Below are 72,089 nucleotides of genomic sequence, written 5' to 3'. Positions count from 1 at the left end.
AGCATATTTTCATATTTTAGGACCAATAGAGCCAATAAGAAGAGAAAAAGGAGGGAGAAGAGAAAAAAAAAAAAAAAAAAAGAAAATAAAAAAAAAAAAAAAGGCTACAAACCACCACTCACATTCACCACACGCCCTCCCTATCCTATATCTATTGACTAAAAAAAAAAAAAATAGTCTTTCTTACTGTCTAAGTAAGTTCCCTACTATGGGGGGTTTTGAGCCTGGTGACCAAGGGTCGCCTCTCGACCGCTGACCTCTTGCTGCATTTTATCATTCTTTTCCTCTTTTTTTTTTTTCTTCCCCCTTCCCTCCCCTTCCCTCATCATCCTCCTCCCCTCCAGGGTCTCTTTCATCTCTATTTTCCTTGGCTCTTTCTTTCCCCTCCTACCCTCTCCTTTCTTGGGAAGGGGTGTAGGGGGGAGGGGATGCATCCCAGATATTTATGCTTAAAAAAAAAAAAAAAAAAAAAAAAAAAAAAGGGGAAAAAGCCCCTTATCTCATCTAATGTATAAAACTAGTTATCGTATATAAAAAATGGTTACACTATTATATAGCTTACAAAATCAACATCTCCAAACACATTTCATATATCTCATTCTAATATAGCATACTCTATATATTATCTTTTCTGTGTTAGAAAAAAAAAAAACCCCACCATTACCATTTCATATCTCTTAGTGTATAAACTTTATATAAATTGTTAACTGCCATATGTATATTACATAATTCTTATTGTGAACAACAGAAAAAGTGTGTATTAAAAAAAAAAGTGTATATTATCTACATGTGTTGTGAGAGAAAAAGAAAAAGAAAAAAAAAAAAAAAAAAGGGGAAAAAACCCCTTATCTCATCTAATGTATAAAACTAGTTATCGTATATAAAAAATGGTTACACTGTTATATAGCTTACAAAATCAATATCTCCAAACACATTTCATATATCTCATTCTAATATAGCATACTCTATATATTATCTTTTCTGTGTTGGAAAAAAAATTGTGAACAACAGAAAAAGTGTGTATTAAAAAAAAGTGTATATTATCTACATGTGTTGTGAGAGAAAAAGAAAAAAAAAAAAAAAAAAAAAACCCCCACCCCCAAATCCTCTTGTGTATAAAACTTTTCTTAAACATTATTTCTTTTAACCCGTTATATTATAGCAGATCTTTATATATTATCTTCTCTGTGTTAAAAAGGGGGGCAAAAATCACTTAGTGCATAAACTTATAGGACCTTGTAAATACTGTTAACTACCTATGTGAATATTATATAATTTTTAATGTGGACAATATATAAAATGTGTATTATCTCCTAGGTGTTGTGTTAAAAGGGAAGAAAAGAAAAAAAAAAAAAAAAAAACATATACCTAATATTATCATTGCTTATCTCATTGGTGTATACCTTTATGCAAATTATTATCTACCTGTGTGTGCATTGTGTATCTCCTGGTGCGAACAGCATACTCACTGTATATTATTTTTTATTATGTCTAATTATGTTATATAAGGAAAAAAAAAAAAAAAAAAAAAAAAAGCCCCTTATCTCAGCTAATGTATAAAACTAGTTACCGTATATAAAGAATGATTACATTATTATATAGCTTACAAAATCAATATCTCCAGACACATTTCATATATCTCATTCTAATATAGCATACTCTATATATTATCTTTTCTGTGTCAAGGAAAAAAAAAAAAAAAAAAACCCCATACGCCAAAAAACCTTTATATCTAGGATCTAAATTATCCAGTATATTATACTCCTTTTCCCCATTTTCTCGTTTCATCCCCCCTCCCTCCTCCCCCACAAGGGTCCCCTTATATTTTCTTGAATGCTTGCATATATTTTATGGGCCAGTCCGGCAATGCTAACTCTGGGATTCCTAGAACCACTAAAAATTCAGGTAAGTCCTCCAGATCTCTAAATGAGTCCTTCCTTTTGAATCTGTAGCTGAAATGGAAATTTCCATCTGTAGTGAATATTTTTTTTTTATCAATTGCTCCACCAGGGGTCTTAGCGCTCTTCTACGATCCAGTGTATATTTTGATATATCTTGAAAAAGCAGGAGGGGTTCTCCATCAAATTGGATATTTTTATTTTGGCGGGCCGCAAGCATTACTTTATCCTTGATATGGGCATAGTGCATTTTGCAGATGATATCCCGAGGTTTGTTAATATCTAGCTTCCTTATTCCTGCTACCCGATGTGCTCGTTCAATGATTAAATCTTTTATATCAATGTCCTGGGTAATTTCCTGAAATATTTTTTGTAGTGTTGCTATAAGCTCTTTTGGGCTCACTGTCTCTTTTAATTCAATCTTATTTTATTGAGAAAGGAAAAATGTACAGTATACATTTATGTCATACAAAAACACAAAAAATAGAAATAGACATCATTGCGATATTGGTAACATATCATCTCATGTTTTAAACAATTTGTGAGCTCTTAATGATTTAGTTTGATATTTAAGCCTGCGTAGTTATACCGTCTAAGCTGATTAAAGTGCAGGTGAGCACCACTATCCACTCAACGAGTGGCGTCCACCTATTGCAAACACGCTAGGGCTATTGTTGCTGTGCTAAATGTGTTTTCTCTGTTGGGGAAGCTCAATGTGTGTCACATTATTGGTCTGATGAGGTTAGAGAGTATGATTTAGGTGATCGTGTAGCGCTGTAACATATAAGGGGAGAAAGGGAGAAGGAAGAGTAAGAGTAGAGGGGACAAGGGAGTAAGGCATACAGAGATTAAGAGAAAGAGATTCCACTCTGGTCACACAGCTGCATTGGTGGAATCCTCTGTAGCCCATGAAATAAATTCCGCAGAATAGCGGAAGATAGACCACGAGGTCCAGGTCTTGGAAAATTGTTCCTCCTTACCCGTTTCCTGCGACAACATCCGTTCCAGTCTATTAATTTGGTCCACTTCAATTGCCCAATCCCCCAGGGAAGGCATGCTTGTCGACTTCCAATGTCTGGGCAGAACCGTTCTAGCTGCCGCCAGAAAGTGACGCAGAACGTCTTTTTTGACCGATTTAAGCGGGCCAGGGAGCATAGATAGCAAGGCCACCTCAGGAGAGGATGCAACCGAGGTCGCCATGAGTCTGCAGTACAAGTCGAGGATCTTTTGCCAGAACCTCCTCACAGGGGGGCACTCCCACCAAATGTGGAGTAAGGTTCCCTTTGATGACAAACAACGCCAGCAGGTATCTGGGAGCGCCGGGTTTATGCAGCGTAATGTCGAGGGGCATCTATACCAACGGGACAGTAATTTGAATCCCTTTTCTTGCGATTTGGAGGCTAAGGATATTTTATGAGTCAGAATGAAGCACTTTTGCCAATCTACAGGTGAGATGGGGTGACCCAAATCTTCCCTCCAGGCCTGTGTGTATGGGGGGAGGTCAGGATTATAGACCATATGTATGAGAGAGTATAGTTGAGAGACCACATGCGTAGGAGGGTCAATCTGGAGCAGCATGTTCTCCAAGTCTGTTGTGTCAGTAAGTACATCAGGTAATGATGGGAAGGTTCGAATAAAAGATAGCACCTGTTTCCTCTGCAGCCAGTGCGTCGAAGTATGGGAAGGTGGGCCAGAGGGAACGTCTTGAATCAGAGAAGAATCTGAACGCAGGATTTGGGCAAGTCGTCTGTGGTCCTTCTTGCACCAAGGGCCAAAGCTCTCTACTTGTAGGGCCGGTGGAAAAGCCGGAGTTCCAAACAGTGGAGTCATGGGTCCTTTCAGAGGAGATAGGGTCTTGGAGGAATTCATTCGGGTCCAAATTTGTATAGTTTGTCGGGTGAGGTCACTCAGGGGTATTCCCCCTTTAAGGAATTCAGTAGGCGTCCACGGTAGTGCGCGGAGATCTATTGAATTGAGATGGCTCTCTATTTGTACCCATAGTTTGGTGGAGGAATGATGGAACCAGTTAACTATACGTGTTAGTACTGCTGCTCTATAGTATATAGAGGCATCTGGAGCTCCAGCTCCACCACGGATCTTGGGAAGCGACAGCGTCTCATAGCGTATCCGAGGACGAGCCCCCCCCAGATAAAGGAGGAGAACATTTGGCGGAGTTTCTTAAAGAACCAGGAGGGTATTGAAATAGGAATTGTCTGGAACAAATAAAGAAACCTAGGGAGGACGTCCATTTTTAGAGCATTCACTCTCCCTAGCCACGATAGGCGTTTTTTCGTGTAATTTGATAGATCAGTCTTGGTTCTAAGCAGAAGGAGAGCATAGTTCAGAGAGAACAATTGGGACCTTTCTGTGGGTATTTGGATTCCGAGGTAACGGATGGAAGTGGATCCTGTTTTAAAGGGAAACTTAGTGGAGACTTGGCGGAGGGCCTCCTGGGATAAAGAAATGTTCAGGATTTCTGACTTAGTATGATTCACTTTGAAATTGCTCAGCTTCCCAAACCTCGTGAATTCCTGCATAATATGTGTTAAAGATATATGGGGTTGGGTTACAAACATTAGTAGGTCATCCGCAAAGAGAGCCAGTTTGGAATGAATAGGGCCTATCGATACACCCGAGATGTTAGGGTTATTGCGCAAGGCAATTGCCAGGTGTTCCATGACAAGGACATAGAGAAGGGGAGATAAAGGACAGCCTTGTCGTGTCCCGTTATGGATGGAAAATGAAGGTGATAATGAGCCGTTCACCCATATTCTAGCAGAAGGAGAGGAGTAAAGGAACATAACACGGGATAGCATTCTGGGGCCCAGACCTATCTGTTTCAAAGACATCTGGAGGAATTGCCAGTCAACACGGTCAAATGCCTTTTCCGCATCGACCGTCAAAAGACATAGAGGGACATCACGGGTGCGTGCATAGTCGGTAAGAAGCAGAGTTTGCAGGGTGTTATCCCTTGCCTCCCGACCGCTTACAAAACCCACCTGGTCCAGGTGTATGAGGTGGGGGAGAAGCGGCTTCAATCTAGTGGCTAAAATTTTTGCATATATTTTCAAGTCCACTCCAATTAACGATATGGGCCTATAATTAGCGCACGAAGTAGGGTCCTTATCTGGTTTTGGGATAATGGTAATGTGGGCTTCAAGTGTTTGTGGAGGGAACGCCAAGCCTTCCGATATGGAATTGAATACCTTAGTCAAGAAGGGGGTCAATAGGGGAGCAAATGTCTTGTAAAATTTAGGGGTGAAGCCGTCGGGCCCGGGGCTTTTACCGGACGGGGTGGCCGCTATCGCCCCCAAGACCTCATCCGCTGTAATTGCCTGTTCTAGTTCTTCTACAGTATCGCCGTCCAGTGTAGGGAGCTCCGTCTCCTCAACATAAGACTGTCTATCGGTGTCAGGTGTAAGGGTGGGGCTAGAAGAGACGCCGGGCGAAAGATTGTATAGTGTTTAGTAGAAATCTCGGAATGTTTGTGATATCTTGGAGGGCTCACTGAGCATTTCTCCAGAGGGGGCCCGAATCTGGGGTATAAATGTGGAAGACGTGTTTGGGTGAAGGGTGCAAGCTAACGGTCTACCGCATTTATCTTGGAATCGGTACTGATGTAATGCAAGTCTGTCCGCATAGGTACGAGCCGAAGCCTCATATAAGTCCTTGAGTTGGGATCGAGCCGTTGAGACCTCTGTAAGAGTCCCCACCATTGGAGCTCGTTTGTGTTGGGTCTCAAGGTCTCGAAGCTTTTGCATTGCTGAGGTTATTGCGGCTGAGCGAACCTTTTTCAAGCGGGTCCCCATCTGAATAAAGATTCCTCGCAGGACAGCTTTAAGTGCCTCCCATTGTATGGGTAGCGAGGTAGTGTCCGATGCATGATCTATTAAAAAATTAGAAATGGTTTCTGAGACCTTTTGGGAACAGTCAGAGTTTGTGAGAATGGAATCATTCAGCCTCCACGTCCACTCCCTCACTGGCGTGGAGGGAATCATTAGTGTCAGATATATAGGCGAGTGGTCAGACCAGACCATTGAGTCTATCTCGCATTCAGGTGACCAATCCAAACAGCTGTGGTCAAGAAGAAAATAGTCTATACGACTATAAGAGTGATGGACCTGTGAGAAGTGGGTATAGTTGCGATTTTTGGGGAACAGAACCCGCCAAATGTCAATTAGACGTAAATCGTATATAGCCCGTTTAAATGCCCTTAACTTAGTAAAGGAGATGGATGAGCGAGAGGTTGATGAGTCTAAGAGTGGATCCAGGGGGGCGTTAAAATCCCCGCCTATGATTATTTTACCCTCTGCAAATTCCGACAAGATCCTCATGTACCGCAGAGCAGACGATATTTGATTAGTATTTGGTAGGTAGAGGTTGGCAATAGTGAATTTCGTGCCCCATAAGGAGAATTTTACGAACACATACCTTCCCTGGGGGTCCGAGACCTGGTCTATCAGGTCAATCGGAAGCGTTTTGTGGAATGCAATAGAAACGCCTTTGGTTTTCTGAGACGGGTTTGTACTGTGAAACCATCTGTTAAAGTACCTGTTGGAACAGGAAGGGGTGGAGTTTGTGTGGAAATGAGTTTCCTGTAACAGTAACACATTGACCTGTTGTTTATGCATTTGGTAGAGGATTTGCCCTCTCTTAGATGCTATATTGAGGCCATTTACATTGTAGGAGCAAAGTTTCAGGCGAGGATGAGATAGCACCGTGTGGGCCATAGTGGAATGAGAAAAAGAGAGTCAGCCTAGAGACAACAGAGGGAGGAAGAGGGATGGGAGGGGGGGGAATTATAAGGTGGCAAAAATATACCAGGACACAACTAGGTAGGGGGGACACCTAAATAAGGAGCCTAACAAATCTAAGGAGTCCACGAAAACTGGACACCACGTGAAAAATCACGTACAAAGGCACTATCCGTGCCCGACCTATTGAGGGTGGGAGGTCGAAGTGGAGAGTCTGAGCCGTGAGCCCAGTAGCATGACAGGCATATGTAGCTTATTTGAGGCACATCAGTGTAACAAAACAGTTAAACAGCAGAACACACATCAGATCGTCTGTGAAGGAGGGTGGGGGTCCGCGTGGGCAAATGACTTTGTACAAGCCCACCCTCCCTCCCTCACAGAGGAGACATCAATCCGTAAAATAACATCATGGGAAGGGGGAAGTAAACATTTTCAACATATGCTATCCATAGACCCCAACAGGGGCCTCGGAAACAAATCTGTGTAATAATGTTGAAGTCAGTAACAGTGTGTAGTAACATTTTAAGGTGAGACTAAGCGGTGTATGAGAAACCGTATACGGAGAGCTAGAGGTGTCCATGTGGACAATGGCAAGAGACCGTGGACCCTTCCAGTCCATCTATCGGCCCCTCTACCTGTATCCGGGTGGAACATCTCCACTAAATACCTAAATATAAGGCCAGTGTGGTAAAATATGTTAGAAGCTCAATAATAGCATAACCAAATCAAACATCAGAAATTTGCAGTCCTTTAGCCTCTCCCGAACCCCAGCCAGGTATAATACACTAGCGAAGGGCAGGGAGAAGGCCTGTCAATGTATTGCTCCCTCTATCCTGAGACATAAGGGTACGGAGCAGGTCATCTTGTCTCCTATCGTAACATATCTTGCAAAGATCAGGTGGAACAAAGGAGGAAAAAAAAAAACCCAAAAATTCTGTAAAGGGGTAGTGGGGATTCCAAACCTCATCCTGATCATGAGACAAGAGATGAGCAGCGCACTGAGAGGGTGCTAGTCATGTGGGGAACGCTGAAATGGCTTCATGTGACGTCTTAGAGGTACCTTAAGCTTCTGGGGAGGTAGGCCGACGTATTCTGGGGCCTATAGATTGTGATCTGGACCTCGGTTGCCTGCGTCGTTGTGGGAGAGGGTCCCGTATTTGCACCCTGATGCGGTCATCCGGCGGGTCCAGCCAGTTCGGTACCTCAATTGGGTCTTGTTCCAGAAAGCTGAAAAAGGCTGGGAGTTGATCCGGGTCGGATAGGGTAAATTTGTGTTCAGCTCTGGTCACCTTGATACTGAAGGGGTGTCCCCACGTATAAGTTGCTCCGGCTTGACGTATCAGATCTAGTAGTGGGCGGACCATTCGGCGCATGTGGAGAGTGTTGCGAGAGAGGTCTGGGTATAAGTGGATAGCAGAACCATCAAAGTCCACGGGACCCAAACGCCATGCCTTGCGCATAAGTTCTTCTTTAAGGGTGTAATAATGAACCCTGCAGAGGACATTGCGTGGGCGGTCACTTTGTTCTCTCCTCGGCCCCCCCACTCTGTGCACCCGGTCTAGTTCAATGGGTGATGAAACCTCTCTGCCCAGGACTATGTTGAGGATGGCAATGACGGAAGGTTTTAAGTCTGTACCCGCTGTGGCCTCCGGTATGCCCTGTAACCGTATATTATTCCTGCGGCTCCTATTTTCTCCATCTTCTATGCGCAGTTGATGTTGTCGTATACGGTGCAAGTGCTCCCTGGAGGCCTGCTCAAGGGACGTGATGCGGGCTGCATGATCAGATTGAATGTCAGTTAGGGCAGACACTGCGGTCTTATTAGTCGAGACCTGCTGTTGGAGGGCCTGGAGGTCTTTGTGGAGTGAGGTCTCCATTTTGATCGCCCAGGACTCAAACTCCGCTCTGAAGGCCGCCAGAAGGGTCGAGGCCTCGGATCTATTCGATCCTCCTGTAGCTTGAGGGGCCACATCTCTAGGACCCATGTCCGAAAGAGGGGCAGCAGGGGTCTCAGACCTGGACGCCACATCTGATAGGTCCGAGTGCAGGACGGGAGGGTCATCCGAATCCTCGCTGCTGTCTGTCGCCGGCTGAGTGGGAGGGGGAGGCTTGCCCCTCCCTGGGTTTCGAGCGGACGCCATCTTGTCCTTGGGAGTGCGGGAATCAGATTGAGATGTGCGGAGCAGGTATCGTTGGATTGTGCCCTGTTGCAGGTCCGTGGACTCAGTAGATCGAGCACTGTGTGTGGACATGCTTTTCAAAGATGTGCGATGACTGGAGAATAGCCTGTCAGCTACGGGCAGTTGCGGAGCTCAGCAGCTCATTGCTTAGGCATATATGGTCTGTTCTGCTTCTCTGCAAAGTTGTATGGATGGGGACCACTGGTGGGCGCCGATCCCACTGGGCTTCTCTTGTGGCTGTGCAGGGAGCGATCCAGGCTCAGAGAGGTAAGAATACCAGGAGCGTATGTAGATACCGCAGCTTGGGTGGTGCAAGATGGCCGCCACTCGTGTTCAGGGCTGTGGTGACAGTTCGTGTACTTGTGGGGGTAGATGCTTGCTACTGTCCCCGTCTAGGGCCACAGTCTGTCAGCTCAGGGTGCCCCCAGGGGGTGGGTGAGGCTAAGATTAGGCCCAGAGGAGACAGGGGTTGCCGGGGTGTAGCAAGATGGCCGCCACATTCAGTCTCTGGAGCTAGGGCAGTACCGTGAGTACATGCTGGGGTGAATGGTCACTAAATATCCCCATCGGAGGTCTCAGTTGGCCAGGCCAAGGTATTCCTGGGGGTGGCGGGGGTTCAGATTGGGCCCAAGAGAGATGGATAGGCCGCCGGGTGTAGCAAAATGGCCGCCGTCACTTACCAGGTCCCTCTGGCAGGTCTCCTAGAGCGGTACGGAGGGGATCACAGGCCCCCAGTAGCAGGCTGAATGTCCCCAATGAATGTGCAGGAGGCAGGGCATGCGTAGCGGCCGGAGACAGGGCCGGAACGGCCTCTGGGTGAAGCAAGATGGCCGCCGTTCCCCTTGAGTAGGCCGGAGCCGCGGCCTTTCCTAGTAGTCGGCCCGGAGCTCCGCGATCGTCGCGGATGCCGCGATCCCGGTCCCAAAAAGCTCCCTCCTTGTCTGTGTGCCTGTCTGAGGCTCAAGCAAGGTCAGCGCTGGTCCGTGGGTGAGTATATCTCCAGGTGTGTTCTTTGCCTGGAGGAGCTCACCCCAGGCACGTCTGCTCAGCTCTCCGTTCGGCCACGCCCCAATCACTGTCTCTTTTAGACCTCTGATTCTTATGTTGGATCTTCTGCTTCTATTCTCCTGTTCATCTAAGTTGTTTATTATTTGCTTTAGTTGGGTCTCTTGCTTCTGTATTTTTTCTTTCATTTGTAGCAATTCCTGTTCCGTATTTGACACTCTCTTATCTATTATGTCCGTTTTTTCCTGCATATTTTTTATAGATATTTTAAGCTCTTGAATCTCTTCTTTATATGATTTTACATATTGTACATATTGGTCCATATCTGTTCTAGTAGGAAGTGAACGTATGTAAGCTTTTATATCCCATTTTTCTTTATCTTCCTCTTTTTGTTCACTTGAAGACCCTGTTGTGTCCATTAATGAGCTATTTCTGGGATGGTTGTCTTCAAATTTTAAATGAATGTGGTGAATGTTTTTTTTATCGCCGGCTGTCTCTCCTTGAAGATTCACTTTGGACTCTGTCCACTTTCTATATATTCAGCTGTCAGCGGGCTACCCTGCTGAGAGCTGAGATGTGAATAAATGAATGCCGGCAATAGACAATTCAGAAAGAATCCATATAAAGGCCTTCAGGTCTGGTGTGGATTATGAGGGGAACCCGACGGCAAAATCTTTTTAAAAAAATGGCGTGGCCCTGCCGAAATCCCTACATCAACGCTCCGTACACAATACAAAGATTTTCCATCACCTCAGCGCTTTGAGGTTCCACTTTGAGGATTATCTAGCCATAGATTGATGAAATGTTTATCTTTGGATCACCTCTCTTTATCCTACGCTGAAGACTAATGTGCGACTGTTTGTTTTCTAGAGACAGCACGCTGCGTTGTGGTTTTTTTTTTCTATTGAGCGATCGCTCTTGCAACACGGCAGATATCCACCCGATTCCATATCTCCACTCCAACTCAGCTGTTTAGGATTTGGGTGTGAAGTTTGAATGACTGTGGTATCCAGGGCTTTTTTTCAGCGGGAACGCAGTTCTGGCACCTCCAGCACTGAATGTATGTAATAGCATGGGGTGTGGGGTGTGCTGGAGGGTCTATTGATGTTGGCTGCTGGAGGATCTATTATCACTGGTGGGGATCTGATTTTGTGTGAGGGTCTATTGTTGCTGATGGGGAATATATTGTTGCTGGAAGAATCTTATGTTGCTAGAAGGGATCTACTGTTGAGGGAGATGTCTATTTTTACTGGCTGCTGGAGGATCCATTAATTCTGGCTGCTGGGAGATCTGCTGTTGCTGCTGGGGGGGGCGTCTAATGTTGCTTGGGTGGATATTTTGTTGTGGGTGGTTCACTGTTGCTGAAGGGAATCTATTGTTGTTGGGGTGGAGTCCATTGTTGCTGGGGGAGTCTATTGTTGTGTCGGGATCTATTGCTGGGATTCTATTCCTGGCTGCTGGAGGATCTATTTTACTGCTTTTCTTTTTATCATTAACACGTTCCATACAAATGATTTAGCACCACAAAATGATACTTGGTTCTGTATTCTCTAAAAGGGGCAGTACTGGTAGGTAGGTAGGGGGTGGAATCAGGGGACGGTGGTCAGAGGTGGGTAGGGGCAGAGACAAGGGGTGACTCAGATGGGGGGAGTTCCTGCACCTATTCTTCAAGGAAAAAAGCCCTGGTGGTAGCTACCTGTGCCTTGACAATGTTGTCAAATCTTAAATGAAAGTGGTGGAGGTGCAATTTCTATTTGTTGTATTTTTACATGTTTTTTTTCAATAAAATGTTTTTTCTATCACCGATTGTCTTTCCTTGAAGATTCACTTTGGACTCCGTCCACTTTCTATATATATGCTGCCCTTGATCTAGAGCAGCCTTTCTCAACCTTTTCAACACAGAGGAAGCCTTGAAATAGTTCTCCGTTCTCAGGGAACCCTCTGCTAAAATGAGAAATCTCCAACTCATGATACATTACTGTGATGGTCAGTGGGAAGAATGGTCCTTACACGTGTGGTCTTCGGGAAGAATTTCCCCCTTACAGACAGCTAAAAAGATCAATGGTGTCAGAGGGAACTTATCTGAGAGGCAGAAATTGCTCATTCCTGAAGGAGCCCCTAGGCCTTTAGAGGAACCCTAGGGTTCCACGGAACCCTAGGGTTCCACGGAACCCTAGTTGAGAATCACTGATCTAGAGAGACACCTCATTGCTCTTTATTGCTCACTGAGGTGACGGTGTATTTTTACTGAATTGAGGAATTCTTGCTGACTATTCCTCTTCAGATTCTAAAATTACTGTGGTGTAGCTCTAGTGACTGCTTTTATTTTTATCTAATATGTATACAAGGCCTATATACAGTTCTATCATACACTGTAGCTGAGAAGCTGATCCATACATTTGTGTTCTCACGACCTGAGTACGGCAATGCTCTACTCACTAGTGTACCTACAGTAAATCCATGATTAATCGACTTCAATATGTTCAAAATTCTGCAGCCAGAATCCCGACTAGGTCTGGTACAAGTGACCATATTGCCCCTATCCTGGAGTCCTTGCACTGGTTACCCGTCAGGTTTCGCATAGACTTTAAGATCCCCTTGCTCACCAATAAGGCTCTTCATTCCTTGGGACCCCATTATCTCTCTGAACTGTTATCAACTTACCCCCCCTCCCCTCCGCTCCTCAAATTCTGGTTTACTGTGTGTTCCCCCCCTACTCACCTACACTCAATGGGGGACAGAGCCAACTCCTGCTAATCTCCAAAACTATGGAATTCACTTCCTGAGAACGGCAGAGAGTCGTCTTCTCTAAACTCATTCAAATCAAATCTAAAAACTGTTTTTCTTTAGATAAACTTTCGTTTAATTGTCCCTTTTTCCCCTATGTTATGTTATCCTGTGTATTTCCTGAGTTTTCCTTGTAAAGCGCTTTGAGAAGCCACCTTTGAGGCAGCTATATAATATAAAGTTTATTAATATTATTAATTCATTGCTACACGAGCGATCTCCTGGATGATATTCTCCTGGATAATAGTCTCCTGGATAACAGTCTCCTGGATGATAGTCTCCTGGATGATATTCTCCTGGATGATAGTCTCCTGAATAATAGTCTCCTGGATAACAGTCTGCTGGATGATAGTCTCCGGGATAATAGTCTCCTGGATGATAGTCTCCGGGATAATAGTCTCCTGGATGATAGTCTCCGGGATAATAGTCTCCTGGATGATAGTCTCCTGGATGATATTCTCCTGGATAGGGATGAGCTTCGAGTTCGAGTCGAACCCATGTTCGACTCGAACATCGGCTGTTCGATCGTTCGCCGTATTGCGAACGTTATGGGCCGTTCGTGCCAAATTCGTGTGGTGCGTCACGGCCCATAATTCACCGCGGCATCGCAGTGAAAGCCACCCTGGCCAAAGCCAGGGTGGCTTTGGCCAATTATGGCTCTGGGGTTTACAACACGCCCCACACTATATACACACTGTATTCAGTTTAGCTAGATCCGTTCCTGTTATCTTCCTACTGACAGGCAGGCTTGTCTTGTTACAGTATTTACAGCTACCTGAAGAAAATTGCTTGTGTTCTTTTGATCCTATTAGTACCACAGTCAGGCAGCTAGACTATTTACAGTTAGTGTAGTCCGTCCTCCTCACAGTGTTCAGTTAAAACTACAAGTTAGTGTAGTGAGACCTCTGCACAGCGTTCAGCTAAAGCTACCTGTAGAAGGTTGGTGGTGTTCTCATACTACAGGCAGGCAGTTGATTTTGCTAGCTGCAGTATCAGTATATATATATATATATATATATATATATATATATATATATATATATACATATATATCCCAGCTTAGTGCAGCTGCAGGCCATTAGTATGTCTGTAAGGCCAACAAGGAGAGGCAGACAGTCACAAGCTAATAAAAGAGGGCAAGCAGGCTCTGTGTCTAGAGGCAACAGTGCTGGTCGTGGAGACGGTGCATCCTCATCAGCACGTGGCCATGGGACACGCTTGGCCTTTTTTTCGGCAGCTGGCCGTGTTGAGCCGCAACATGTGGAAGACTTGGTCGAGTGGATGACCAAGCCGCCCTCATCCTCCTCATCCTCTCTTACCCATGCTCAGGGTACTTTGTCTGGCAAAGCAGCTGCCAACGCGGCCTCTTCCCTCGGCTCAATGTCATCAGTGACTCCTTCCCTAGCCCCACCATGTTCTCCTGAGGAGTCCCTCAAACTGTTTGACCACAGTGTTGGGTACAGCGTTTAGAAGGCTCTGATGATGATACTGAGCTAGATGAAGGCAGTAACGTGAGCACGATCAGAGGGGGTGCCCAAGAAGGACAGCAATCTGGCAGTCATGCTCCACCTGCTGCAGCATACTGCCAGGTTTGCTCCAGTGATGAGGAGGGAGGGGATGATGAGGTCACTGACTCAACGTGGGTGCCTGATAGGAGAGAGGAGGAGGAGGAGGAGGCACATCACCAACAAGGCAGGATGCCCTCCAGGGGCCAGCCTAAGGGCAGCACACTGACTGCATCACACCCCAATGCAGGGCGTTGCTGTCTCTGTGCGTTATTCCAAAAGTTCTTTGGTGTGGGCCTTTTTTGAGGCGAGTACATCAGATCGCACCGCTGCTATTTGCAACATATGTCTCAAGCGTATCTCGCGTGGCCAAAACATCTCCCGCTTGGGCACCACATGCTTGACCAGACATATGTTGACCTGCCATGCAGTTCGTTGGCAAGCGTATCTAAAAGAACCACACCGAAGAACGAAGAGGACCTCTCCTTGCTCCTCATCAGCTGAGATCTCCAACCCCACTATACCTTCAGTCCTCTCTGAGACCTGCACTGAGAGGAATGAAGGTGTAGAATTAGGTGTGTCACAGCCAAGTACTTGTGGGCAATCTGCTTTTGGTACACCGACATCAGATTGTACCAGGCAAATTTCCCTGCCCCAGCTGCTGCACCGCCGAAAGGAGTTTGCTTCCAGCCATCCACATGCCCGCGCATTGGGTGACTCTGCTGGCAGCTGGGAAGGATGCAGGACAAGGTGCAGTAGTGTTGAAGGTTGTTCCGCCACCACGCCTCCAAAATGCCACTACTAATGATTGTGACACACCTCTCTCCTCCACCCCCTCCTCTTCTTCTTCCTCCATGGCCTCTTCATGTGCTTTGTCCTCGGAACCAGCGGTGCTCTGTAGCCATTCAAGGGGCTACGCAAGTATGCAGGCCAAAAGATGCCACGCGGTGCTTGAGCTGGTGTGCTTGGGGGACAGGAGCCACACTGGGGCAGAGGTTCTGTCAGCTCTGCAGGTGCAGGTTCAGAGGTGGTTGACGCCACGCTAACTTAAGGCAGGAATGGTGGTTTGCAACAATGGCACCAACCTCCTCTCTGCCCTCCGACAGGAGCAAATGACCCATGTGCCCTGTTTAGCTCACATCCTTAACTTGGTGGTGCAGCGGTTCTTGGGCAGGTACCAGGGCTTACAGGATGTCCTGAGGCAGGCCAGGAAAGTCTGTGTGCATTTCCGCCGGTCATATAATGCCAGTGTTCGGCTGGCAGACCTCCAAAAGGAGTTTAACCTGCCCAAGAACCGCCTAATCTGTGACATGCCCACCAGGTGGAACTCAACGTTGGCCATGCTGCAGCGGCTGCACACGCAGCAGGGGGCCATCAATGAGTACCTGTGCGACTATGGCACCAGGACAGGGTCAGGGGAGCTTTGGTTCTGATCCTGCAAAGCCTGCGTAAGGATCCTTGTATTCGTGGTATCAATGAGAAGGATCAATACTGGCTGGCAACCCTCCTTGATCCACGTTACAAGGGTAAGGTTGCGGACCTTATCTTGCCATCACAGAGGGAGCAGAGGATGAAACATCTTCGGGAGGCCTTGCAGAAAGGTCTGTGCAACGCGTTCCCAGAGACTGGGAGGTTACAAACTCCTGTTTCTGGACAACGTGTTGCTGAGGCTTCGGTCAGTCAAAGAAGGAGCGGTGGAGAAGGTGGCCGTCTGACCGATGCGTTCAGAAAATTTTTTGGTCCGCAGCCCCAAGGTATGATCGGTTCCAGCAACCATCGCCAGCGCCTGTTTTACATGGTGCAGGAATACCTAGGGGCAAGATCTGACTTTCAGAATGCACATTCAGTGCTGCTCGAGGCTTTGTAACCGATCACAGGGTGTGTCTGTCCACTGACTCGGTCGATCGACTGACCTTCATAAAAATGAATCAGTCTTGGATCACCACCAGCTACCAAGCACCTGATGCTGATGTAACCGAATAATTTTTTTTGAAATCTCAGATCCCTTCAAAGACTGCCTATGCTGATGCTGAGTGACTATCCTGAGTAATTATCCTCTTCCTCCTCAATGATCACGCTGATAGCTTGTAAGAACATTTTTGGTTCTGGGCGCCGCCACCAGTGCCTAAGGCACAATTTTTCAGTCCCTGTTTAACAGGGACATGTAATTACAATTTTTGATGCAATACTTTGCAGCAGGGGTCGTTTCTGTGTTCCAACTAGAGTATCTGTGAGGGGTTGCAGTGTTGTGGCACCAGCACCAGTGCCTAAGGCCCAATTTTTCAGCCCCTGTTTAATAGGGACATGTACTTCCGGTTCCGGCGCCGCATGGAGTAGCTGCACTCTCTCACAGCTCCCGCTCTTAGGACACATAAATCTGCCTAAAAAACCGGCCGAGAAGCCAGATACCTCCATCGGCCGCCTCGGGCACCTGCACCCGCCCTATGGACCGCTTTGTGGAGGTCCGCAGCTCCCGCTCCAACACGGCCCTGACGCCGCCGGCTCAGCCGCAAATCGAGGCCCCGGCTTCGGCCTACACGGAAACCTGCACAGGCGCGCAGCAGCAGCAACAACACACAGCGGAGATGGAAGTAAGTGGAAGCATAGCTCCACTCACATCCCCTAAGGCACCCCCTACCCAGCCACACTCCCAGGCTCCCTCTCCTCAAGCACCCCCTCCTCAGGCCTTCTCCATGCCAGCTACCCCCCTACAACTCGCCGGGGACCACAAAACCGAGCGCATAGCACAGGCAGTGGCAGCACTTCTGTCCCCTATGATTTCTGCTTCAGTAGAAAAGGCTGTAAATGCGGGGATGAAACAAATAAAGGCCCAGCTAGGAGAACACAACACTAGGCTAAACGAACTAGAACACCGCCAATCAAGCATGGAGGAAGAGATATACCAAGCTCAAGCCACGGAACAGGCACAAGACAAAACGAACCAATATATACTCCAAAAACTTGATGATTTGGAAAATAGATCCAGAAGGAGCAACCTGCGATTCGTAGGGATTCCGGAATCCCTCCAAGCATCTGCCCTAATGGACTTTTGCTCCCAACACATACCCGAGGCGCTAGGCCTGACAGGCCCCTGCACAGTGGAACGCGCTCACAGGATGGGGTCGTATAATGAAGAACGCAAGACTCCTCGGCCCATCATAGCCAAATATCTAAATTACTCCGACAAGGCTCTCATTCTTCAAAAATTTAGACAATCTCGCTCACTACAAATTGACGGAGTGAGAGTCCTGATTTTTGCTGATTACTCCATCGAAGTCTCCAAGAAACGCAAGGCCTTTCAACAAATATGCTCTGAACTCTTCAAGCAACAGATCAAGTTCACCCTAGCCTTCCCGGCCACCCTACGCCTCAAAACACCCAACGGGGACCAACTCTCCTTCCAGGAACCCACAGAAGCAGAGGCATATATGCGGTCCCTACTTCCCAACACTCAACAACACACCCCGTCGAAAGGTACTTCAATCAATCGCTCCCTGGATCAACGAAGCCCGCGTAAAGACTCCCCCAAGCGATTTAGACCCTCGATTCCGGACCAACACCGCTTTACGCATCGCTGAACTAAAACCTGACACCCACCTCCATCGGTCCCAAGAATTTTGGACAGTAAAGTTATCTCTGTCCTCCCTCAGGTTCCACGTACCAACTGTACCTCATCTTCACGTAATGTACAATATTTCTCGTTTGCATATGTTTGCCTTTCCATTGTAATCTCTTTCTTACAGGTCCCTTCCTAGCAAGTTATTTCTTTTAGTAAATGACAATGTTCTTCTTTTTTCTACATCCTCATGGCCTCACTGTGTGCGGACAACTGCACTCCCTCCCTCCCCTCATATGTGTCCCCTTGTTGCCCACATGAACACTTGCCTTACGGCCAAGGGCTCTCTGGGACTATATCATCACCGTCCTGAGATGGGAGCTGACCTACACAGTGACTCCATGCGGAAAAAAGCGAAGTTTCCATGTTCGTATGTTTTACTAGTGATATTTCTCACTTTGTTGCTTCCTTTACAGGTTAAATCCCCTTTCCCCCCCCCCCCTCTCCCTCGCGGCCCTAGCCAAATCAAATCCATTCCCGTACTTATACACATCCCACATAACAATCTCAGACCTCCAGACACACCTGACGTACTACCACACCTTCCACATAATATTAAAACACACTTAATAACACACATCCCTTTTTTACCCCCCTAATATGAAAATACTCTCCTGGAATGTAAAGGGTCTCAGATCCCCCCAAAAGAGAATGAAAATCCTCAGGCATCTCAAGCGGCTCAAAGCCGATATAGCACTTCTTCAGGAATCCCATTTACCGGCCTCAGACTTTCATCGCATGAAGAAACTCTGGGTTGGCACTGTTCTAGGCTCAGAGGCAACAGGACGCAAAGCTGGCGTTCTCTTACTCATACACAAAAACCTCCCGTGCACAGTCTTGTCCGCAAAAAACGACGACCAGGGCCGTCTACTCACGGTACACATAAAAATAGGCTCCAAAGAACTAGCTATAACAAATGTTTACGCCCCTAATAATCCAAGCAGACAATTCTACACTGAACTATCCAGTTGGCTTCTAGAAAACACACATCTCCCTCATCTAATCGGAGGAGATTTTAATGACACACTCCATCAGATGGATGACAGGTCCTCACAAAAAAGACCAAAAAAGGACACTAACCCACTACCCCCTTCCCTCCTGGCTAGCACCATGGAATCCAACCATTTCCAGGATCTATGGCGCCTTTCCCACCCGGCAGACAGGGAATTCACTTTCTACTCTAATCCACACAAAACATTCACCAGAATAGACTACACCTTCGGCTCTGACAACCTTCTACCCTACCTCCAAAACTCCACCATCCACGACATCACTATCTCAGATCATGCCCCTATAGAAGTGACACTAGATAATCTAGACCTACCTCCACACCCCAATATATGGCGGTTCCCATCTTATCTATACAACAACACCGACTTCCAAAACTACATCTCCGACGCTTGGGCTGAATACTCCTCGAACAACGCCCCACACATACACGACCCCAACCTATTTTGGGACGCTGGTAAAGCCTTCCTGAGAGGCCGTATCATTTCCTATGCAACATCATTCAAACGCAACACCCTAACTAAATACAAAGAAGCTAGCTCTCGTCTACACCGGGCACAACGAGATATGTACACCAATGACTCCCCAATAACACGCTCTGAATGGCAGATAGCAAAAAGGGATTTTGACGTTTGGGTAAACAATCTAGAAAACACCAAGAAGGCCTATTTAGATGCATCTTTCCATAAATTTGGGAATAAAGCAGGAAAACTCCTATCCAGACTTTGCAAAGGTCCATTCCGCCCAACCCATATCACATCCCTACGTGACAAAGCGGGCACCCTCCATGCCACTCCACTCCCAATTAACAAAGTCATGCAACAATTCTACTCCTCTCTTTATGCCTCAGATCCGATAGATCCACAAACAGCACGCGTTTTTCTAGAAAAAATAACCCTTCCCAAAATCTCCCCAACACAACTAGAAACCCTAAACGCACCTATCACTCTCCCCGAAATATCGGCAACTATCCGCAACTTAACCTTGTCTAAAGCCCCAGGCCCGGATGGCCTCACCAGCGAATTCTACAAGACCCTACAACCCCTATTAGAATCTACTCTCCTCCAAGTATATCAACATATATGGTCAGGGGGTTCATACCTTCATTCGGGGAACCAAGCCATCATAAAACTACTGGCAAAAAAGGGAAAAGACCCGCAAGAACCAGGATCATACAGGCCCATATCACTTCTCAACCTTGATGTCAAAATCCTCTCAAAAATTGTAGCCACCAGACTAGCAGACATCATGCCTTCTCTAATTCACCCCGCCCAGTCAGGTTTTATTAAAGGACGAACAGCCACCCTTAACATCCGCAAAGTTATGCTGGCCCTAGAACACGCAACACATCACCCAAACACGGATCATGCCATTATTACGCTAGACGCAGAAAAAGCGTTTGATAACGTCAGCTTTGACTGGTTATCCATGACAATGAAGGCAATAGGATTCTCTGGCCCCTTCCACCACCTTATTACCGCCATGTACACAGCTCCGACAGCAAGGTTAGTGGCGGCAGGTCTCCTATCTGAAGAATTTCGCCTCCATAAGGGCACACGCCAGGGCTGCCCCCTATCACCACTCCTCTTCAATATAGCACTAGAACCACTTTCCAGATATCTAACATCAGTAGCCCCCCTACATGGCTTAAAGATAGGCCCACACGACTTACGTACCTCACTTTTTGCAGATGACGTCCTTATATTTTCAGCCAACCCTTCGTCTGATATGCTAACCATAAAAAATGTATTCGATGAACTTCGCTTGTGCTCGGGTCTCCGTATTAATTACACCAAAAGCGAAATTCTTCCCATCGGTTCCCACTCCGCACCTAAATGGACCCAACATTCAATTTTCCCCGTTGCTAAATCCCACATTACATACTTAGGAATAAAAATAGGAAAACTCCCTTCCTCGTTATATCATCTCAATTACCCTCCTTTGGTGTCAAAAATAACTCAGGAATTAAATACCTGGATGGATCTCCCCCTTTCGCTTCTGGGAAGATGTCACTTAATAAAAATGGTCAGTTTTGCCAGACTACTTTACCCCATGCAAACCATCCCACTACTTCTCCATCATAAAGATGTGACCTCACTTAATAACGCTATATCTAAATTCCTATGGCGGAACAAACGACCACGTATAGCTTTGAAAAAACTATATCTTCCCAGGCGCGAAGGGGGCATCAGTCTCCCGCATGTCAGAATGTATAACCTTGCATGTTTGCTAAGAACAAGTCTAGACTGGATAACCCAGTCCTCTCGATACTCAAATTTCTCTTTGGAATCACACATGGCCCATCCCTACTCACTTGTAGCCCTCTTACACTGCAGATGGAAGTCAGTCCCCTCTCCCCACCAACATAATCTCCTATTAAGAGACACAGCAGTAGCGTGGAGAGAATCAAGGAAAATACTAAAGGTATCCCCTCTTCTGTCAATACACCTCCCGATTCAAGGAAATCCGGCATTTCCGCCGTGTCTAGAACACAAACCATTCAAAACATGGGAACAGAAAGGCCTAACTAAATTCTCTCAGCTCTGCAACACCCAGACGGGTCAACCACTACCCTTCGCTAACATCGCGAAAACCTTCTCTCTACCCTCCACTCACAACTTCTACTATAGGCAATGTATCAGTTTCTTAAGGGAGGCGTGCAATCAAGACGACAAAAGGTTCCAAACAAATGTCACGGATCAAATGATAAAGAGTAACACATACAAAATCTCGGACATATACAAACCACTCCTCAACAAATCCTCCCCACCTCTCTCGTCATCGTCAATTAAAAACTGGAATAAAGACTTCCCTGATTCAAATCTAGTAGAAAAAATCTTACAAGGGCTCAACGCAGTCCAAAAGATTACACCAAATGAAATATGGAGAGAAACACAACTGAAAATAGCCCACAGGGCACATATACCTTTCTTATTTTCCAAAACGGACAAAAACAAAGCCATCTGCCCCCTCTGTAAACACCAGAAACCCTCCTTAGCTCATCGATACTGGTACTGCTCCTACATATCCACTTTCTGGGACCAAGTTATAGCCTACATATTTAAAGTGACCTTAACTAAACTACCCAAGGATCCTCTGCTTCTTATCTTCGGCTACTGGGACCCAATCCTACTGCCATGGTCCAAAACGACCGTCACCAAGGTCGGCTCTTCAAAGCCTCTGAAGGACACCACATCACACAAAGGGTGGTCCTTGACTTGCCTATTAACTGCACGAAGAACCATCTTAAAAAACTGGATTACACCTGTAAGCCCCAATATCACTCAAGTCAAACGGGACCTCATGCAACTTTTACTCAAAGACCGCCTAAACACGGACTTCAAACAAAAAAAATCATTAGATCACTTCTACTCCAAATGGCAAGCCTTTATGCATGTATCTCTTTCAAAAGAAGAGATTTCAAACATCAGCTCATCTTCCTTTTCATATTTTGATTCCGTCCTCCCGATGCCAACTCAAGACTACAATCGAAATCACACTCCTATCTCTGACTTCAGCCAACCTAACGCCAGTCCCAACGTCAACGTCAGTGGGTCTACACAATGTTTATAAATGATTATAAATAATTATATACTTCAAACAGAAATAACCATTAATGCTGGACAATAATTATACGACATTACATCATACTATATTAATTGTATCAATCTATATAGGGCTCCCCCCCCCCCCCCCCTCTTCCCCCTCCCCCCCCATCTACCCACCCCCCCCCCCCCTGTTTTTGTTATTTTCTCTCTTAGTACTATTTTCTCTGTGGTTTTTTTTTTCAGGTTCTAAAATGCCATGTATTCAGGGTTACTAACAGATCCATCCAGGTTTCCACTATTTGTTACCATTTATTGCATTGCTATGATCTGGTAAACATGTCACGCAGTAACCCGCATGGGTACATACATTGGAAATCCTCTCTTACTGTAAACACCAATTTTTGTAACCAAGTAGTTTTTCTATTATCTACTTCTGTTTATGATACAAAACAAGACTGTACACAAGACTGCATTATTAACTGTATTCTCTGAAAATCAAATAAAATCTTTTTGAAAAAAAAAAAAAAAAAAAAATAGGGACATGTAATTATAATTCTTGATCTACTATTTCACAGCAGGGCCCTGTGAGGGCTTACAGTGTTGTGGCCACAACAGCACCTAAGGCCCAAATTTCTGCTGAGTATATAGGGCAGGCCCCTACTTTCAAACATTCAACTTACAAACAACTCCTACTTGCAAACGGAAGGAGACAACAGGAAGTGAGATGAAATCTACCCCTAGGAAGGGAAATTCTTTCCTGTAAGAGTTAATATGGGAAAAACATTTCTCCTTTCCACTGATGCTTTATTACCAATCCTTGTTTAACAAAAAACCCCAAATTTTCAAAAAATATTTGTCATTGGGACAGAAAGTGAGGTGAAATCTTCTGAAGAGGAGCACAGACAGCAAATCAAATGTCAAATGGAAAAGGAAAAACCGTGCTGCAGAGCGAAATAAAAAAAGCAAATTGATAGCAGCACTTAAAAGACACCAATATCTGTGTATACCATGAAAAAAATAAAAAATAAAAAGTGCGCTTACAATGTGAAAATACACAAATAAATGTGGATGAATGTAAATAATTAAACATGTAAACCAAAATGTGGTGAAGACAAATTGATAACTCAATATATTGTATAGGTGTGTACGTGCAAAACGTATAAACCCAGTGATGTGACAAGGTAAAACCTATGAGAAGTATATATATGAGATACAAAACAATGAATTCAAAGTGTATAAAAATAAAAAACTAAAAATTACAAATCCCAGTCCGTGAATTCAATCATGAAAAGTTCATTAGTGAAAGCACTTCCTTCCACTGTGCAGCTTTGCAGTCGCCAAAATCCCTATAGATGGATCAACAAAGGAGAGGAATATGCAAAGTGGTGCAACTCCACTGGGGGTGACTCCAATGAGTAAGAATAAGAAAGGTGGACCCTTACCCTCCGTGTTGGACCCCTTCGCTCGCAGGGTCTATCGAGCATGCAGATTTTGCCCTCTGTAGGGACCGTGTGTTGAGAGGATCTCCGCGGCAGCTGTCAGGAATGTTATCTTCGGTGCGGGCTGGTCCAGGTAATGTGCCTGGAGGGGGGGGGGGGGAGAAAGCTCTCTTGCTCCCAGTGTGGCAAAGGAAAAAGCAAAAGAGCGGGGCTCCAATAGTGTAAAAAGTTTATTTGTAAAAATAAAAATAAAAACCAGAACGGAGAGTGCACACTCCGTAAGTTATAAGAACAGTTTAGAAACAAGCCAGCATAAAAAACGTACAATAACCCGTGCATAACATGGGGCAATCGTGACGGCTTACAACGTAGCCACGCCCTACATGTTTCGTCATTAGTTGATGTCTTCAAAGTTTACAAATAAACTTTTTACACTATTGGAGCCCCGCTCTTTTGCTTTTTCCTTTGCCACACTGGGAGCAAGAGAGCTTTCTTTTCCCCCCCTCCAGGCGCATTACTTGGACCAGCCCGCACCGAAGATAACATTCCTGACAGCTGCCGCGGAGATCCTCTCAACACACGGTCCCTGCAGAGGGCAAAATCTGCATGCTCGATAGACCCTGCGAGCGAGGGGGTCCAACACGGAGGGTAAGGGTCCACCTTTCTTGTTCTTACTCATTGGAGTCACCCCAAGTGGAGTTGCACCACTTTGCATATCCCTCTCCTTTGTTGATCCATCTATAGGGATTTTGTCGACTGCAAAGCTGCATAGTGGAAGGAAGTGCTTTCACTAATGAACTTTTCATGATTGAATTCACGGACTGGGATTTGTAATTTTTAGTTTTTTATTTTTATACACTTTGAATTCATTGTTTTGTATCTCATATATATATACTTCTCATAGGTTTTACCTTGTCACATCACTGGGTTTATACGTTTTGCACGTACACACTTATACAATATATTGAGTTATCAATTTGTCTTCACCACATTTTGGTTTACATGTTTAATTATTTACATTCATCCACATTTATTTGTGTATTTTCACATTGTAAGCGCACTTTTTATTTTTTATTTTTTTCATAGCAAAACAAATGTTACAGGGGTGATAACCCTTCCCTATGGTTTTCCAAAAAGCTTAAAAAGAGCCGCAAGCAGTTTTAAATGACTTTTATTACTTTAAAAATGTAATTTTGTGCAGGGACTGTTCTAAACACGGGAAACATGCGCCACTTTACAGGCATACTATAGACACGCCCCAAGTACGATATTTAAAGGAATATTTCACTTTTATTTTTTAACTTTAAGCATCATTAAAATCACTGCTCCCGAAAAAACGGCCATTTTTAAACTTTTTTTTGCATTGATACATGTCCCCTGGGGCAGGACCCGGGTCTCCAAACCCTTTTTAGGACAATACCATGCAAATTAGCCTTTAAAATGAGCACTTTTGATTTTGAACGTTCGAGTCCCATAGACGTTAATGGGGTTCTAACGTTCGTGCGAATTTTCAGTCCGTTCGCAGGTTCTGATAATAAACCGTTCCGTTCCGCAGTCTCCTGGATAATAGTCTCCTGGATAATAGTCTCCTGGATAACAGTCTCCTGGATGATAGTCTCCTGGATGATAGTCTCCTACCTGTAGATGATAGTCTCCTAGATGATAGTCTCCTAGATGATAGTCTCCTGGATGATAGTCTCCTAGATGATAGTCTCCTGGATGATAGTCTCCTAGATGATAGTCTCCTGGATCATAGTCTCCTGGATGATAGTCTCCTGGATAATAGTCTCCTGGATGATAGTCTCCTGGATAATAGTTTCCTGGATGATAGTCTCCTGGATGATTGTCTCCTAGATGATAGTCTCCTGGATGGTAGCATCCAGGAGACCCGGTGCTATCCACATACGAGCAACCATGATAAGCTGAGGGAGCCAGGAGACTTCCCATTGGTTTCAAAGGGGCTGCCTCCCCCGGCTAATTGCCAGGAACTCCCACTGGGCTTCTCGCATCTGAACGGTGTTGAGAACATTCACCAGTGTGAATGTATCCTAACTACCAGTACTTTTTGGTTTTCAAAAATGTATTACAAAGATAACAATGTCAATGAGTTAAAAAAAATGAGTGAATCTTGTTTTTTTTTTCTATAAATTGAATCTTGTGACTTCAGCTGGTCACCGATGCGTCTAATTACACAACCAAAAAAGAGAAAAACATTTTTCTGAGAAAAATAATGAAAGAAGTCAACATCGTCATCAATCATTCCAGCTACAGGCCGTATCTATGTCAACAAACAATATACAATAACAACAAAGGTAACTCGATGATCTAAAACAATTTGCATTGAGCTCTACAGCCCCCGGTCTCCTCCACAGATATAATTAGAGGAGTAGATGAACACCGACACACAGCAAACATGTTGCCTCTCATTTCTCTCCTGATGTTACTGATCAGCTTTTCTGCCATAGTCCTTGGCTGTGCCTCCAATTCATGGACTGTACATGTTAATATTATGGAATGGAGATCTGGTCTCCGCCTGAGCCCATCTGATCAAATTCTCAGTTTCATTGCAGCAATCAACATTCCACTGCAGATCATGCTGAGCTTGGACATGTCCCTCGTAAATGCCCTTCCTGTCAAATCATATGCCTCATCTCACCTGGTATTAATCAATATTGGCGTTTTCCTTGTTAGCTGCAACCTTTGGGTCACCACTTTGCTCGGCTCTTACTATTGTCTGAAAATTGTCAACTTTTCCAAAGGGATTCTACTGGCTTTGAAGATGAAAATTCCTGGCTTGGTACCAAAGCTTTTAGTTGCATCTGTTGGCCTGTCCTTCTGTATAGCAATGCCCTCAAACTGGAACATCTATATTGACTGCGACCAAGGCTCCACTGGAAATTCAACCCGTGACTCTACGGAGGACATTTGCTCCCTTGGGATCAGAGAGGCTTATCTCATTGCTGCCTTTGTGGGATTAATTCTGCCGCTCCTGCTGACTCTGGTCCCAATAGGAGTGACACTGGCCTCTCTCTGGAGACACACCAGGAGGATAAAGAAAAATAAGACTGACTCGTGTCACCCTCAGACTCAAGCCCATGTCAGGGCAGCCCAGACCATGATCCTGCTGGTCACCCTGCACATGGCTTTTTATGGTGCCGTCTTTTCCTTTTTCTTAAAGTCCTTCAACGTGGATGGGGCTGCTATGTTTTTTTCTTGGTTTTTTTGTCTTGTTCTACCCCATGACGCAGTCTTTTGTCATAATAACGGGGAATGCAAAACTCTGGAAAGCATGCAAAAGAATCTTCAGCTCAAAAGACATCCCGTCCAATGGGCTGGTGATTGTCCACAAGTAGCCTGCTACAGAGCTCACTAAAAGGTCCAGTAAAAGATAAAAAAGACCCTCTTCATTAACTGTGACGGGACAAAGTCATCTAGCAAAGATTCCAAACTGCGCTCCCCCCAAGATGTGTGAGCATTATGTGTCAGCAAACAACTCCCCCCAAACAAAAACGTTCCCCTCCTACCAGTACGACCCCCTGCTAAATTCCCCCTCTCCCAGCACAAATCTTTGCCCCATCTCCTCCCTCAGCTCAACCCCCCCCCCCCCCAAAACCCAGTTCCTAAAACAAATCCCCCCCTAGTAAAAATTTACTTCAATCCCCCTCCTAGCACAAATGATTTTTCCACATCCCCCCTCCTAACACAAATCCCCTCCCCCTATATTACCCCTCCTAGAACAAAATCCCCCAACTAGCACTTTCTTATCCCCAGCACAAATGTTTTTTTACTCTGCCCAACACCCACCCCCCCCCCCAGGTCCCCAGCACAATTCTCCTCCTTCCAACACACAGACCTCAGATGCAGAGAGGCAGAAGACTGTGGCATGTCCTTCCTCTCAGACTCCTCCTCATCTAGACACGACGTCACAGTTGGGGAGAAGCCTAGGGAATGCAGACATGCAATACTTTTTACAGGGAAAGGATAGCGGGACTGGGGTCCTGCACTAGCGATGCCACTGGCTGTCAGATTGGGACTGTGCAGGGTTTGATTACATGCCCCCAGCCCACATTCTTTGCAAACCCTGCACAGTCCCAATCTGACAGTCCCGATCCGGGAGTGCTGCAAACAGTGGGGAGCTGGAGGGAAGGCAGAGCACAGCCCAATCCCGGCTTTCTCCTCCTCTAAAGATTTAGCCTGTCACTTTCCACGCTGACAGGAGAAGTAAAGCTGCTATCACTGTCAGCTTGTAGAATCAGGAACTCTCTGTGCGCCCCCCACACATAATGCCTGCGTCCCTCCTGCTCCCCCTTGTCCCGGCCCTTGTTCAATAATGCTGACCTTCACTGCTCTCCCCATCTGCTTTATGCCTCTAGTAGAGTCAGGAGTCAAACCCTGGTAAGCTACATGATGGATGGTGTCAGAGGATACACGGGGTCGATGGTCTCCTCCCCTCCCATAGGCCTAGAGATTGTCTGCTTAAGCACCATGCACTGCAGGAAGAGGAGAAGGTCACATGCTCCCCTGTACCTGGAAGTACCAATGTACAAGGTATTTCCCTAGGACTCCTACAGAGCAGCTCAGTAGTTGGAGGTGAGTAGGCATGGATGGGGGAGTCCTGAGCGATGAGGCCCACAGGGTTTCTTGAAGGTCCAGTTTTTGTACCATTACCATGGACAAGATTATGATGACTGTACAGAAGTACTGTTAGACCATCCATGGTGAATAGCACCGCTCCACTCCTGTGTCTACTCTTTTTTGGGGACCCCCTGGTTGTCAGCGACCTGCGTTATTATTATACACTGAGAGGGTATTTGTGGTATGGAGATTTAAGAAGATCATGTAGCTAGATTTTTAAATGTGTTTGATTTTTCTGTCTGTTAATAAAAGCTGCGGCCTTTCATTTCTAACATTAAATTTTGTTTTCTGTTATTTCATTGACAACTTTCCTGCTTAGTCCTAGTCAATAGAAGGTAGAACTAATTCATTATTATATATCATAACAAATGGTATCCAGTGATATCCTCCACCGAGTGACGTCACCAACGTTTAGTCAAGGTGGACTCTTACCCACATGGTGGACCCTCTAATTATGGAAGGTCAATCTCACTTATGATATATCTGCTGGTATGGCCTCCAGAACCGTATAATGCAGGTAGTCCACGTCTCTCCAGCCGTTCCTCCCGCCACTTCCAGCAATGTCTCCTCTCTACTTTGTACCTCGTGGTCTTTTTTTTGCCTGTAAGTGTGGCCGTGTTCACACTACGAGACGTTTCTTGGAACTGCAGTTCCTCTGAGCTCCAACAAGTTGGTGATTTCATCTCTACCCAGACAGGAAGTCTCTATATCAGGGATATGCAATTAGCGGACCTCCAGCTGTTGCAAAAAAAACAAGTCCCATCATGCCTCTGCCTCTGAATGTCATGCTTGTGGCTGCCAGAGTCTTGCTATGCCTCATGGGACTTGTAGTTCTGCAACAGCTGGAGGTCCCCTAATTACATATCCCTGCTCTATGGTATACAGACAGGAAGTGATGTCACTTACAGACAAGAAAAGGAGTAGACATTGCTGGAAGCGTCAGCGGAGGAGTGCGGGAGGAACGGCTGGAGAGACGTGGACTACCTGCATTATACGGTTTTGGAGGCCATATCAGCAGATATATCATAAGTGAGATTGACCTTCCATAATTAGAGGGACCACCATGTGGGTAAGAGTCCACCTTGACTAAACGTCGGTGACGTCACCTGGTGGAGGATATCACTAGATACCATTTGTTATGAATTGCACCACCCATTGTTGATGGAATTGGATCATCCAGATGACCTGTTGGACTTTATTCACTTTTTAACACACAATTAGCGCAACTTTTTCTTTGTTCAAATATTTTGTTGTGGTATATCTCACATTTCTCTGTTATATTATATATATTACATGATATTATTCTATTCTATAGTTATTATGTATTATTATAGGATATTTTATGTGCTATTCTATTATTATAGTCACAGCACAAGCCAATCAGCGGGTGCCCGCCAATGGATGACCACTGGCACTCGCCGATCGGAACTCGGAAGACAGAACAGAGCTTGTCGGTGTGGGATGTGAATTTTTTTTCTTCCACTGTAAAGCATATCCCTTCGTAAAAGCAGCACACAATACACAAAAAACACTGGCTAGGCACACAGTTAACCCTTTGATCGCCCCTAGATGTTACCCCCTTCCCAGCCAGTGTCATTAGTACAATGACAGTGCATATTTTTAGCACTGATCACTGTATTAGTGTCACTGGTTCCCACAAAGTTTCACAAGCGTCACTTAGTGTCCAATTGTCCGCTATACTCTCACAGTCCTGCTATAAGTCACATATCGCCGCCATTACCAGTATAAAAAAAAAAAAACTAAATAAAAATTCCAGTATTCTGTGTATCCCATAGTTTGTAGATTGCGATAACTTTCACGCAAACCAATCAATATACACTTATTAGGATTTTTTTTTTTTTTTTACCACAAATATGTAGCAGAATACATATTGTCTTAAATTGATGAAGAAATTCGATTTTTACAATTTTTTTATTGGATGTTTTATAGCAAAATGTAAAACAATGTTTTTTTGTTTTTTTTTTTTAATGGTCTTTTGTTTTGTTTACTATATATATGATATTATTTTTTTTTCTATTTTCTTCTATATATAAATCTCAAAGACATCAAAAGATAAGGTGTGTGTTTGTCAGTGTATTCTGTACTCTGCTCATTAATCTCAAATTTATTTATATTCATAATATATATTTTATATAATATATAAAACATTATATATATATATATATATATATATATATTATGAATATATATATATATATATTATGAATATATATATATATATATATATATATATATATATATATATATATATATATATATATATATATATATATATATATATATATATATATAATATTCATAATATTAATGTTATGTTATGTTATAACATTAATATTATGATTTTAGTGTTTTAGGAGAGCATGACAATCATAAATGGTGAGACAATATTAATGGTGGCATAACTTAATGAACAAAAAATATATATCTGTACTCATAACTTGGAGTGGCTCTTTAATCTCAGATTTATTTATATTCATAATATATATTTTTTATATATATATATATATATATATATATATATATATATATATATATATATATATATATATATATATATATATATATTATGGATATATATATAATATTCATAATGCTTTATATATATATATATATATATATATATATAAACATTAATATTATGAATTTAGTGTTTTAGGATAAACGTATAATCATAAAATTATTGACAATGGTAAAATAATAAAACCTCTAAAATGTTCCAAAAATGGTGAGACAATATTAAGGATGGCATAACTTAATAAACAAAACATATATCAATAAAAAAAAAGCTAAAAATATATTGGTTGGAAAAATTGAAATAAAAATTTTTTTTAAAAAATCAGTGGGGAGAAGCAAAGAGGAGAAGGGGAAGAAGTAGTTAATTAGGGATAATCTATTGTAAACTAAGGATTAATAAGGGGTTAAATGGGAACACATTTTTTAAGCTTTTTTTTTTTTTTTTTTACTTTGATTAAGTTTTATTAGACATTTGGAGTATGCCCAATGTACAACAAGTTAAATGCATTGGCTGATAATAATGTTTTTTTTTTTTTTTTTATCTTGTTGTGAAATAATTATAATATCTGAATGATTACCTCCCCAAGCTTCGATCTTAGATTTACATATTAATTTTAGTAGCGGTTTCCTTTAATCCTGTGATGTAAATAGAAGGAACATGTGGAAGGCAAAAGAATAAGACAAAGAAAATGTTTCATACTGGTCGGGGTTTATTTCCTGCCCAAACACAAATATTTAGTAATATAACACAACTTGCAAAAAAGCTTAATAAGTAACACAACAGCTTTACAACCAAAACAAGATACAAAGCTCCTACAACACAGCTAAGACACAATCACACCGTATCTGTTTATTACATTGATATATTTATTTTTTTCCTTTAATAAGCAATGATTGATTTTAACAGTTCATGTTGGTAAAGTTTCCTTCCCAGACAATATCTCCATCCAGCTGAAATAATATGGAAAATCAATTTTGTAAATACATTTTTTGCCACGGGTGTCTGAGCTTTCTTGGAGTTTACTAACCCGTGATTCCAAATGCTCTATAATGTACGGCAAGCCTTTTTTTTTTTTTTTTTTAAATTAGTCAGTATTACAGCACTCCATGCTAGAAAATCATAAATCAAAAAACAAATAAAAAAAATAAACAAAATGGAAAACAAAAAAAAGTACTTTAAAATTTTTAAAATTTAATTGAAATTTAAAAATTTAAAATTTTAAATTGTAATTAAAAGTTAGAAATAGTATCCTGCATTGCTTTTCATAGAGTCAAATGATGCAATATAGAGGAGGGGGGGGGGGCTGATAAATAAACTGGGGAGCCACCCCATCCCCTCGATCAACATAATGAAGTAAGCGCACCCACAAACTATATCAAAAATAATTGTTTTAAGACAATAAATATGCAAATATATTACAAATGATCTAAGCATATATGTAACATATGAGTATGTAGCTGTAAGAGAACTGCTGAGACGCGTCGGACGAACGTGCATACTGTGGCTAGAAGAATTGTGCACAAGCGAAAAAAAAATTGCATTTGCGTCAATGCGCATGCGTGAAAGAATGCGCACGCTCACAGGAGCATGTTCACTGTCCACATTGCGCCAGATGTCCTATTTAAAGGGGGCTCTGACTCCTGCTCAATGCTGACTGCTCTTCAGCTGTTTCCTTGCTTGAACCCTGCTTGATATCCGTTGCTGACCTGGCTTGCCATTGACCTGCCCTTGGATTCTGTTTATGCTCCTGAGTATCGGTTCCTGACTTCGGCTTACTCCTGACCTTGCTCCTGTCTGATGTCCTGGTACCCTTCTTCCCGCTCGCTGCTGACCCCGGCTATCCTGCTGACCACACTTCTGTCTCCTGTTTCGCTCTACGTTACCTCCGAGTGCCTGTGCTGGCTGCCCCTCATCCCAGCTCCAGTGGACACAGCGTGCTCCCGTCTCCAGACTGCGCAAAACTCTGGCAAGCCACGAACCCTGAACCTGCAGGCCTGGTGGAGTGCCCCTTTAACCTTGGCTGATCTACCCAACATCATCGCAGTTCCTGACCTGATGCTCTGCCTGAATCACCGAGTCTACAACTCCTGCCACAAGCTCTGCAGCTAACACCTACAGGCGCTCGTGTTCCTCCTGTCCCTTGACACCATCCGTTCCACTCTCAGTGGGGCCTGGGCTGGAGATACAAGAGAGGGCGACTTCGTCATTTCAATCTCCTACCAGGTATGTGACAAGAGCAATGGGATGTACAATATACCTAATGTAAACATGGAAATGTAACATACATATACAATAACATTGGAAGGCTCTATGGGCCCTTTAGAAGTTTTCTGATTAAAGTATATCTCTTGGAACACAATATGAGGACATCTTGAATTCGTATGACCCATTTACAGGTGTTACGGCAATTAATTGTTTGTGGGTGAATATTGAAGAGCTAGGTGATTTTGTTTTGTTGATAAGGGGAGTCCAAATGGCACTAGTAGGGGAAGACTTAAATACCCTCCCAGCAGCCAGCGAATCCCAGTAATTAGTTTCCATCTGATGCTGGCTGCTGGGAGGGTATATAGGTCTTCCCCTACTAATGCCTCTTGCTTCAGGGTTTTGGTGCTGCCAGATTCAGTTTGCCATTGATCCTGATCTTGTTTCTGCCCTGTACCTTGCTGCCTTGTACCTGCCCCCCCCCCCTTTTTCCTGATCATTGGCATGCGCAGCATATTGCAGAGCACACATGCGTGTATAGTATATCAGCAGAGCAGTGGACGGTGTCACTAGAGCAGAGATTGGTGTCAGTAGTTTTTATTTTTATATTTTTTTTTTTACAATTTTGTTGTTTTAATTATATTTTACAATATAATTTTTAAAAACTTATTTTAGGAGCCCCGTTGGGGGTCTTTGGTGAAAAATCAAGAGTCTTAACAGACCCCTGATGTCTCACTTTTGAGACAGAGCTTCCCCAGTACCTTTCTCTGCAGCCTCAGCTGCACTGGACAGTGAACTAACAGGAAGTGCTCTGTGCTGGGAGGCTTCCTGTTCATTCACAAACTGTGTTCATTCAGAAAAGGATGGGGCTGGTAAATTAAATATTTACCGGCCCCTTCCTGGTTCTCCATCCTGAAACATCCCCCGCAGCAGCCAGCAGGAGAGGAAGAAAGCTGGTAGCATTGCAGGGGGGGACGGGGCGCCAGGAAACAGGGAAAAACGACACTGTACAGGGTGATTAGGATGTGCCCAGGCACACCTGGCACACCCTGTGTGCACACCTATGTTCCTGATCCTGGCAACAGCAATACACTGTGTGGGAAACACTAGTAGGGGGCATATATGGGCACAAATCCACATAGACCCTCCAAAAAAATTTTGTGGGAAAACCTTCCCAGAAAAGTGGAAGGAAACCAACTCCATATATATGGCAATGATTTTGAAATGGAGTAATCAGCAAGCTCATACAGGTGTATTGGTCAAGCAAACTTTTGGCCGTATAGTGTATGTAATGGGGTATTGCATGTGTCAGTATATAACAGCAGGCCATAATCCTAATTCCCACCTTAACTCCCAGTTTCCACTGTTCTGCTTGCACAGAGTCTACCCAGAACCATCTTACGCAGTTCGGAGCTGGACTGGATAATTATGACGGCTTCCAATGTTGGAAAGACAGTTACCACAATCCAGCAGGCAACTGATATAGTATTTGTATAGCTTAAAATATTGTTCACAGTCATTACAGCTATGTAGAAGATGACATCCAAAAGAAGTAAGAAGATCATTGTTCGGATGGCGTTGACATGGACTTGGACCTGTGCAGGAGAGAATCCAGAATCTTGGTGCTTTATTTTCCAGATGTGTCTAAACAGAGAAACCGCTGTGGTCAGCAGGGAGACGGAACTGATAATAAACGGGAGGCAGATGCCCAGGCAGATGGACATTGCTGTGTACGTGAGACTTAAAGGTATGATTTCAATATAACTGGTAACAAGGAGTGTACCGTTGTAATACATTGGAGTAATTTTAACAGCCCAGATGTTCCCGACAGACAGTGCGATGGAGCCAACTCCGGATAGTAGAAGTCCCCATGGAAGCCAAGAGGAGAGGGTCCTCCTAACCCAAATAAAGACTTGTTGGGTGAAGTGAACAATGCAGATGCAGTAATAGGCACACAGCCCAGATATCAGCCAGCTGCTGAAATACATTTGGAATGGTAGAAAAAATGATGCTACATGATATATTCCCTCAAAGCGAAAATTGGGGAAGAACATAGCAGTAAACTGTGTGAACAACAAACCACGCATGGTGATGTTAATGAGCCCCATGATGAGCTGGATAACAGCTGAAGGGTTCTTCTTTGTCCCATTGTACAGACTTTTCCCATTCAGAAGTACAATGCAGGAGTTTAATGAGAGAGCCAACACACACTCCACATAATAGAAGACCATCACCACAATCCACAGGAGACTGGACATCTTCTGGGCTCACCGTACTGACCTCAGCTCTACACAGCAGGAGCTCCGCTCTCCAAGATACCATTTATAGAAGAGGAATCACGCAAAGAGCCCGTCACTCACACACCTGTCTGCCAGGTGTATGCAAAGGTATGGAGGCTGGAACACTGGAACACTCCACTTCACAAACAATATCTCCATATGAGGTTTCTTTCTTTCTTTCTTTCTTTCTTTCTTTCTTTCTTTCTTTCTTTCTTTCTTTCTTTCTTTCTTTCTTTCTTTCTTTCTTTCTTTCTTTCTTTCTTTCTTTTTTTCTTTCTTGTTTTCTTTCTGTCCTTCCTTTCTTTGCTTTCTTTCTCCTTTCCTTCCTTCCTTTTCCTTTTCTTTCCTTCCTTTTCCTTCCTTTCTTCCTTCCTTCCTTCCTTCCTTCCTTCCTTCCTTCCTTCCTTCCTTCCTTCCTTCCTTCCTTCCTTCCTTCCTTCCTTCCTTCCTTCCTTCCTTCCTTCCTTCCTTCCTTCCTTCCTTCCTTCCTTCCTTCCTTCCTTCCTTCCTTCCTTCTTTCCTTTCTTCCTTCCTTTTCCTTCCCTTTCCTTCTTTCATCTTTCTTCCTTCCTTTCTGTTTCTTCCCTCTTTTCTTTGCCTTGCTTCCTTCCGTTTCCTTCCTTCCCTTCTTTTCCTTCCCTCCTTCCATACATAGTTACAGGAGTTACATCATTTATCTGGTTGAAAACACACACACACAAATAGAAAACCTCCATATATACAATCCTGTACCCACAGTTGATCCAGAGGAAGGCAAAAAAAAAAACCCAATAAAGCATGATCCAATTTGCTCCAGCAGGGGAATGTTGTGTAGTCCTAACTTGCTGGTCTTTCTGAAACAGATATTTCTAATGAGGGGACATTGGCCGGTTACTTTCCAGTAGGGATGAGCTTCATGTTCAAGTCGAACGCATATTCGACTGGAATGTCCTGTGTTTGGTCATTCGCCGAATTACAAATGATATGGGCCATTCGCGCCAAATTCGAGTGGCGCATCATGTCCTATAATTCACTGCGACATCACAGTGCATTGCTTGCTGATGATTGGCCAAGCATGCACTATGACCCGCATGCTTGGCCAATCACAGCGCTGTGTGTACAGAGTGCCGTAATTGGCCAAGGAGGCTTTGGCCAATTATGGCTCAGGGGGTTTAGTACACACCCCACACTATATAAGGCCGCCTGCACGTCGGCCCTGTGTAGTGTGTTCCGGCTTGAGAGAGAGAGAGATAGACAGAGAGAGAGACAGACAGTGTCATTTGATTTAAGTTAGCTGCAGATACAGTGTATTGTGTATATATATGCATCCCAGGTGTTGTATATATATATATATATATATATATATATATATATATATATATATATATATATATACACTGTATTCAGTTTAGTTAGATCCTGTTCTTCTCTTCCTAATATACTGACAGGCAGGCAGGTGTTTTTACAGTATTTCCAGTTACTGTACTGTGTACCCTACACAGTCTCACCTACAATATAGCTACCTGCAGCCAGGTGCTTGTGTAGGCTCTTTGCAGTATTTCCAGTTGGTGGACTGTGTACCCCGCACAGTCTCACCTACAGTATAACTACCTGCAGCCAGGTGCTTGTGTAGGCTCTTTGAAGTATTTCCAGTTACTGTACTGTGTACCCCCCACAGTCTCACCTACAGTATAGCTACCTGCAGCCAGGTGCTTGTGTAGGCTCTTTGAAGTATTTCCAGCTACTGTACTGTGTACCTCGCACAGTCTCACCTACAGTATAGCTACCTGCAGCCAGGTGCTTGTGTAGGCTCTTTGAAGTATTTCCAGTTACTGTACTGTGTACCCCGCACAGTCTCACCTACTGTATAGCTACCTGCAGCCAGGTGCTTGTGTAGGCTCTTTGAAGTATTTCCAGTTACTGTACTGTGTACCCCGCACAGTCTCACCTACAGTATAGCTGCCTGCATCCAGGTTCTTGTGTAGGCTCTTTGAAGTATTTCTAGTTACTGTACTGTGTACCTTGCACAGTTGCACCTACAGTATAGCTACCTGAAGACAAGTGCAGGTGTTCTCAGTTGATTCTGCTAGCTGCAGTAATCAGTATATATATATATATATATATATACATGCCAGTTTTGTGCAGCTCACTGCAGGCCAATAGTATGTCTAGAAGGCCAACAAGGAGAGGCAGACATTCACAAGCCAATAAAAGAGGGCAAGCAGGCTCTGTGTCTAGAGGCAACAGTGCTGGTCGTGGACACGGTGCATCCTCATCAGCATGTGGGCGTGAGACACGCTTGGCCTTTTTTTCGGCAGCTGGCCGTGTTGAGCCGCAACACGCAGAAGACTTGGTCGAGTGGATGACCAAGCCGTCCTCATCCTCCTCATCCTCTCTCACCCAGGCTCAAGGTACTGCGTCTGGCAAAGCAGCTGCCAACGCGGTCTCTTCCCTCGGCTCAATGGCATCAGTGACTCCTTCCTTAGCCCCGCCATGTCCTCCTAAAGAGTCCCTTAAAACTGTTTGACCACAGTGTTGGGTACATGCTCCAGGAGGATGCCCAGACCCACACCAAAGAACAAAGAGGACCTCCCCTTGCTCCTCATCAACTGGGATCTCCAACCCCACTATACCTTCAGTCCTCTCTGAGACCTGCACTGAGAGGAATGAAGGTGTTAAATTAGGTGTGTCAAAGCCAAGTACTTGGGGGCAATCTACTATCGGTACACCAACGTCAGATTGTACCAGGCAAATTTCCCTGCCCCAGCTGCTGCACTGCAGAAAGAAGTTCCCTCCCAGCCATCCACATGCTCAGTGGTTGAATGCTAGCTTGGAAAAATTGCTAGCACTTCAACTGCTACCTTTTCAGTTGGTAGGCTCTGCCCTCTTTTGTGAGTTTGTGGAATGTGCGGTTCCTCAGTGGCAGGTACCCAAAGGTCACTTTTTCTCACGGAAGGCAATGTTTTGGTCTCGCTGGACAGGGCTGTCAGCGGTAAGGTGCATATTACTGCCGACTCATGGTCCAGCAGGCATGGACAGGGACATTACCTAAGTTTCACGGCGCATTGGGTGACTCTGCTGGCAACTGGGAAGGATGCAGGACAAGGTGCAGTAGTGTTGGAGGTTGTTCTGCCACCACGCCTCCAAAATGCCACTACTGTGATTCTGACACACCTCTCTCCTCCACCCCCCCTCTTCTTCTTCCTCCATGGCCTCTTCCTGTGCTTTGTCCTTGGAACCAGTGGTGCTCCGTAGGCGTTCAAGGGGCTACGCATGTACGCAGGCCAAAAGATGCTATGTGGTGCTTGAGCTGGTGTGCTTGGGGGACAGGAGCCACACTGGGGCAGAGATTCTGTCAGCTCTGCAGGGTCAGGTTCAGAGGTGGTTTACGCCACGCCAACTTAAGGCAGGAATGGTGGTTTGCGACAATGGCACCAACCTCCTCTCTCCGCCCTCCATCAGGGAAAACTGACCCATGTGCCCTGTTTGGCTCACGTCCTTAACTTGGTGGTGCAGTGGTTCTTGGGCAGGTACCCGGGCTTACAGGATGTCCTGAGGCAGGCCAGGAAAGTCTGTGTGCATTTCCGCCGGTCATATAATGCCCATGCTCAGCTGGCAGACCTCCAAAAGGTATTTAACCTGCCCAAGAACCGCCTAATCTGTGACATGCCTACCAGGTGGAACTCAACGTTGGCCATGCTGCAGCGGCTGCACACGTTGCGTGGAATAATGGACAGGGCACTTGAGGCAGAACAGAGGCAGGAAGAGAAGGACTTCCTTAGCTCTCAAGGCCCCCTTTATCCAGACAGTGTTCCTGCGTGCCCGCCGATCACACAGGAAGAGGAGGAGGAGGAAGATTGTGTCAGCATGGAGGTGGAGCCTGGTGCTCAGCATCAGCAGCAGTCTTTAAGGGATCATTTACAGTCCCAAGAAACCCATGGACTTGTACGTGGCTGGGAGGAGGTGGCTGCGGATCATGTTGTCCTTAGTGACCCAGAGGACTCCGGACCGAATGCCTCAGCAAACCTACGCTGCATGGCCTCCCTGATCCTGCAAAGCCTGCGGAAGGGTCCTCGTATTCGTGGTATCAAGGAGAGGGATCAATACTGGCTGGCAACCCTCCTTGATCCACATTACAAGGGTAAGGTTGCAGACCTTATCTTGCCGTCGCAGAGGGAGCAGAGGATGAAACATCTTCGGGAGGCCTTGCAGAAAGGTCTGTGCAACGCGTTCCCAGAGACTGGGAGGTTACAAACTCAAGTGTTGCTGAGGCTTCGGTCAGTCAAAGAAGGTGCAGTGGAGAAGGTGGCCGTCTGACCGATGCGCTCAGACAATTTTTTAGTCCGCAGCTCCAAGGTATGATCGGTTCCAGCAACCATCGCCAGCGTCTGTTTTACATGGTGCAGAAATACCTAGGGGCAAGATCTGACTTGGACACCTTTCACACCGAAAATCCTCTGGGTTACTGGGTCTTGAGGATGGATCACTGGCCAGAGCTTGCACAGTATGCAATTGAGCTACTGGCCTGTCCTGCATCCAGCGTTCTTTCGGAACGCACATTCAGTGCTGCTGGAGGCTTTGTAACCGATCACAGGGTGCGTCTGTCCACTGACTCGGTCGATCGACTGACCTTCATAAAAATGAATCAGTCTTGGATCACCACCAGCTACCAAGCACCTGATGCTGATGTAACCGAATAATTTTTTTTGAAATGTCAGATCCCTTCAAAGACTGCCTATGCTGATGCTGAGTGACTATCCTGTTATGCTGAGTGACTATCCTATTCCTCCTCAATGATCATGCTGATAGCTTGTAAGAACATTTTTGGTTCTGGGCGCCTCCACCAGTGGCTAAGGCACAATTTTTCAGCCCCTGTTTAACAGGGGCGTGTAATTACAATTTTTGATGCAATACTTTGCAGCAGGACTCGTTCCTGCGTTCCAACTAGAGTATCTGTGAGGGGTTGCAGTGTTGTGGCACCAGCACCAGTGCCTAAGGCCCAATTTTTCAGCCCCTGTTTAACAAGGACATGTAATTACAATTCTTGATCTAATATTTCACAGCAGGGCCCGTTCCAGCGCCCACCAAGAGTAACTGAGAGGACTTACAGTGTTGTGGCACCACCACCAACAAAGGCCCAATTTTTCTGCCCCTGTTCAACAGGGGCATTTAATTACAATTCTTGATCTAATATTTCACAGCAGGGCCCTGTGAGGGCTTACAGTGTTGTGGCCACAACAACACCTAAGGCCCAAATTTCTGCTGAGTATATAGGGCAGGCCCCTACTTTCAAACAACTAACTTACAAATGACTCCTACTTGCAAATGGAAAGAGACAACAGGAAGTGAGATGAAATCTACCCCTAGGAAGGGAAATTCTCTCCTGTAAGAGTTAATATGGGAAAAACATTTCTCCTTTCCACTGATGCTTTATCACCAATCCTTGTTTCACTAAAAAACCCAAATTTTCTAAAAACATTTGTCATTGGGACAGAAAGTGAGGTGAAATCTTCTGAAGAGGAGCACAGACAGCAAAACAAATGTCACAGGGGTGATAACCCTTCCCTATGTTTTCCAAAAAGCTTAAAATAGATTTTTTGGCTGGAGCTAAACACATTAAAAATGTACCAGTTCAAAATTACAAACAGATTCTACTTAACAACAAACCTACAGTCCCTGTCTTGTTTGCACCACCTGTATACTGCTGTTCAGAGTATATAGGGCCTGGGGGCCCCACACCTTTCCTTTTTTTAATTTGGGTGCGGGGTTCCCCTTAATATCCATACAAGACCCAAAGGGCCTGGTAATGGACTGGGGGGTACCCATGCTGTTTGTCTCACTGATTTTCATCCATATTGCCGGGACCCGACATTACATTAAAGCGGCAAGCAGTTTTAAATGACTTTTTTTTCCTTTAAAAATGACATTTTGTGCAGGGACTGTTCCAAGCACGGGAAACACACGCCACTTTACAGGCATACTATAGACACCCCTCAGGTACCATATTTAAAGGAATATTTCACTCTTTTTTTTTTTACTTTAAGCATTATTAAAATCACTGCTCCCGAAAAAACAGACGTTTTTAAAAGTTTTTTTTGCATTGATACATGTCCCCTGGGGTAGGACCCGGGTCCCCAAACACTTTTTAGGACAATACATACCTTTAAAATGAGCACTTTTGATTTTGAACATTCAAATCCCATAGACGTTAATGAGGTTCTAACGTTCGTGCAAATTTTTGGTCCGTTCGCAGGTTCTGGTGCAAACCGAACCAGGGCGAGTTTTCGTCTCATCCCTACTCTCAGATAAGTTCCCTCTGACACCATTGATCTCTTTAGAGATCCGTCAGGGGGGTAATTCTTCCCAATGACCACAAATGTAAGAAGCATTCTTCCCACTGACATCACACTAATGTATCATGAGTTGTAGATGGAGGAATTTTTAGCAGAGTGTTCCCTGAGACCAGAAATGTATTTCAAGGGTTCCTCTGTGTTGAAGAGGTTGACAAAGGCAGAAACTCTCCGCTTTCATTTTGCCAGTCAGAAATTGCTGACAATTTGGGGGGGGCATGTGTACGCCTTACGCTCTCTGATGAGCTTCTTCTAAGGGTCAGCTGAAGAGCTGAAGAAGCTCATCAGATGGTGTAACACGTACAGGTGCGAGATGCTGTCATTCAGGATGTTTTTTTTTTTCCGTTTTTATATCAACATGGAGAGTTGATGAAATGCATGTTTTTCACATACCTATATGAGTATTTTATCCCTGTGTAAAGTTTTTAATAAATATTCGAAGCAGAGAGCACTCTGGTTTCCCGTTGCTATTCTATGGCCACTCGCGTTTGGTCGAGATCCTAGGAGGAGGTCAGCGTGGTACGGGGATGCCAAAAGAAGGATTTTCCCAGGGGCATTCTGATGGCGTGATGGTTTTGGTCGGTCTATCCCCCTCAGCTCCCATGCCACACACTTGTCGCTGCCGCCTTTTGGGATACAGCAATTTGGCACTTTGGCTCTGCTGATTGGTGAGTATGGGGTTCCATACCCCTGAGTTCCTTTCACCATTTGCTTCAAAATCTATCACTGTGTCACACATATCTTTGTGTTCAATCTAGATGCATCACACATGCATCCACCCCTGAGGAAGCGAGCTACGTGTCGTGAAACGCGTCGGATTAATTTGATGCCTGTGCCTACTGTATGATATCTACATGTACCAATGCTACTTTTATCATGTGCAGTATTTTATTGGCTATGCTACTGTCCACCAACATGCACGTATGTACATTACTTCTTGAATAAATGGTTTTACGGTATTTACTGCTGTTATTTTGGCCTACTGTGACCACCTCACTCAAAGTCCCAGGGCGACCCTCTGTGTATTTGCTATATAAATGGATGGAGGTGTATCACTGGCAACACCAGACCTTTCCTCTTTTCTCCGTGGCATTTTGATCATCAGGCGTTTGGGACTCTGTAGTGGGGTCAATATTTGGAGGTGAGCAGGCATTCCAGCCAGAGGTGGTGGTCACTAAAGTCACTGGGCATTACAAATTTTTTTAATTTTTATGAACTATCACAAAGAGTTGCACAACGGAGGAACTCTCACAATATAGGGATTTAATTTATTTTTGATCATATATGGATTGTGTTTTACATGGTTGCGGTACACCAATTTTGTTTATTTTTAAGTTTAGAGGGGCGTGCTATATACTGTAGGAGGTGTGTACTTTACATTAGAAAATAAAAATTGCCGCGCCAATGAAACAATATGATTAAAACAAAATGTGTGATGAATATATAACAGTAAAGGAATCCAAAATAAGTGAAATATCCTTTGCATTCATGTCTCAAAGGTGTTGGACGATTAAACATCCGGCGTACACCTTCCACCGTGCCCTTACCAGATAACTAGACTCCACGTTATAGGGGCCTAATAAAGCGGGGGGTTCATACGGCACATAGGATTCATCCTCTGGATGTAGACAAGGTGATATGGATATCGACTCCACTGGTTGCTCTCTTTGTCTTTTCGCTCACAAGTGAGGTGTAAAAAAAGAGAGGAGAAGAACGCCAACATAGCATAAAACTGTGATGGTTTATTGAAAGTTGCACAAATTCAACATGACATAGATGAAAAGTGCCTGGATAAGAACAATCTGCAGATCGCATACAAACTAGCGGGGTGAGACTAAGCAAAGACTCCACCCTACTAGTTTCGTCATAACTGACGTCATAAGCGACTTTACATTAACTACTGTATGTGATAAAGTAATTTTTTTTTTGTGAAATAAATTTGTATATTTGAATGCTTAACTTCCCACGTGGAGCTTCAATCTTACATCTACATGTTAATCTTAGTGGTGATTTCCTTTAATTATCCTGCGACGTTAATTGGAAGGAACGTGTGGAAGGCAAGAATAAGACAAAGAAAACGTTTCATACTAATCAGGGTTTATTTCCTGTCCAAACACAAATGTTTTTCCTGAGTAATATATCACAAAATGCAAAAAGTTGAATAGCTAACACAACAGCACAACAACCAAAACAAGATACAAAGCTCCTGCAATGCAATGAAGGCAAAAATCACACAGTGCCTGTTTATAACATACAGCATAGTTATGTATTTATTTACTTTAATACGCAATGACTGATTATATAACAGTGCATGTTTGTGAAGTTGCCCCCCCCCCCCCCCCCCGAGACAATATCTCCAATCCTTTTTCACAATATCTAAAATAAATTGGCAAATCCATTTTGTAAATTCATTTTTTTCGCCACGGTATCTGAGCTTTCTTAGATTTTACTAACCCTTGATTTTAATTATCTCATGAGAACTCTTTTAGTTTTGCTGTCTACTGTATGTCAAGCTTTTATTTTATTTTATTTTTTTAATTAGTCTCTCATTATTACAACTCTCCATGGTAGTTTCATCAATTAAAAAAAAAAAAATGGAATTGAAAAGTTAGTGATTGTATCCTGCACTCCTTCCCATAGACTCAAATGAGAGTGCTGATAAATAAACGGGGGAGCCATCCCATCCCCCACAATCACCATAATAAAGTAAGCACACCCACAAATTATAGAAAGATTATTGTATTAAAGTGGATGTAAACCCTCACATATCCCCAGTGAAGTGAACAGCCTCAGATGATACACAGGGATGAAACAAATCCCCCTATATAAGTTTTACTTTTATATCTGCTGTCTTCAGCTTTATATATTCTTTAGAAAAGTTCACGTCACGTTACAGATTTTCTCTCTTTTACCATGTGATACACCTCCCAATCAACCACTCCTCTTTATGTTGGTCTACCATTTTGTACAGACTTTTCCTTTTGTTTTCCAAGACTCAGATGAAGAGGGAACCCCTCAAAACGCGTCAGCCTACCTTTGGGCACTCGCCCTTGCATGGGCATGTTTAACTTTTAATGTGTATATTTTGTGACCTAGTTTTTATGAATACGTAGACACTTTCTTGTATGCATTTATCTATTGTGTATAAGAATAAATTGTATCATCTTGATTCAAGCGTTAGATCATGCGCCTTCCACCTCTTTCTTTCACTCATACAGATTTTCTCTTCCTGTTCAGGAAGTGAAGTCTTAGCATACAGCCAAGACAGCTGATTGGAGGAATAATATGTATGGCGGACTACCAATAAGAGACCATTGGTCTAAAGGAGAGTAAGGCCAACCCCTCACCTCATCCCAAAATAATAGACAAAAGTTAGAAGATTGCCCCAGGGATTTTACGGGTGAGGGGGGAGGGGTACATAAAAGGTTTTGATCAAATGGTAATAATTGATTGGTATGGATCATATGATCGTAAAATTGTAAGAAATATATACTTTATTCAAAGTGTAACATAGTAAAAGTTAAAAGCAATAGATATGTCATACAACTAATACACCAATATCATGTTAATGGAAGTTCTAATCAAAGAAGCACATGCATGCATGATACGTATTAGTTACCCAATAATAATAATAATTGTTACCATTTGATCACAACCTTTTATGTACCTCCCCCCCACCCGTAAAATCCCTGGGGCAATCTTCTAACTTTTCGCCGATCTGAGGAAAAGCACACCCCCCCCCCACTCCACATAGGCAAAGACTTGCAGAGCTGTTCTGTGAATGGTTCAGCTCTCTGCTAATCTATTTATAGCAACCTCCCTGGACACAAAGTTCGCCCTGGTTTTAGCACAGTTAACGGAGAACTTGTCAGAGGTTATCAGGCTGATCACAGAAGAACGGAGCAGGAGAAAGCCACGGGGCTCAGTGCTTTGAAGAGAGATAAGAAAACACTACAGATATATTTCATTAATCGGGTTTACATCGACTTTAAGACAATTGATATATATATATAGATATATAGATATTATATATACTGTATATCTATATATCTATATATATATATATATAGGATCTAAGCATATATGGGGTCGATTTACTGAGGCTGGGTTCACACGTATGAGGGTTTCCCCGCATCCAATTTGCATGACAGGAGACTGTGACCCGGCTCTGAATGGAGCCGGTTTAAACAGCTCCAGGGCGGCTCTGGAGCGGATTGAAAAAGGGGGGGTCCTGTGCGTCTTTGGCTCCACTTCAGGTCCGAATTCAGGCAAAAAATTCGGGCCTGATTCGTCCCTGAAACGGGGGGAACAGGGAGGAAGCAGACCCCCTGCTGTGATCCGCATGCGATTTAAGTGCCAACCCGGCCTGAAACTGGAGAGTGCAAACTCTGGTGCAGCTCTGCTTAGAAACCAATCAGCTTCCAGGTTTTTATTGTCAAAGTTAGAAGCTAATAAATAAATGAAAGAGTGGTGCGCTGTTTCTTTAACTGCTTAAGGGCCGCCCCACATACATATACTGCGGCAGGGCGGCCCATAAGCGCGAAATCACGTACCTGTACTTGTTTCCTCTTTTGGGCTATGGGTTGCACGCGCACCGCCAGAGCCCCCCGCTCCCGATGTGATTGGACACAGTGGGAGCCAATCAGCACGTCCAGCGGTGGCTGCGATGGCCGCCAAGACCTGCCGATCGTTTACAGGAGAGGTGAATCGAATGGTGGATGAACTAACAGCCAGTTTCTACGTCTGCATTTACTGACCTTTATGGTCAAAACTGAAGGTGAGGGAGCACTGCGCCGGAGGGGTTTTCTTGGTGTTTGGAAGCACGTCTTTTGGAGAATCACCTTAAAGTGATTGTAAAGGTTCGTTTGTTTTTTTGTTTTCTTTAAATAACAAATATAGTATACTTACCTCCTCAGTGTAAGGGTTTTGCACAGAGCGGCCCCCGATCCTCCTCTTCTGGGGTGTCCCATTGGCACTCCTGGCTCCTCCTCTTCATCTGGTGCCCTCCCGCGGAGACTCGCATTTCCTGAGGGGGGGGGGTGTTCACCATCTATGGTTTTTATATGACATGTGGAACCAATGTAGCAATTTCACTGTTGTGACTATTTAAAGGAACAGCGCACCACTGTTTGTTTATTTACTAATTTTTACCCAGTGACAGAGTACACTTTAATGAGTGGTAGAAGGAGTTCTAGTTACACATTCAACACAATCTAACACTACTGTCGAGTCATTTTAGCAGCACATGAGTTTATTTTGTTTTAATTTGAAGTTAGAAGCTGATTGGCTACCATGCACAGCTGCACCAGATCTTGCACATTCCAATTTTAGTAAATGAACCCCCATTGTAGACAATTGTGCTCTTCCAACCTTGTGGTAACAATATGGTGAAGACCCTTTTCTGTTCCACCATGACTGTCCCCCTTTGTGTACAAAGTCAGCTCCATAATGACGTGGTGCGACCAGTTTGGTGTGGAGGAACTCGGGTGTCCTGCACAGAGCCCTGACCTCATCCCTACTAAACCCCACTGGACAGGGCCGCTGTTATGAATCACGGGACCTCGTACAGCCTACCTGATGCCCCCCCCTTTCTATCCTAGCACAAATCTTCTCCCCCCAAATCCCCTCTGCTGGCAAAAATGCCCCCCCAATCCCTCCTGTCAGCCCCAAATTCCCCCACCCGCTCCTGGCACAAAATACCCCCATCTCCCCTCCCAGCACAAATCTTCTTTCTACAATCCCCCTCCTAGGACAGATCCCTACAAATCCATTCTCTTAGCACAACCCCCTCTAAATTACTCTTCTCAGCACAAATTCTTCCTCCCTACCGAAATCCCCCCAGCACAAGCATCCCCTCTCTTGATTCAACTACCCCCCCTTCCTAAATCCCCATCACTTTTACCAACACAGATAGCCTCCCATCCCCCTCCCCCAACTTACAGGGGGAAGACCACTAATAGCCAGCAGTACGGTGCTGTGTTCTGTCCCGTCAGAAGAGCATTCACCTACAGTATACAGGACATGAGACCGGATCTTACTGTAGATCGCATTGGACTGTACACACACACACCGCCCCCTATCTCCTCCAAGGGCTGCTTTTCTCCTGGAAGCAGGAAATGTGGATAGGGGGCGCTGTGTGTATACAGTGCAATGCGATATATAGTAAGAGCGATGCGCGGACTAATATGCTGTATAGTGGAATGCTCTTCTGACAGCAAGGAGAGCACAACACAGTGCACCTCCTCCTGGATGTCTTCTCTCTTTGCTCCAGCCTCCCATCTTCTTGTTCCAGCTGGGAGTGCAGGAGGGGGGTGGGGAAAGAGCTCAGAGGTGGCCAGCCAGGCTAATCATCCCTACGTGTCTCTCACCCAGCAGCTAAAAGCCGGCGGGAGGGAGAGGAGGAGAAACCTGGGTGAGGGACATGGAGGGAATTGTTCTCCACCAATCCTCCTGCTGTCCAGGCCCCTTATGCCCCGTACACACGGTCGGATTTTCCGATGGAAAATGTCCGATCGGAGCGTGTTGTCGGAAATTCCGACCGTGTGTGGGCGCCATCGGACATTTTCCATCGGATTTTCCGACACACAAAGTTGGACAGCAGGAGATAAAATTTTCCGACAACAAAATCCGATCGCGTCAATTCTGACCGTGTGTGGCCTGTTCCGACGCACAAAGTGCCACGCATGCTCAGAAGAAATTCCGACACGGGACAGCTCGTTCTAGTAAACTTAGCGTTCGCAATTGATACAGCACTTTCGTCACGCTGCAATGTTCAAAATGGTTTAATACAGCGCACTCTCTTCTTCTTTATAATGTGAGAAGAATGAAGTCGTTTTGCTGCTCATATTCACACACACTTCTCACAAAGTTTTATTTGTGTTTTTTTAGTGGGATTCCCTCAATATATTGTTATTAGTTGTCACATCTGACAGTTTTATATTTTTTATGTTTTTTTTTTTGGATTTTAAGCCTTTTTTTTCTTTAATGTTTGGATTTTTTCCAAGGCTGATCTTTGTTCAATGTTATTTTTATTTTTACTCCAGAATATTTTTGTGTGTGTTTTGTGTGTCAAGTTACCCCAACACCATTGATATCTTTTATTATTTAATCTCAAGGAGATTGTTTGTTGTTGGTGACCCTTGTTCATTTCACCTAAATCCTCACAAACAAACTGTCCTTTTTGAAGTAAAACACATAGGAGAATATAATTCAAAACAAAAATCCTTTATTAAGGGATCAGAACCAAACAAAGAGGAAGGCAACACTGGATCAACAGCAGAAATTAGTGAAGCCTGGGACCCCCACGGCAGACATCAATTCTTCAACATCAAAACTGGTGGCCTGAGGAGTCCATATGTAAGGGAGTGCAGTCTGGTCCGGGATTCACAGAGACTCGGATAGCAGCAGATGACATCTGTGTCCCCAGGCTGTGGTACCACAAGAGGCTGCATCTTTTGGCCGATCAGACTGGACCCAGGGCAATCACTCTCTGGTCTTCCTTTCACGCTTCCTTCCGGGCTGTGGCTGTGCAGTTGGAGATGTGGCAGGAGGAGGAGTAGGACCTGGAGGAGGAGGAGGACTGGGAGGACCTGGAGGAGGACTGGGAGGACCTGGAGGAGAGGGCGGAGGAGGAGGAGGACCTGCAGGAGGAGGAGGACGACCATCCCAAAGCTGTGTCTGAGGTGTCATTTGGCCCCTCATACCTTTCTCCAGAGCCTCTGATATGAGGGCCTCACACATGGCTTTTTGGCCCTCCTCCATCCTCTGCATTTTATAGGCAATGAATGCAGCAATGTTCTCCTGCCTGGTGTGGGGTGCTCCCAGGACCTCTGTAGCCCTCCAAAAGAATCTGATAGCCGCCTCCTCTAGGGCACTCGTCTTACTGCCACTTTCTGTTTTCAGGTGTGGTGGAGGGACCTTGATATCAGCCAGCCGGCTCGGCCCGGCCACCTCCTGGCTGAGACTTCCCTGTGTATGAAAAAGGGACATGGTTTTAGTTTTTGCATCATCAATCACAATCCTAAATTAGTACTCCCAACTAACATCTAGTTAACATCATTGATTGGACAAGCAGAAATATTTAGAGGAATGCTATACCTGGCTCAATCTGGGCTCCTCCACATATGGCCTGGAAGGCCCAGGTTGAGCGTCAGAAGCCTCAGCCAGGGGGGAAGGAAGCGTGGAAGGAAGACTGGAGAGGGATGGCCTGGGTTCAGTCTGGCCTGCCAGAAAATGCAGCCTGTCGTAGTACAACATCCTGGGGACATAGATGTCATCTCTGTGAATCCAGGACTTTCTGGCGCTCCCTCAGATATGTGCTCCTCAGGCCACCAATGAAGATCTTTAAATAAGTGATGTCTGCCGTGGGGATCACTTGCTTCACAATTTCACACAATTGCTCCAGTGCTGCCTTCCTCTTTGCTTGGTTCTTGAAATGGGGGTGGGTAATCTCCCACAGACAGGGCAGCTCACTTAGCATATCAATGAATAGTGACATGAAGTCAGTATCTCTCATTAAGATATCCATGTTCACTGCAAGACACAACACAAGACAAAGCCTAATGTCAGACAAAACTCTCCTAATCTTGTTACAATATAGGCCTCAATCTAGAAGCAGTATAGGCACAAGTTTGTCTCTTACCTTCGTTCTTACGATTGGCGTGTCCAATGCTCCTTCCTCCGCTCACAGATCGTACGTAATACGCACGCGTGTTACGCTTTATACACACTGCGCATGCGTGTAACTCCGCCCGCCCCTGACGTTCTTTCTAGTGTATTCCCCGCCCCTTTTCGTTCGGCGCAGTGGGGGAAGAGCATGATGGCGGAGTTACAACAGGTGCGTGATAATTCTAACAACGAGGAGGAGGAAAGCCCGGATCCAGGCACGTCCCGATCCAGAAGGAGATGTTTTAAGGCCACAAATATGTCATTTGGGGGGATGTTGGAGATGGTCGACATCATGAGGAAGTCCGACTATGACGGAAAAATGGGCCTTACCCCAACCCCAACATCAGAAAGGCCAAGATCATTGGTAAAGTGGTCCGGAGTCTGGAGAGGAATTTCGGGGTACGAAGATCTAAAGATCAGCTCAGGAAGCGGTGGTCGGACCTGAAGTTGAGAGAGCAGAGCAGTACCGAAAGATCCGGAGAGTGCTGCAAAAAAGTAAGTAGTTGTGCTGTGTTCCTATTCTTTCTGTCTTTATTCCCTTCGTTCTGCTCCATATGCTTTTAGTAATTGTAACGTTTAAAAAGGTCAACTTTAATGTTCATGGGCCCATTATTCGTTCGTATCAAACATTTTTCTTTCGGCCTCTAGAACACCATTGTTTAGGCCATATGCATTTTCACACATTTTTTTGGGGCCTACTTGGATGCCAAATTTTTGTTTGTGTAGATGGGTTTGTTACTAGAATGAAATGCAAACTAGATTGTGTGTAAGGAGAGGACACTGAGCAGCTGTTTTCACACCTGGACACTGGAGCACTAGTGTGGGACCCCAGAACACCCTTTTTATTAGGGGGGGGCACACAGGTGCTCCAGTGTATACTATGGGGAGGCTACATCTGTGAAGCTTGTACAAAACAGGTAAAAGATTGCAGCTTGACAAAGGACAATAAAAAATATACATCTTGGAACTCGGCTAAAATAGACAATTGTACCCCACTTCCAAGCAATGTTTCCTATTTCTAGTTCTGCCATCAAATATCTGTGTGCTAATTATACCATTTTTGTTTTACATAGGGGAGAAAAGACTCGGAGGACACCCCTTATCCGAGGAGACCAGAGCCCCCCCCCCCTCTGGAAGAAGAGGAAATACCAACCCAAGAAGCTGAGCAGGAGGAAGAAGAAGACGTGGTGGAGATTGGCACCACAACAGGTGAGTGTCTGCGACCACAGGCTCAGGTAAAAGAGATGGATGTTGGCAGATTTTTGAGACCTGTTTTTTTTTGTTCTTTATCTCTTTTTAGGTGATGGTGATCCAGAGGGGCGAATTTAAACCCCACAAAATCACCTGTTTTATCTTACTAAAATTTTTACAATGTTTAGAAAAGCCAAATTTGGAGGATGCACACAGTGTGCCAACATGTGCTATCTGCCATCACGGGAGATCAATGGACGCGTTTTGGGGGTGCAACCCCTTACTCAATTATAAAGTAGCGTTGAGGAAGGGCTTGCTCCCCCAAAACACGTCCCTTGATCCCCCCTGATGGCAGATAGCACATGTTGACATTCGTAAATTGGTGTGCATCTTCCAAATTTGGCTTTTCCAGGGGTGATTTCCCCCCATCTGAACGCTATATCAAACCCAGTTCCTAAATACTCATGTCTGATATAGCCTTCAGGTTTTACCTAATGTGAACTTTGTAAGTTCAAGTTTTTTGGCTTTCTTGTTGGTTTTACACAGGCCTGTTTTATCTGAAATGGATATTTCGATTTTTGATAATGCCCCCCCAAAAATTGTTATACAACAAACATGTTGTTTTGTTTTAAAAACCTTTGGTAAATGCACATGTGATTGTGCAGGTATAAAAAAGTGCCTTACTCAAGAATGTGTGGATTATTGTCTCAACACTACAATACAACACTTTTGGGGTGATGTAATTGCTGTTTTATGCAAAAATGGGGGTTATTTCCTAAGGGCAAATACACTTTGCACTACAAGTGCAGGTTCAGTGCAGTTGCAAGTGCATTTGTAGTGAAATGTGTTTTGGCATTTAGGAAGTACCAGCCAACACTATTCTTTATAAGGTTACCCAATCACGACATTTTCTGCACTCAACACATTTCTGTCAGGGTCAGCTAAAACAAACACAAGCAGTAAATGTCCACCAAGAATTTCTTTTGGTTGTTTTTTATTTGAAAAAGGTGTCACAGATTGTCTGGCATATTGATAGCCCCCCTACCCGCAAAGAACTCCAGGTATCATAACCGGACATCACGGGCACTCAGGGAGGGCAAGCCAGGACAGCCGCTTTCAAGCGCCGTCATTGTTGATGTATTTGGGATTCCGGCCTCAGGCCCAACTGAGCCAGCATAGTTGGCTGAATGTTTTCTTAAAAAATTATGGAGAACACAGCACGCCAGTATTATATGGTTCAGTTTATACTCCGCCATATGGATGGGTGTCAGAAATAATCGGAACCGGCTGGCCAGGATTCCAAATGTGTTCTCCACCACTCTTCGGGCTCTGACCAGCCGGTAATTAAAAACTCTCTGTTCCGGGGTGAGGGTCCGCATCGGGAATGGCCGCATTAGGTGGTCCCCCAGCGCAAACGCTTCATCAGCAACGAACACAAATGGGAGACCTTCAACATTGTCCTCTGGAGGTGGCAAGTCCAAGCTGCCATTCTGGAGATGCCTGTAGAACTCCGTCTGGGCGATCACTCCACCATCGGACATCCGGCCATTCTTCCCCACGTCCACATACAAGAACTCGTAATTAGCCAACACCACCGCCAACATCACTATACTATTAAACCCCTTGTAATTATAATAGTACGACTCCGAGTTGGGTGGTGGGACGATGTGGACGTGTTTCCCATCAATTGCCCCTCCGCAGTTAGGAAAGTCCCACCGCTGGGCAAAGTGGGAGGCCACAGTCTGCCATTCCTGTGGCGTTGAAGGAAACTGTTGAGGAAAAAACAATAAACATTACTATTTTTTCACAGAAACATGGCAAGCAGATTAGACACAAACATTCTGGGGCAACCTCCAGATAGCATTTATTAAGGGGAATTTTACAACAACAAAGTATAAGGTACACCTATCATATTCCCCCCCCCCTCCTCTCATGGGCCATTTCTAACATTATAGGGGGGGGGGGAACTCTTGGACAGGTAACCCTCTTCACTTCATTGAGAGATGAATGCCTAAATACAGGGTATTACTTGGAACAGCCCCTCCTTAGTTACACTATTGGCAGACCACTGGACAGGTAAGAAGTGTCATAATACAAAGATATAAATACACACTGTACACATTTGAGGACATTTGGACATTCTGCTATTACCTATCAAGATCATAATAGGATACAAGAACTTTAAACAGTACCATTGGAAAGTATACAGGCAGGCCCTTGCACTACATGCTTTGGGGAATTCATCCATAAATCTGAGCACTAAAGAGATGGGTATAGTGTGTATGGGTTTGACAAAGTCAGCAGATAGATGATTGAGGATAGATAGAGAATTGGGATCAGCTGACTTAGCAGTTGGGGGAGGGAGGGTTACAAAAAATTTGGGGACACCACAAAAAAAAAGCCTCTGGCCCTCTGCCTGAATTTAAATCAAAAATAACATTTCCAAACATTTTAGGGGGTGTTTGGGGTAAAGCACTACTATGGAGCTGATAAAATACATTGTTAAGTGACTACATGAGGTGAATATAGGGCAAGAGACACCATGCTGGGGAGGTTATTGAAGGGCAAGTATGTATGAAGGACCTAAAATAATAATTACATAAAAATCCAGCATGCGTGAGGACAAAGGGGACATTCACAGCATAATACAATCATGGTAATTAGGGAATGAGGAAAGAAATACAATATATTAGCAAACATTCAATACCATAAAATGTGATATAAAAGGATAAAAATCTTACCTTCATATACTCCTTCTGCAGGACCTGTATGATGGCAGAACAGGTCTCTGGGATAATGATCCCCAGAGCCTGGGGGGAGATGCCTGTCGAGAACTTTAAGTCCTGCAGACTTCTCCCTGTGGCCAAATACCGCAAGGTAGCGACCAACCTCTGCTCCGGAGTGATGGCTTGCCTCATGCAGGTATCCTGCCTGCTGATATAGGGGGTCAGCGAAGCCAACAAACGGTGAAACACGGGGTCCGTCATCCTGAGAAAGTTCCTGAAATCATCAGGATTATTCTCACGGATCTCACGGAGCAAAGGCATATGACAGAACTGGTCATGCTGAAGCAACCAATTCTTGGTCCATGAACTCCTCCCCACCCTGTTCATGGACTGGACTTGTGTCAAGGTCAGGACCCCAACACCAAGCCGCCGCACAGCACGAACTCTACGAGGAGTACGCATACGAAACATGGCTAGAAAACGGTCGGCTGCTCAGAACGAAGTAACAGAACGCACTGAAGAACAGCAAGGCCTGTGAAGAGCGACCTGAAAAACAGCAACGAGCGGACAAGATCGCACAGAAAACTCCGATACGAACTGACTGCACGCACTGAAGAGCAGGTACAAACCCACAAGCACAAACTGAACGTCAGAAAACGATCTGAAAGCCACGAGTCTGAAAAAGCGCGAATCGTCTCTCACCAAACTTTTACTAACACGAGATTAGCAAAAGGAGCCCAAAGGGTGCCGCGCTTGGTTCTGAACCGGCCTTTTCTAGTCTCGTCGTACGTGGTGTACGTCACCGCGTTCTTGGCGATCGGAAATTCCGTCAACTTTGTGCGACCGTGTGTAGGCAAAACAAGTTTGAGCCAACATCCGTCGGAAAAAATCCTAACAAAAATCCTAAAAAAAAAATCCTAACAAACAAAGTCCGACCTTGTGTACGGGGCATTAGTGTGCCACCTACAGGAGGACCGGTGGTCCCCCCCAATCAGCGGCCCTGCCTCTGGACCTCAAACCCACTGAACACCTTTGGGTAGAATTGGAATGCCTATGGTGAGCCAGGTCTTCTCATCCAACACCAGTACCTGACTTCAACCCTACTGAACACCTTTGGGATGAATTGGATTGCCGATAGTGAGCCAGGTCTTCTCACCCAAAACCAGTACCTGACTTCAACTTTACTGAACACCTTTCGGATGAATTGGTTTGCCGATGCTGAGCCAGTTCTTCTCACCCAAAACCAGTACCTGACTTCAACTTTACTGAACACCTTTCGGATGAATTGGTTTGCCGATGCTGAGCCAGTTCTTCTCACCCAAAACCAGTACCTGACTTCAACTTTACTGAACACTTTTGGGAGGAACTGGAATGCTGATGGTGCACCGTCTCTTCTCATCCAATGTCAAGAATCAGCAGAAGGGATGGCCAGATCTGCATGGCTGCACTCGAGAGACTGGGACCAGACTGTGTATGCTTTAAATGAGATTTATTCCCAGTGAGACAAAATCCTTCCCGACACCAGCACACAGCAAACATGAGAATACAAGTGAACCAAAAAAACCCCAGTGGCAGAATGCATAACTAATTAACCTAACAAACAGAAAGCCTAACTAACAACTAACTATATACAAAGTATCCAAAATGGGGAACACAGAAAAGCCATGGGAAACTGGAGGTGCAGGAAACTGATGGGAAGGGGGAACCAAAACCGGGATCAGGAGCAGGTACAAGGCAGAAGGATTTAGGGTAAGAGCAAGATCAAGATCAATTGAATCTGGCAGCAGCAAAACACTGAAGCAAGAGGCACTAGTAGGGAAGGACCTAAATACCCTTCCAGCAGCCAGCATCAGGAGAAAACTGATTACTGGGATCTTCTGGCTGCTGGGAGACACCCGCTGGTGGACACCGGAACTACAACCTTCCATTTTGGAAAGCACAGTGCCACCAGCAAGTGATCAGGTCTTCACAACTAGCACCAATACCCAACCTTACAAATGGGCACAAATTCCCATTGACACTCCAAAATCTTGTGGACAACCTTCCAAGAAGAGTGGAGGCCATTTTAAAGGATACCAATGCAGTACATGTCCATGATTTTTAAATGGGGTAAGCAGCAAGCCCATACAGGTGTGTTGGTCAAGCAACCTTTTGACTATATAGTGTATATAATGGGGTACTGTATGTGACAGTATATAGCAGCAGGATATAACCCTTATGAATTAGTTTCCACTGCTCTGCCTGTGCAGAGTCTCCCCAGAATCACCTTACTCAGTGTGCCGCTGGACTGGATAATGATGGTGGCTTCCAGTGTCGGAAAGACAGTTATTACAATCCAGCAAATAACTGACATGAGATTGTACACAACCATTTCAGATATGAAGAAGATGACATCTAATAGAAGTAAGAGGATCATTGTTCGGATGGCGTTGACATGGACTTGGACCTGTGCAGGAGAGAATCCAGAATCTTGATGCTTTATTTTCCAGATGTGTCTAAACAGAGAAACCGCTGTGGTCAGCAGGGAGACGGAACTGATAATAAACGGGAGGCAGAAGCCCAGGAAGATGGATATTGCTGTGTACGTGAGACTTAAAGGTATGCTTCCCATATAACTGGTAACAAGGAGTGTACTGTTGTAATACATTGGAGTCATTTTAACAGTCCAGATGTTCCCGACAGACAGTGCGATGGAGCCAACTCCGGATAGTAGAAGTCCCCATGGAAGCCAAGAGGAGAGGGTCCTCCTAACCCAAATAAAGACTTGTTGGGTGAAGTGAACAATGCGGATGCAGTAATAGGCACACAGCCCAGATATCAGCCAGCTGCTGAAATACATTTGGAATGGTAGAAAAAATGATGCTACATGATATATTCCCTCAAAGCGAAAATTGGGGAAGAACATAGCAGTAAACTGTGTGAACAACAAACCACGCATAGTGAGGTTAATGAGCCCCATGATGAGCTGGATAACAGCTGAAGGGTTCTTCTTTGTCCCATTGTACAGACTCTTCCCATTCAGAAGTACAATGCAGGAGTTTAACGAGAGAGCCAACACACACTCCACATAATAGAAGACCATCACCACAATCCACAAGAGACTGAACATCTTCTGGGCTCACCGTACAGACCTCAGCTCTACACAGCAGGAGCTCCGCTCTCCAAGATACCATTTATAGAAAAGAAGTCACGCAAAGAGCCCGTCACTCACACACCTGTCTGCCAGGTGTATGCAAAGGTATGGAGGCTGGAACACTCTACTTCACAAACAATACCTCCATAGGAAACCCTTACTGGATTTTTCCTTTCCTCCTCCCTCTCTTTCTTTCTTTCTTTCTTTCTTTCTTTCTTTCTTTCTTTCTTGCTTTCTTTCTTTCTTTCTTTCTTTCTTTCTTTCTTTCTTTCTTTCTTTCTTATCTTTCTTTTCTTTCTTTCCTTCTTTCTTTTCTTTCTTTCCTTCTTTCTTTTCTTTCTTTCCTTCTCTTTCTTTTCTTTCTTTCTTTCATTTCTTTCTTTCTTACTTTCTTTTTCTTTCTTTCTCTTTTCCTTCCTTCCTTCCATACATAGTTACAGGAGTTAAATAATTTATCTGGTTGAAAAAAGACACAATTCCACCCAGTTCAACCAATATAGAAAACACACACACAAATAGAAAACCTCCATATATACAATCCTGTACCCAAAGCATGATCCCATTTGCTCCAGCGGGGGAACATTGTATAGTATTAAATTGCTGGTCTTTCCAAAACAGATATTTCTATTGAGGGGACATTGATCGATTACTCTCCAGTAGGGATGAGCTTTGAGTTTGAGTCAAACATCATCGGCTGTTCGGCTGTTCGGCAGTTCGCCGAACAGCGAACAATTTGGGGTGTTCGCGGCAAATTCGAAAGCCGCGGAACACCCTTTAAAAGTCTATGGGAGAAATCAAAAGTGCCTGAAGGGCCTGGTATGGAATTTAGGGGGACCCCCCACGTCATTTTTTTTGGTTTGGGGTTCCCCTGTGGGGAATTCCCATGCCGTTTTTATCAATGAACTTTTATGTGTATTGTCGGACCGGCAATTCATTATTAGCCGCGAGTAGTTTTAAATGACTTTTTTTCCTTTGAAATATCATTTTGCTCTCAGACTGTTCTAAACACGGGAAACATGCGCCCCTTTACAGGCATACTATAGACACCCCCAGGTACGAAATTTAAAGGAATATTACACTTTTATTGTTTCACTTTAAGCATTATTAAAATCACGGCTCCCGAAAAAATGGCCATTTTTAAAACTTTTTTTGCATTGATACATGTCCCCTGGGGCAGGACCCGGGTCCCCAAACACTTTTTAGGACAATACCATGCATATAAGCCTTTAAAATGAGCACTTTTGATTTTGAACGTTTGAGTCCCATAGACTTCAATGGGGTTCTAACGTTTGTGCAAAGTTTTGGTCTGTTCGCAAGTTCTGGTGCGAACCGAACCGGGGGGTGTTCAGCTCATCCCTACTCTCCAGGTTCTTATATCAGTTGGAGACTCTAATTTCTGGAGCTGTAGAAGCTCTGTTACTTTCCCCATAGAATCTCCAACAATGCACAGACCTCCCACTGGAGTTTTTGAGAGATCCGAAGTTTGTAGAATATCTCAACCCTCAATTTACCCAAAAAACAGTCTTTGGTGATCCTGAGTTTGAGAGCCAACATTGAGAACATCATTTTGCCTATTATTTCCTAATAACTTTACATATTTTTACCATACATAAGTGTTGTTTGCATGATTCCGGGAAATCTTTCCTACATAATCTGTAGAGATGAAAAATCAAAATCCTCCGTGACACTTCAATACCTCTATCCACATCTCATGAACTTGTTTTTTGATTAAGCAGTAGCAGATGTCATCGAATATATACAAATAGTGCTGTGCTACCAATGTTGTACACCAACATATAGCATGCCTATGTGTTGAGTATTCCTAATCATCAATAAAAAAAATAAACGCAAAAAAAATCCATCAATCTCCATGTGCTTCTTTTGAGTCCACCACAAGTTATTATAAACCCCCAAAAATTCACCAAAGTAGTGAAATTTTAAATAATAATCCCATGTGCTGAAAAATAATGGCTGATCTGTGGTGTCAATGACACCAAAGCAAAGTTTTTAAATAATTGACCCATGTGCTGAAACATGATTGACTTCATCAAACCACCTCGTTATCACTCAACACCCAAGATGTCCTCCCACCTTTTATAATGACCTGCGTGTTACAGATGGAACACCCTCTTAGCGTAGGTTGCTAGGCAAATTTAGTTTTTGGCTCCTTCTATAATCAAGGGAGCAGTAATTGTTTGTTCTGGTCTTTTCAGGATTTTACAGGCTGGGAGTTTGATTGCTTCCCCTCCTGTTGTTTCCAGAGCTTAGGGCAGGAGATTCAAATAAGCACAACACGTGCCAAACAAAAGTGACCGACCACCCTAGCTGTAGGTTCGGCTTACCAGATGGCAAGCATAAAAGGGCGGATGGCTATAACCCAGCCAAGGCCTTTTAGCTTGCTGTTGACCGCTAATGACGGCGGATCGAGTGGTGTAAATCCCTTCCTCTATCCATATGTCCATTAATCGAGGGGATGCTCAGGGAGAAAGAAGACTGGCCATAGTGTAATAACGGCTAAAAGTATTGTTTATTAAAAACAAGTAATGCACTTACATTTAGGAAGAAGTATTTAGGAAGAAGTATAATTGCTAAAAAGAATGCCGGCAGGCACAAACAAGCGGAGCCCGTCCTCCTACTCCGATCGCGTGGTGACGTCACCGCATACCTTTCCTCCAGACGCGTTTAGTCACCAGCAGACGCTGTCAATGGGAAACGGGCAGCGCAGTGACTCCCCACCATAAATACAGAACCAAGCCTCGCTCTGAGACACGAGTACACGGAACGCGGGGACACCATATTTATTATGGGCAATCATCCCTTACTAGCAAGAGCGCGGATAATACCATATACGTCGCCCCACATAAACCGATCATTGCGCTAAAAACTTTTTTGAAGGTCAAACAGGATAATTACCACCTGAATTTAGATATAGAAATATATGTAAAATGCAAATCCAAATTAAGATATCTGGCCCGTATAATAAGGAAAAATCATATGGAAGGAACAACCCCACCACCAAAATAAATCAAATGAAAATACAATAAAAATAAAATGAGAAAAATATTATATATATATATATATGAGAATAAGAATAATGGATATTAAATAAACCTAATTGTGGAGTGTGTATTAATTATGCAAAATAAATGTGATATACAAATAAATTAATAGGTATTAAATATTAGTCTATAATTACATATACAGAAAAAAAACCATTACATTACAAAAAAAATTATCTAAATAATTATGTAAAATGTAAATAATAATAATAATAATAAATAATAATGTAAAATTATGTAATTATGTAAATTTAAAAAAATATGTGATAAGTGCAAAACCAATATAAATTGGATGGATGTAGTAATTACATGAATTATGAAAGTGCACAAATATGTGAGAAATATATATAAAAATACAAAAAATATGAATCTTGTGTATAAAAAAGTGTACATAGTAAATGTATAATATAAATTAGATAAATTCATAAATAGTGTGGCCAAGAACCTTATGAGTCACAATGGTCGTTATGAATGAATTCTATCTATACCGGAATCAAGGATGTTAGTTAATCATCAATCATATTGCATATAAACGTAAAATGGATATGGGAAGTAAATAAAGGGATTTTTAAGAAACAGGTATAGGAAAATATAATAAAAAAGAACAAAGCCCTTACCTATATCCCATACTAGTGTCTCAGAGCGAGTTCACAAATATACATAAAAAACAGATTTTAGTGAAAAATAGTCAAAAAAAGTCTAGCCTATGAATTGTCAATAAAAGCGTTCACATCAGTGTCAACGGTTAACCCATAAGGTGTGTACGTTTTTAATCTATGGATCCAGGTCATGTCTAATCTAGATATTCCTCTCACAAGTGAACTCCCCCTCCAATGGGGGCTGAAATGGTCAATCCCCAAAAATATTGTGTTGGAGGGGTCCTTATTATGTACAAGTAAATAGTATTTAGACACTGAGTGGTTTTTGAATCCAATCTTTATGTTGGTAATATGTTTGTTGAGGCAAACTTGAAGGGGCAGTTCTGTCCAGCCCACATATCGCAGGCCACAAGGGCACTGTTTGTAAACTAAATTCTTGACACTCTAGTGCTGCACAGAATAGGCCGTCACAAAAGGGACCCCAAGGGAAAAGGTCTCATTGATACATGGTCCCCTTTCAATAAGTAAATCTTCTCTTTGGACCTCTTTGATAGTATCCAAAGTCCTGCACAGCGAATCTCTCGAGTACCCCTTTTCCACAAACCAGTGAGAACCTCTGCCTGGGTCCCCCTTGCTAGTAGCGGGTTGGACCCCCTTTATTAGGTCCCCCTTGCTAGTAGAGGGTTGGACCCCCTTTATTAGGTCCCCCTTGCTATTAGAAGGTTGGACCCCTTTATTAGGTCCCCCTTGATATTAGCAGGTTGGACCCCCTTTTGCCTTCATTCTTGGTGGCATAGATACAACAAAGTTTTGGAAACATTCCTCAGAGATTCTGGTCCTGACATGATAGCATCACGCAGTTGAGTCTCCCACCACATCCCAAAGGTGCTCTATTGGATGAGATGTGGTGAGTGTGGAGGCCATTGGAGTACAGGGACCTCATTGTCCAGTGGTGAGATGATTGAAGCTTTGTGACATGGTGCATTATCCTGCTGGAAGGAGCCATCAGAAGATGGTGACACTGTAGTCATAAAGGGATGGACATGGTCAGCAGCAATACTTAGGTAGGTCATGGTGATTATACCATGCTCAATTGGTACTAAGGGGCCCACAGTGTGCCAAGAAAATATCCCCCACACCATTACACTCCCAGCCTGAACCGGTAATCCAAGGAAATGGGAATAGTCCGAAACACCCCCCGGTTTGGTTCCCACCAGAACACCACGAACAGGCAAAAAGTTCTAGCAAACATGCGAACACCGTTAAAGTCTATGGGACACTAGCATGAAAAATCAAAAGTGCTAATTTTAAAGGCTTATATGCAAGTTATTGCCATAAAAAGTGTTTGGGGACCCAGGTCCTGCCCCAGGGGACATGTATCAATGCAAAAAAAGTTTTTAAAACTATTTTTTTTCGGGAGCAGTGATTTTAATAATGCTTAAAAAGTGAAACAATAAAAATGAAATATTCCTTTAAATATCATGCCTGGGGGGTGTCTACAGTATGCCTGTAAAGTGGAGCATCTGTGCGACATGTAGAACAGTGCCACAGTAAAATGGCATTTCTAAAGGAAAAAATGTAATATAAACTTGCTCGCAGCTGTAATGTACTCCTGGAATATAGATGAAAAATCAAGAGAAAAAAACGGCGTAGGGTCCCCACAAAATCCATACTGGACCCTTATCCGAGCATGCAGCCTGGAGGTCAGGATAGGGGGGCGCTCGCTCGTCCCCCCTCCTGAACTGTACCAGACCACATGCCCTGAACATGGGGAGGGTGCTTTGGGGGGTCCCCCAAGGCAACTTGTCCCCATGTTGATGGTGACAAGACTCTTCCCGAAAACCCTGGCCATTGGTTGGGGTCTGCGGGTGGGGGGCTTATCGGAATCTGGAATCCCTCTTTAACAAGGGGACCCCCAGATTCCACCCCCCCATATGTGAATGGCCACGATGTCCACCGGGCAGTATTCCAACATGATAATGACCCCAAAAACACCTCCGAGATGACCACTGCCTTGCTAAAGGGTAAAGGTGATGGACTGGCCAAGCATGTCTCCAGACCTAAACCCCATTGATCATCTGTGGGGCATCCTCAAATGGAGGGTGGAGGAGCGCAAGGTCTCTAACATCCACCAGCTCCGTGATGTCGTCATGGAGGAGGGGAAGAGGACTCCAGTGACAACCTGTGAAGCTCTGGTGAACTCCAAGCCCAAGAGGGTTAAGGCAGTCCTGGAAAATAATGGTGGCCACACAAAATATTGATACTTTCCTATCTCTGATGAAAAAGTAACAACTGAGACCAAATCCTTAAAACCAGGCAAAAGTCCGGGACCAGATGGGTTTACCGCCCAAAACTATAAGACCTTTCCACATCTATTTAAAACCCCTCTCTTGAATACATACAACTCTCTCAACAAACCACAGGAAATACCCAGCTCATTCGCCTTGACTCATATAACGGTGCTTCCAAAACCCGACAAAGACACCACAGATTGCTCGAGCTATAGACTGATTTCACTTTTGAACCTTGATCTGAAGCTCCTAGAAAAAATTATAGCGAATCGCCTGCAACCACTTCTATCTAAGGTCATAGGACCAGGACAAGTGGGTTCCATGCCAGGCCGCGAGGCAAGAGATAATGTGATCAAGGCGGTGATTTTGGTTCATAAAATGCATACGGATAAATTTGGTGGCCTTTTCCTTTCTACAAATGCGGAGAAGGCCTTCGACAGAGTAGTGTGGGATTATATGTTCGCTACATGTAGACACATTGGATTAGGCAGTCATATGTTATCCTGGATCTCCTCCCTTTACCACAGACCATCGGCAAAAGTCAAAATAAATGGATCTTTTTCGGAACCGGTACTAATACAAAACGGCACTAGACAGGGATGCCCACTGTCACCGTTACTATTCATTTTAACTCTTGTGCCATTTATACACACCATAAATCTTAAAACTTCTATCAGTAGTCTGACGGTGGGGGATAGGGAATAAAAAATCGCAGGCTACGCTGACGACCTTCTCTTTTTTATATCCCAACCACACATATCTCTCCCCAACCTACTAGAAGCCTTTAACAACTTTGGCTTTATCTCCAACATGAAAATAAATTATCACAAGTCTGAAGCATTAAACATATCCTTACAAACTAAAGACTTATCTATTATACAACAAAATTGCCCATTCAAATGGGAAACCAAAGATATAAAATACCAAGGTGTACGAATCACAAGAGACCTTAATAAATTGTTCGAACAAAACTTTCCCCCTCTATTGCCAACTACCGACCAAAATCCTAAATTTATGGTCAGTTAAGAACTTCTTGTGGTTTGGAAGGGCGTTGATTATTAAGATGACAATTTTGCCATGTTTACTTTATTGTATGCAAGCCCTTCCAATTATCATTGCCTCCACATTTTTTTAGACTACTGAAAGCCATTCAAACTTTGTTTGGGCCAATAAAAAAACACGTATCAAGTTTAGTCACATGACCAAATCAAAAACTTATGGTGGCATGGGACTTCCTAATTTCAGATAATATTACTACGCAATCCATATTGCGCGAATAGTGGACTGGAATCGCCACGCAGACACAAAAGACTGGATACATCAAGAAAGATCCTTCACCACCTCCCCATTAGAGGTCACCCCTGGATCCCTCTATCGAGGTGCCCCAGGACACTCATACATCACCCCCTGATAGGGGCCACATTGAAGACCTGTCACCTTGTTACTAAAAGGGATGACATCTCTTCCTCCCCGGGACCTCTGACTCCATTAACAAACAACCCTGACTTCAAGCCAGGGATCAAAAACAAACACATTTCCATGACCTCAGCGACCTTTCCTGGCTACTCAATGCTTTAAAGCAGGAATTTCTAAACTTAAATCTACACTGTCGGAGGAAAGTAAGTTTAGCGACTTTCTGTTCTGGACATACCTACAGATACGCAGCTACCTCGCGACACACAAAACCAAAACTCTGTACAATAGACCATTAACAGACTTTAAGGCACTCTGCTTCAAAGGGGAAAGAACAGAAAGAGTCATGTCCCAATCCTAGCATGGCTACAACAAGGTGCTGATCAACAGAAAGATAATTTTAGAGAAAAATGGCAACCATGCTAGGCATTTATATCTCCAAGCATCAATGGACTAATGCCCCTTACACACGATAGGATTTTCCAACAGCAAAATCCATGTTTTTTTTCCGACGGATGTTGGCTCAAACTTGTCTTGCATACACACGGTCACACAAAGTTGGTCGGAAATTCCGAACGTCAAGAACGCGGTGACGTAAAACACGTACGACGAGCCGAGAAAAATGAAGTTCAATAGCCAGTGCGGCTCTTCTGCTTGATTCCGAGCATGCGTGGAACTTTGTGCATCGGAATTGTGTACACGCGATCGGAATTTACCACAATGGATTTTGTTGTCGGAAAATTTGAGAACCAGATCTCCAATTTTTTGTGATGGAAATTACGATGGAAAATGTCCGATGGAGCCTACACACGGTCAGAATTTCCGACAACAAGCTCACATTGAACATTTTCCATCGGAAAATCCTATCGTGTGTACGGGGCATAAGGCTTGCATTCTGTCACATAAATGCTCTTTAAATTCAAGGACACAAGAAAAAGCCTATAAAATCCTTCTTCAATGGTATGCCACGCCAGATAAACGTAAACGTTGGTTTCCACATTCCTCTGATGAGTACTGGAGTGTCAGAAATCATGAAATCAGGCCGAGACAGAAGTACAGTTAAATCACACTTGTTTAATAATAAAAGTAAAAAGAACAAATGTAATCAAAACATAGCCAAAGTTCTGTAACCGGAAAGGATAGTCAGCCAAGCCAGAAGTCAGGGATCAATGTAGTGGAACAGCAAGCAGGATCTGGAGCCAGAAGGGATGTCAGTAAAGCCAGTGAACAGGATCACAGGAGATAGTTTCCTTGATGTGACCAAGGTGAAGGCAGAGCTCCTCTGGACTGGATGGCTTAAGTAGGCAGGACTGACGATCAGGATCATCAACAGCTGAGTAACTGTGGAGAGAGATGCGAGCTGGCAATTAGCCGAAAGCTGAGCGGTCAGCTCAGAGAAGGAAGAGCTGAGCCCAGCCCAGACATGGAGACGTGGACAATCACAAGGCACAGTGCTTCACATATGGTGGGACTGTCCCCTTATCACCCCATACTGGACACACATCAAAGAATTAATTATTCAGATCACCGAAACAAATCTGTGTTTAACTCCAGAATGCTGTCTACTACATATAAATTCCAGACCACGGCAGAAATACAAATGTTCCCTTACCAAACACTTGCTTAACGCAACCAAATCCCTCATTCCCCTGCATTGGAAATCTGTCTCTGTGTCGACAATTAAAAACTGGCTACAAAAAATAAATGACGTTCACTATATGGAGAGATTGATTGCGATTGCTCATGCATCTACCTACCAATTTCATGATAACTGGACAACATGGTTCTTGTTCAAATTATCCAAACAATATTCGGACCTCATGAACACAGAAGCCAGCTTCTTACCGTATACCACACAACGAATAGTCTTTTCTTAAGGCTCGGAATACCTGCATTCTTATCAGATCAAACAAACCACCTGTGATCAATACCTACCACCAGATGTGATCAATACCTACCACCAGATGTGATCAATACCTACCACCAGAGGTGATCAATACCTACCACCAGAGGTGATCAATACGTACCACCAGAGGTGATCAATACCTACCACCAGAGGTGATCAATACCTACCACTAGAGGTGATCAATACGTACCACCAGAGGTGATCAATACCTACCACCAGAGGTGATCAATACCTACCACCAGAGGTGATCAATACGTACCACCCAATGTGATCAATACCTACCATCAGAGGTGATCAATACCTATCACCAGAGGTGATCAATACCTACCACCAGAAGTGATCAATACCTACTACCAGAGGAGATCAATACCTATCACTAGAGGCGATCAGTACCTACCACCAGAGTTTATCACCCTCTTTCTACTTGATTCAAACCCTTTTCTACTTTTTCTTTCATCTCTTGGTCCCATTTGGGACCTCGCTGTCTTTAGAACCTGGGACCTCGCCTCTTTCAGAGGAGCTTACATTTTGGTTATTATTACATCCTCCGGTGGATACCAAAGACACCTTTCTGTTTAAAGCGGAAGTAAACCCATCGATGTAACATTTTCAAAAAACAATTACATTCCCGGCATGCCGGAAATGCTAACTGCACATTGGTTGTGCTCTCAACCAAACTGTCAAACCATCCAATGGCTGGTGTCATAACGGATCACATGTGCAGCATCATGGCAGTTGAAGATTAAACAGAGGCAAAGATGGCAGCTTCCTTGGGTGAAAACGATAGGAGGGTTTACTTCCAGGCTAAGTTCTAAATTGACTAAAGATTCATAATTGTTGACTACATAATAACGCATACATTAAGCCTCAATATATCTGATCTATATCTACTTACTTCTGCTATTCTTAATCCAATATGTTTTATACTGTTATCTATATCTCAACAGCATATAGGCTTATGCGGCTCCTGCCCCCTCCATAGCAGCCTGCTTACTCTACCGCTGGCTCCATCCCCAACATTGGTGCTCCAGGATGGTCGGTGATCTGAGCTTGCCGAGTAATAAGGAGAGCCGGCAAAACTGTAATCCTTGAAGTGACGTTTATTGGTACATCAGAGTGACAATAAAACAATAAAGCTACGACTAAGGCTATTGCCGAAACGCGTCAGCTTTATTGTTTTATTGTCACTCTGATGTACCAATAAATGTCACTTCAAGGATTACAGTTTTGCCGGCTCTCCTTATTACTGTTGCATTGGAGTGTGTTGGGACACATCGAGCCTTGGCACCTGTGAGTGGACCTGGTGTATTGATTAAGTTGTCACTGCAGAGAGCGCTGTTACCTTTCTTCTTTTCCATGCTGAGCTTGCCAACCCACCATCCCAGAGCAGAAGGTTGCAGGCCACATCAGAGGGACACCGGTTGGGCACCCCCCCCGCCCTAGACTGTTTATTGAAGATGGAGTGAATGGACTGTTGTTTGGGTGGACAGGCAGCCTCTGCCCTTGTGGGGAAGAACCAGTTAAAATCAGTGGCCCCTATGAGGGTAGCGCTGCATAGAGGTCACAATAAGCCTTTTTCTCTCTTGGAGTTAGATTATTATTATCATTTATATTATTATTATTATTTTTATACAGGATTTATTTAAAACACTTTTTTTTTTTACCTGTATGTGAAATATGTCAGAATTGACCTGGGGGGGTCAAATGGTTAACCATCTCATTGTTCTCATTCCTTTTATATCCCCAAAACTTTTGCTGCTTATCAAAGGCTGGGACACACAAAAGCAGAAATAAAAGAAACGCCTCGGAAAATCTTCCATTTGCAAACCAAAGTTATTAGTAAAATCCTCACTATATGGAGCAGATTGCCGTGTAACCAGAACCCCGGAGATTTGAATAGCAGAAGAAGCTCTTTTTTCATGGAAAGGAACATTTGGTGATGAAGCCAGGACAACAAAAAAAAACAACAACTTCAGAATATATTTATATTTTTTTTAACCCCTTCCATACCGGAAGATCCCCCCTGTCAGGAAAGCCACTTACCAGCTCTCCTCTACTCATTGTGCTATCAGCGAGAATAGAGGAACGCCGATATCCAGAACTTCCTACTTACACTGTGATCAGCTGTGATTGGACACAGCTGATCACATGGTAAAGAACTTACGTCATGGGCTCTTTACTGAGATCGGAGATGCAGTATGTGGGAGCGTCACACCGCACTACCAAAAGGCCGCGCTGCTCCCTCCCCGGGGGGATCGCACAAGCAGCTTGTTCTGGAAAATAAAACTAACAATATGTAGTGATATAATTGAGCTGCTGCTAAGGTGAAAGGTAAAAGACCCCAGTACATGTAGAAGATGCAGAAGATAAATTATACTCACTGCTGCTCCTTTGGCTCAAAACCAATACAGTATAATGCAAACCTATACCAATATATACAATATCACAATATGGCTTAAAAGCATAATATAAAGTGCTCAGTGCAAATATAAAGTGCAAAAGTATAAAGTGCAATCATATAAAGTCCATCCAATGTGGTATGTTGAACTTGTAAACAGTTTCAGTGATGATTTGCGGGTGACTGTGCGTGATCCTCTCCTGGGTCCCCCCTCGCCAGAAAAAAAGCAGTAAATACAGCAGCCACATATTTGAGCACATGGCTCCTGGCACAGTGACCGGTGGCTAACGTAAACTTCCCGATAGCTTCTTGCGATCGGGAGTTCTCCGATTATGTGACTGCCGTGACAGCCAGTCTAAAGCCCTTAAAGGGGTGGCTGGATCCGGCACCAAGGGTTTAAAGGAGCTCACAGAAGCATAAGGGCCGCTGAAGGTAAGTAATGTACCTTTTGCTGATTTTATTTTAGGCTTTAAATCTCATACTTAGTGTTCAATTTGTGAATCTGAGGTAAAAAAAAATGGTATCACTCTAGGTGTAACCCACCACTAATGTAGTTGTCCAAGTGAAAAGTTGCTAATCTGAACCCAGCTGAACCCAACTGTTCCATTATGGGAGAGAATAAGGTGTCAGTAAACCCATAATAGGTCATAAAAGATCTACAGGTAGAGTTTCTATTTAGCAGTAATAATTAACCCCTATGTGCCCATTATTCAAATTCTTCTGTCTTATGTCCCAATTACCAGGTGATCCTTCCATCAGCTTCTACTATTTTTCCAATGACGACAATGGGAATGTCATGGTCAGAGGCCGCACCAGTAGCTATAGAAGTAGTAGCTATAGAAGTAGAAAGGCTCCCACCAACCGGCTGGATAAGTACACGAGCAGGCCACCCTGGGGGATGACATGGGCTCATTTGAGGTTTGGGGTATGAGAACTAACCGGTTTTTACTGGAGCTCCTGATGGTGAAGATGGGTTTTGCTGCATGTTAGTACCAGGTCCCTGTCCTCAGGATCGTCCCACCAAATAAGTGAATAAGCTGGGTTCCAGTAGCAGATATAACAGGTAGGGATCAAGCAGAAGAGTAGTCAGTAAACAAGGCAAAGGTCAGTAACAAGTGGTTGCAGGTTGGAATCAAGCGGGAGCGTAATCAATGAACAAGCCAAAGGTTGGTACCAAGTGGTTGCATGTTGGGATCAAGTGAAAGTGCAAAGCCGTGGCTTAAATCGGGCAGTTCATGGGAAGAGCAAGGACTTCAAAGGTTCACCAGAAACAAGAGACAAGGCAAGACTATTTAAGGTATGGGTGCTCAACCTGTGGCTCTCCAGCTGTTGAAAAAATACAAGTCCCATCATGCCTCTGGGAGTCATGCTTGTACCTGTCAGCCTTGCAAAGCCCAGGGCTTTTTTTTAAGGGGGAACTTGGTGGAACTCAGTTCCACCACCTCTGGCTGAGACCCTTTGGTGCCTGCTCACCACAATCACTTGTAAACACAGAAGTCTGGTTTCTGTGTTTACAAGTGACAGCTCTACACTCTGTATGTAATGCAATCCTGGTATTTAATGCCCCTTTAAGACCCTCCTACTGTTTTCGTGAAATTTGACTGAACACACCCACTATTTGATGTGATCTGGAGGGTGTGTGTAGGGGGAGGGGTTTTGTGGGGCCGGGGTTAAGTTCCGGCACCTATTGTTTGAGAAAAAAAGCCCTGGCAAAGCCTCATGGGAGTTGTAGTTCTGCAACAGCTGGAGGGCCACAGGTTGGGCACCCATGATCTAAGGGATCAGACAACATGCCATCCAGCATCTCAGGCAGCTCAGCAAGAAGAGCTACTGCTTGACTCAGATCTCAGTCCTGACAGAGAAGATCATAGTACTTCCTCTTTTCTCTTTTTGAACCATCTGGCATTTCTGCAGTATCAGTGTACAGGGTGCCATGAGTCATTCCTATGACTATACAAGTAACCATATCTCCTGGTCTGCCCTTAGCTGTAGACCGACAGCGGCTCCTGTAGGGAGTTTGCACAAAGCTGTAGACGGGGAGTGTAAAAGGGTTGTCAGTCACCTCTTTATCCCCACCTACCGTCTAAGGACACTTAATGTCTTCATGGAGCCAAAACAACTTCAAAGATTTGCAATATTGGCGCCTTGGGATGAGCATCACTACAGCCCTCAGTTCTGGGGAGGGAGACAGACAGGGAGATCACATGACTGCTCATAAAATGACCTAAAAACGGTGTTTATATATAGGTTCCCCCTTGCTGGAAACCCGTTCTAAGCACTGGAGACACCAAGGAGCCCGGTGTTTATACACCATGGAAAGCTATCATCGGCAGAAATGACTATCTTGCGATACATTGCATGTGAGATTCAATGGCTGTTTGTCAGCAACTGAATTCACCTGCTGCACGTTCACCCAACTCCAAAAACATTGAATGTGACCATGAAATGCAGGGCAAATCAGGTAAAGCTCAGTTGGCTGAATATATTTTATTACTCACTGGGTGAGTTGCCCAAGGAATCTCTGATAAATATAATCTTAAGAACAGCAGTAATGTGTCATTGTAACAGATGGAGTCCAATGAGCCAAGTCCAAGAGGCAATCAGCTTCCATCCTGGACATGGAAAAACTCTGTGCAGGGAAACCTTTCCTCCACATCCAAATCCAATACCCCCCCCCCCCCCCGTTAGGACAGCTTTACCTGTTCTTTCCTTGTGTTATCAGCAAACGTCACCTAACCCAGCTTAGGAGATCTCACAGATAGCCACCAACCTGTATTATTATGAGGCCTAAAGCTGGACAAGTGTAAAAAAGTGTAAAAAAAAAGTGCAAATCCATTTTTTGTGCTTGTGGGGCATTGGCAACCCTTTTAAAATACATATACTGCCTTGATTCAATGCGTGTTAACTTATAAAATACAGAATGTTAACCCATGTGATTGTCAGCAAAGTGACTTTGTACAACATGTCTCCACCTGAAAACCACCC

General features: G+C 44.1%; 3 protein-coding genes across 3 annotated transcripts; 1 reads left to right on the top strand and 2 right to left on the bottom strand.

Annotated features, from left to right (window-relative positions):
- The first annotated feature begins 26,153 nt into the window (after positions 1-26,153).
- On the top strand, positions 26,154-27,113 carry LOC141147387 (taste receptor type 2 member 140-like). Its single transcript, XM_073634620.1, has one exon. The coding sequence runs from the start codon at positions 26,154-26,156 to the stop codon at positions 27,111-27,113; it is 960 nt and encodes a 319-aa protein (XP_073490721.1).
- Positions 27,114-34,459: 7,346 nt separating this feature from the next.
- Positions 34,460-35,371, bottom strand: LOC141147386 (taste receptor type 2 member 2-like). The gene has a single exon (XM_073634618.1). The coding sequence runs from the start codon at positions 35,369-35,371 to the stop codon at positions 34,460-34,462; it is 912 nt and encodes a 303-aa protein (XP_073490719.1).
- Positions 35,372-56,520: 21,149 nt separating this feature from the next.
- On the bottom strand, positions 56,521-57,414 carry LOC141147385 (taste receptor type 2 member 40-like). Its single transcript, XM_073634617.1, has one exon. It carries the CDS (start codon positions 57,412-57,414, stop codon positions 56,521-56,523), a length of 894 nt encoding a protein of 297 aa, XP_073490718.1.
- Positions 57,415-72,089: the final 14,675 nt, after the last annotated feature.

The sequence above is a fragment of the Aquarana catesbeiana genome, linkage group LG06 (genome assembly GCF_042186555.1).
Source record: "Aquarana catesbeiana isolate 2022-GZ linkage group LG06, ASM4218655v1, whole genome shotgun sequence".
NCBI lineage: Eukaryota > Metazoa > Chordata > Amphibia > Anura > Ranidae > Aquarana > Aquarana catesbeiana.
Note: the sequence above shows the minus strand (reverse complement) of the source record. Positions and strands in the feature narration are given on the sequence as shown.

Bases quoted from the DNA above. Each gene is read 5' to 3' on its own strand.
- LOC141147385 (XM_073634617.1), bottom strand. From the start codon at position 57,414: ATGTTCAGTCTCTTGTGGATTGTGGTGATGGTCTTCTATTATGTGGAG.
- LOC141147387 (XM_073634620.1), top strand. From the start codon at position 26,154: ATGTTGCCTCTCATTTCTCTCCTGATGTTACTGATCAGCTTTTCTGCC.
- LOC141147386 (XM_073634618.1), bottom strand. From the start codon at position 35,371: ATGTCCAGTCTCCTGTGGATTGTGGTGATGGTCTTCTATTATGTGGAG.